At 45.1% G+C, this 72,089-nt stretch overlaps 5 non-coding genes and 1 pseudogene across 5 annotated transcripts; 5 read left to right on the top strand and 1 right to left on the bottom strand.

Moving 5' to 3' along the window:
- The window catches only part of LOC147094861 (uncharacterized), a 2,467-nt pseudogene extending 1,772 nt beyond the window's left edge, over positions 1 to 695 (bottom strand).
- A 39,093-nt stretch (positions 696 to 39,788) lies between these two features.
- Positions 39,789 to 39,862, top strand: trnat-agu (transfer RNA threonine (anticodon AGU)). The gene has a single exon. It is a non-coding gene; the product is annotated as a tRNA-Thr (tRNA).
- A 2,440-nt stretch (positions 39,863 to 42,302) lies between these two features.
- Positions 42,303 to 42,384, top strand: trnas-acu (transfer RNA serine (anticodon ACU)). Its single transcript has one exon. It is a non-coding gene; the product is annotated as a tRNA-Ser (tRNA).
- A 4,139-nt stretch (positions 42,385 to 46,523) lies between these two features.
- On the top strand, positions 46,524 to 46,597 carry trnat-agu (transfer RNA threonine (anticodon AGU)). Its single transcript has one exon. It is a non-coding gene; the product is annotated as a tRNA-Thr (tRNA).
- Positions 46,598 to 49,037: 2,440 nt separating this feature from the next.
- trnas-gcu (transfer RNA serine (anticodon GCU)) lies at positions 49,038 to 49,119 on the top strand. Its single transcript has one exon. It is a non-coding gene; the product is annotated as a tRNA-Ser (tRNA).
- A 13,653-nt stretch (positions 49,120 to 62,772) lies between these two features.
- Positions 62,773 to 62,846, top strand: trnat-agu (transfer RNA threonine (anticodon AGU)). Its single transcript has one exon. It is a non-coding gene; the product is annotated as a tRNA-Thr (tRNA).
- Positions 62,847 to 72,089: the final 9,243 nt, after the last annotated feature.

Raw genomic sequence — 72,089 nt, 5'->3', positions numbered from 1 at the left:
AGTTAACGTTCCAGGTCGCTGTCCTTTCACGTGAACTCCTTCTGCACTCCTTATTGAACTAGGACTGGTCTCGGTGATCTGTTCTGAGCACAAGGGGACGAAATTTGGGGCCCTTTTGTTACAATTATGTGGGCTGCAAACCGTAATCCGGCCCTTCCCAGCGCCTTCAGGAGAGATGGTGAGAAAGCCCCTGTGTGCAGAGGGAGAATAAAATCAATGATCAATGCTTTTCTCTCCTGGGCACTCGGACCCTGAAGCCCTGACTGCTCCATGTTCCCTTACAAATATGGCCGCGCGTGCTCTCCATCGCTCGATGAATCAAGATGGCGGCAGACTCCAGTTTTGAAGAAGGGGTCGACCCGAAACGTCAACTCAAATTTCTGTCTATGGATGTTGCCTGACCTGCTGAGTTTTTCCAGCATTTTCTGTTGTTATGGCGGCAGACTGAACCGAGCAGCTTTCCTTTACAAAGCTGGCGACCGTTAAGCAGGGACTGTTACCGGGAAAAAGCCGCGGAGTTCCAAACGCGGAACGTGTAGGTTCTTATTCGGGGCTTGCGGCCTACACCAGGTAGTTATAAGAAAAACACCCGCCGAGTGGGTTACCTCACTGCGCCCCGCTGATTCGTAATCGGCGCAATCGTCTGAAGCCGCTGTCCGCGTCCCGCACTCCCTGATCACGGTCACACTGCGCATACTCCAAATACAGGCATGCACTGCGCCTGCGCGCTGGGCTCCACCTGTGTGGATAGGGCACATTCTGCCCTCGCGGGCCATGCTGGGGAATAGTCCCGCCATTGAAAGCCCCAATTCGTGAATGGAAATGTTTTCTGTGATCCGATTAAGAGAAAATTCTGCAATAATTCACACAGAAACCCAAGTGCACTCTGCCATGGTTCAGTCCTGGATGTGATTAACAACAGAATCCAGCCGCCTGCGGTCACATGTGAACTCAGTGGAGTCTCGGCATTTGGGGTGAATTTGATCCCACACACAATATCAATGGGCTGTTCGTGCATCAGCTGCTTTGATTTTGAAAGCTTTTCTCACAGTCAGAGTACATAAAGCAACTGTTCGCAATGTGGACATTCTGGAGTGTCAACTTTTGGGAAAACGGAGTCAATCCCTTCCCACATGCGAAGTATCTAAACCATCTCTCTGCGGAGTGACTGTGCTGGTGTGTCAGTAAATGGGATGATCGATTGAATCCCTTTTCACATTCAGAGCAGTGAACAGATTCTCATAATTATGAACATGCTGGCGTTGTAGCAGGTGAGATGAGCAAATGACTCTCTTTCCATGCTCAGCTGATGAATGGCCTCTCCCCGGTGCGACTGTATCCATGAGTTTCCACCTCAGATGGCCAACTGCAACTATTCCCACAGTCTTTACACTGTTGCTTCAGGTGGGCGCACCAGTCTCACAGGGTGGACGATTGGTTGAAGGTGGATCCACACACAGAGCATGTGCCCTGTTTCTCCCCACTGTGATTGGTGCTATTCCTTTCTATATCCAAAGGCAGATGATATTCAGATCCTGATGAATCCGGTGACTCTGTCAGATCTTGATGCGATGTTTGTATAAACATCGAAGATATGAGCAGCAGTAGGCCATTCGGCCCCTCGAGCCTGTTCTGCCATTTAATGATATCATGGCTGATCATCCAAATTCAGTACCCTGTCTCTGCTTTCTCCCCATATCCCTTGATCCCTTTAGACTTAAGAAATATATCTAACTCCTCCTTGAATATATTTAATGAGTTGGCCTCAACTGCCTTCTGTGGTAGAGAATTCCACAGGTTCACCACTCTATTTGTAAAGAGATTCCTCCTCATCTCAGTCCTAAATGGCTTACCCCTTATCCTTAAACAGTGCCCTCTGGTTCTGGACTCCCCTGCCAGTAGGAACATCCTTCCTGCATCGAGTCCGTCTAGTCGTGTTAGTATTGTATAAGTTTCAATGAGATCCCCTCTCATTCTTCTAAACTCCAGTGAGTATAAGCCCAATCGACCCAATCTCTCTTCATACGTCATTCCTGCTATCCCAGGTATCAGTCTGGTGAATCTTCCCTGCACTCCCTCCATGGCAAGAACATCCTTCCTCCGATAAGGTGACCAAAACTGCATACAATACTTAAGGTGTGGTCTCACCAAGGCCCTGTACAACTGCAGCAAGACATCCTTACTCCTGTACTCGAATCCTCTTGCTATGAAGGCCAACATACCACTTGCCTTCTTAACCACCTGCTGCACCTGCATGCTTACCTTCCGCGACTGGTGCACACGGACACACAGGTCTCATTGCATTTCCCCTTTTCCCAATCTATTGTTGTTCCAATAATAATCTGTTTTCCTGTTTCTGCCACCAAAGTGGATAACCTCCCATTTATCCACATTATACTGCATCTGCATGCATCTGCCCAATCACCCAACCTGTCCAAATCATACTGGAGTTTCTCAGCATCCTCCTGACAGCACACACGCCCACCCAGCTTTGTGTCATCTGCAAACTTGGAGATATTACATCTAGTTCCCTCGTCGAGATCATTTATATATATTGTGAATAGCTGGGATCCTAGCACCGATCACTGCGGCACCCCACTAGCCCTGTCTGCCAACCAGTTCTCTATCCAAGTCAGTACCTTACCCCTAATCCCATGTGCTTTAAATTTGCATGCCAATCTCTTTTGCGGGACCTTATCGAAAGCATTCTAAAAGTCCAAATACACCACACCCACTGGTTCTCCCTTATCTATTCTACCAGTTACATCCTCAAAAAATTTCAGTAGATTAGTCAAGCATGATTTACCTTTTGTAAATCCATGTTGACTTTGTCTGATGCTGTCACTGTTTCCCAACTGTCACTGTTTCCCAAGTGCTCTGCTATTACATCTTTTATAATGGACTCTAACATTTCCCCCATTGCCAATGTCAGGCTTACCAGTCTAAAATTCCGCGTTTTCTCTCTACCACCTATTTTAAATAGTGGGGTTACATTAGCTACCGTCCAATCCATGGGAACTGTTCCAGAGTCTATAGAATTTTGGAAGATGACCAGCAATGCATTTACTATTTCTAGGGCCACTTCCTTAAGTACCTGAGGATTTAGATTATCAGGCCCTGGGGATTTATCGGCCTTCAATCCCGTCAATTTCCCTAACACCATTTCCCTACAAATACTGATTTCATTCAATTCGTCCCTCTCATTAGACCCTATGTTCCCCAACATCTCTGGGAGGTTATTTGTGTCCTCCTTTGTGAAAACAGAACCAAAGTATGTATTTAATTGGTCTGCCATTTCTTTGTTCCCCATTATTAATTCCCCTGATTCTGACTGCAAGGGACCTACGCTTGACTTCACCAATTTTTTCTCTTCACATATCTAGAGAAGCTTTTACAGTCAGTTTTTATGTTTCCTGCAAGCTTACTCTCATATTCTATTCTCCCCCTCTTAATGAATCCCTTTTTCCTCCTTTGCTGAATCCTAAACTGCTCCCAATCCTCCGGTTTGCTGCTTTTTCTGGCCAATTTATATGTCCTCTTCTTGGATCTTATGCTATCCCTAATTTCCCTTTTTAGCCACGGTTGAGTCACCCTTTTTGTTTTATTTTTATGCCAAACAGGGATGAACAAATTCTGTAGTTCATCCATGCCATCTTTAAATATTTGCCATTGCCTATCCACCATCAATCCTTTAAGGAATGCTCCCCAATCCATCCTAGCCAACTCACGCCTCATACCATCATAGTTTCCTTTATTTAAATTCAGGATACTAGTCTCTAAGTCAACTGCTTCACTCTCCATCTTAATGAAGTATTCTATCAAATTATGATCGCTCATCCCCAAGGGGCATCACACAACAAGATTGCTAATTAATCCTTTCTCATTACATAATACCCAGTCTAAGATGGCCTGATCTCTAGTTGGTTCCTCGACATATTGGTCCAGGAAACCAACCCATATAGATGCTAGGAATTCCTCCTCCACATTATTGTTACTAATTTGGTTAGCCCAATCTATATGTAGATTAAAGTCACCCATGATAACTGCTGTGCCCTTATTGCACGCATCTCTAATTTCCCCTTTAATGCCACCCCAACCTCAGCATTACTGTTGAGGGTCTGTATACAACTCCCACTAACGTTACCTGCCCCTTAGTATTTCTCAGCTCGACCCATATAGATTCCACATCATCAGAGCTAATATCCTTCCTTACTATTGTGTTAAGCTTCTCTTTAACTAGCAATGCTACCCCACCTCCTTTTCCTTTTTCCCTGTCCTTCCTGAATATTGAATACTCCTGGATGTTGACTTCCCAGCCTTGGTCACAGCAAATCCTCCTCTTCTAATACACTGTAAAAGGTGTTTACAACAGGATATAAATTCAGAACAGACAAATCTAGTTTCTATAGACGATTCTGTCCCCTACTGTCTCTCCTAAACTGTAAATCCCCCATTCTACATACTCTCCCTCCATCCTTACTGTCTAACAACAAAATTCATTGCACTGTCTGGGATTTTATTCCTCTCTTTAACTCCAGCAGATGCTGAATCTGGCTGGGTGCAATTCCACAAACATTAGTTAATCTCCATAGTTTCAGCATCAGCCAACACAGTGAATGTCAGCAGGATTTCCACTGTGGCCGGCATCAGAGCCGAGTCCAATCCTGCCCTCAATTGACATCCATACACTTCCAAGTTGAGGTCACTGGATCGTCATCAAGTGCATGGTCACTGGCTGTTTTTTACTCTTAGTTAGCCCAGCGGTACTGAGGCCAATTATAGCCCCTGAACAGCTGCCTTGAGATTAATTAACAACACAGATCGAGTGTTGAATGTGGGACCTTCCCAGTCAGTAGAGCAGAGTGGTTTAAAGTGGAGGAGGGGGGATTCGAACATAATATTTAGAAAGAAATATCACTCCACCTTTAAACGAAACCTTCATCACTCTGCAAAATTCTGAAATCTTTCATCATTAAACAAGCAAGTCAAATGGAGCTTCAAAAATAGTGAGACATTTTCGAAAGGCTCAAGTCACTGAAACAGACAGGTTTACAATCACTGCACAGTACAGAAGGGAGCGACTGTTAATGGCAGCTCTGTTAGTGATGTCCTCGGACACTCCAGGATAAATGAGACGGTCCCTTTAAAAATAAACATGCACAGAAAGCGGAGTCCGTGTCCCTTTAAATATCTGCCCCATTCAATGGGAGGAGGATGAGCGTGCAGTCTCTTTATGTCCTGACCCAGAGGGCACCTGCCCTGTGTGGGGGCGGAGCCTGGGGAACCCGCCCTGTGTGGGGGCGGGGCCTGGGGAACCCGCTCTGTGTGGGGGCGTGGCCTGGGGAGGCCGCTCGGTGTGGGGGCGTGGCCTGTGGAACCCGCTCTGTGTGGTAGCGGGGCCTGGGGAACCCGCTCTGTGTGGGAGCGGGGCCTGGGGAACCCGTTCTCTGTGTGGGGGCGGGGCCTGGGGTACCCGCTCTGTGTGTGGGCGGGGCCTGGGGGACCCGCTCTGTGTGGGGGCGGGGCCTGTGGAACCCGCTCTCTGTGTGGGGGCGCGGGGCCTGTGGAACCCGCTCTCTGTGTGGGGGCGCGGGACCTGCGTAACCCGCTCTGTATGGGGGCGGGGCCTGGGGAACCCGCTCTGTGTGGGGGCGTGGCCTGGGGAAGCCGCTCTGTGTGGGGGCGGGGCCTGGGGAAACCGTTCTCTGTGTGGGGGCGGGGCCTGGGCTACCCGCTCTGTGTGGGGGCGGGGCCTGTGGGACCCGCTCTGTGTGGGGGCGGGGCCTGTGGAACCCGCTCTCTGTGTGGGGGCGGGGCCTGTGGAACGCGCTCTCTGTGTGGGGGCGGGGCCTGCGGAAACCGCTCTGTATGGGGGCGGGGCCTGGGGAACCCGCTCTGTGTGGAGGCGGGGCCTGGGGAACCCGCTCTGTGTGGAGGCGGGGCCTAGGGAAGCCCCGCTCTGTGTGAGGGCGCGGCCTGGGGAACCCGCTCTGTGTGGGGGCGGGGCCTGGGGAACCCGCTCTGTGTGGGGGCGGGGCCTGGGGACCCCGCTCTGTGTGGGGGCGGGGCCAGCGTGCTTGTCACGGAAAATGACTGAACATTTGTCCCAGTGTAACCTTTGCTGCTATGAAATGTTGATGTATTTTAAAGAGCCTCACGTCCTTTCCCGTGTCTGCTGCAATTATGTAGAAAGGGGATGTGTAAGGAGATGGTATGTGTATGGAGATGTGAAACAAGGAAACGTTACCACCATGTCACAGTGACAAAGCCTTGGGGTCACACCTGGATCCGCATGGTCTTGTCGCAAAATCTGTGGGAAATGTAGAGGTGTGAAAGAAGAGAGGAAATCACATTCGGGCCAGAAAGAAGGTTCCTTGAATGAACAATTCATGAGGCTGTTTTGCGATTTGCCTGCATGAGGTTAAAAAACATGAAATGAAAAAGGAGTTTCCAGAGACACTGGCGTTGTGAATAGTAGTTTCTATAGATAATCACTATCTCGTAAGCCTAACATCCTACCCCTAAACCCTGCTCCTAACGCCAACCCCTGACACCCAGCCCTAACCCTAAGCAAGGATTAGTGACAGGGCTCAATGAGGGAGCTAAAGACCTGATAAAGGAAGTATTTGAAACAAATATCTCCATTAAAGAAATAGTGCAAGGTATGTTAGTCACAAGAGATTAAATCAACAAGACCGGACCAAAAAGGGTTAAATGATGCAGTATAACGGATTTCAAATCTTATGCAAGACAGTTCAGTAAAGGGGTTGTTCAAAGGAACTTCAGATGAGTGTAAAGTGAGACACTACAGGTCAGTCCATGACACCCACAAGCCATGAACTCAAACGGAACAAGCTTGGGGTTAGATGTGCTAGGGAGTGAACAACGTCAGAAGTGATATAAATTAGAGTAAGAAAGGGGCCAAAAATGAACAGTCAGTAACAGGACTTCAATTAGTCTCCTCTTATCATGGAGAAATCAAATATTCGACAAACTGTGTTTGAAACAAAGCTGATTTATTCAATATTTATACAGAATATTAATCTCCAGCCCAGTCACAGGGATTATTAAGATCATCAGAAATACACTCTAACTGACAGAATGAACATGCTTCAGTGCTCAATGCAATCCTAGTAAACCTGTTCTATTCACTAATGTGGACTTACAATGGCAGGGTATTTACCCAGCATTCCCCGTGGGGGAGAATGTGCCGCACCCAGACTACAGGAGCCCAGCGCGCAGGTGCAAGACCCGCCTGAGTTCCGAGCATGCGAAGTGTGTGTAATGGCGGTAAACATGGACTGCAGACAGGCTCTGGATAATGCAGAATGAGGCAGCCAGGAGAAAGAGAGTAATGGACCAACGGGTGGTCCATTCACTTCAACCACTCCCCGTGGTAGCGAGTTCCACATTCTCACCACTCTTTGGATAAAGAAGTTTCTTCTGAATTCCCCATTGGATTTCTTGGTGTCTATCTTACATTGATGGCCTCTAGTTATGCTCTTCCCAACAAGTGGAAACATTTTCTCTGTGTCCACTCTATCAAAACCTTTCATAATGTTAAAGACCTCTATTAGGTCACCCCTCAGCCTTTTTTATTTGGCCCATCGTGCCTGTGCCAGCTCTTTGAAAGAGCTCTCCAATTATTCCCACTCCCCTGCTATTTCTCCATAACTCTATAGTATTTCTCCAATTCCCTTTTATAAGTTTAATTTAATTTAATTTAATTTAATGCTATTGGATCTACTTCCACTGCCCTTTCAAGCAGTGAATTTCAGATCATAAGAACTCGCTGTGTAAAAACAATTCTCATCATCTCCCCTCTGGTTCTTTTGCCTATTATCTTAAATTTGTTTCTTCTGGTAACCGACGCTCCTGCCAGTGGAAACAGTTTCTCCTCATTTAATCCATCAAAACCCCTTGTAATTATATACACCCCTATTAAATCTCCACTTCACCTTCTCTGCTCTAAGGTGAACAATCGCAACTTCTCCAAGCTCTCCACATAAATGAAGTCCCTCATACTGATACCATTATGACCAATCTCCTCTGCACCCTCTCCCAGGCCTTGACATCCTTCCTGAGGTGTGGTGCCCAAGAAATGGAGACAATTCTCCAGCTGAGGCCTAACCCAGTGATTTATAAAGATGTCACATAACATTGTTATATAAATGTAACCAGTTCAGTGTGTAGTATCCACCAAACGTGCTGAGATCTGAACTCAGAAGGTGACCAGTAAGAAAGTTTCCTTGACAATATGTCCTGTCCTAGGATCGACAGTGTTGGAACTGTAGAGTCAGCTTGTGTGAGCAAAGTTCAGTGGAAGACCAGCTCTCTCTACTGGATGAGGAGATGCCGGACAGACTGAAGACTGTGATCATCTCTCTGAGATGCCAAGGATATGAAGCAGAGCGAATCCCGAGATATTTTGGTAAGGAACTGTTGAACAAGTTTGGAGGAAAGATCACATGTAGTCCTCAGATGAAAGAAAGGAAGAACTTGCATTTATATTGCGCCTTGCACAACCCCAGGACACCCCAAAGCGCTTTGCAGCCAATGAAGTACGTTTGAAGTTTAGTTACTGTTGTAATGTAGGAAATGCGGCAGCCAATGTGTGCACAGCAAGCAGCAATGAGATAAATGAACAGGTAATCTGTTTCAGATGTTGGTTGAGGAATGAATATCAGTCCAGGACACCAGGGAGAACTCGCCTGCTCTTCGTCCAAAAGTTGCCCTGGGATCTTTTACCTCCACCTGAGGGGGCAGACGGGGCCCTCGGATTTTATGTCTCATCTGAAAGACGGCGCCTCCGACAGTGCAGCACTCCCTCAGTAGTGACACGGGAGTATTGGCCTGGATTATGGGGCTCAATTCTTTGGAGTGGGGCTCAAATCCATGACCTCCTGACTCAGAGGTGGGAGAGCGACCAACTGAGCTGGGTGAAAGAGTAGGGTGTAATTGGAGGAAGTGAAGATTGAATCCCCATTTTAAAGTCATTCATTCTCTCCTATTCCCATTGAACCGGTCAGTGTCCCGTTGCCTTGAACCTGCTCATATAAAGAGGAAGAAGCACTGGAACATGTATTTTGAAATTAGATGATATCCATCGATAGGCACATGCTGGTTGAAATGATGGATATGATGTGTAAATATGGCTGGTTCCGATGACAAGAAAGCTACTTTAAATAGGTACAAACTGTTTTAATTCATACATGGTTTTAAATTATTTATCAACTATTTAAAGTTAGACTTGTTTTCTGAAATTTAAGATATGCCATTTCAATTTATAGATAAGTTGCAGTAAATTACATACACACATATATATAGTTTCCACTAACAATGTTAGCTTATAAATAAAACATTGCCGATATATATGCTATGTTGGGAGATAAGTATACCCAGTTACATTGTACACAGGCTGCTTTTGTTAATATATATGTAGCTTGGATTTATATTTCTAATGTTGTGAGTTATAGATAGGCCAATTTCTTCATACTTAATGTTTTAAATTATATAAATGCTGATTTGAAGTATACATATAAAACATTAAGTTATATGCTGTGGATACTTAATTCAAAACACTCTCATATTGATATACATATCAATAAACAACAACTTCCTTTTACATAGCACCTTTAACATAGTAAAACTTTACAAGGTGCTTCACAGGAGCGATTATCAAACAAAATTTGACACCGAACCACAGAAGGAGATAGCGGGAGAGGTGATCAAAAGCTTGGTCAAAGAGGCAGGTTTTAAGAAGCATCTTAAAGGAGGTACTGTCTCCCTCCCATTCAAATCTGCCTTCATCTCCCCTCTCCTTAAAAGAACACTCTTGACCCCGCTGTCCTTGGAAACTACCGCCCCATCTCCAAAATCCCTTTCCTCTCCAAACTCAGAAATCACAGAAACCCCACAGTGCAGATAGAGGCCATTTCGGCCCATCGAGCCTGCACTGACACATATCCCACCCGATCCCCGTAACCCCTACACCAACACATATCCCACCCTATCCCCGTAACCCCACGTATTTAATCCCCCTAACACTAAGGGTCAATTTATCATAGCCAATCAACCTAACCTGCACATCTTTGGACTGTGGGAGGAAACCAGAGCACCCGGAGTAAACCCACGCAAACACGGGGAGAATGTGCAAACTCCACACAGATAGTTGCCCGAGGCCGGATTTGAAACCGGGTCCCTGGCGCTGTGAGGCAACAGTGCTAACCACTATGCCACCGTGCTGCCCCGGTGGCTCCTTAAGCATGTTGTTGCCTCCCAAATCCCTGTCCATCTTTCCTGCATCTCCATGTTTGAATCACTCCAATCAGGTTCGCGCCCATGCCACAATACTGAAATGGCTCTTATCAAAGTCACAAATTACATCCTAGGTGACTGTGATTATGGTAAACTATTCCTCCTCATCCTTCTCGACCTGTCTGCAGGCTTTGATACGGTTGACCACACCAACCTCCTTCAACACGTTTCCACTGTTGTCCAGCTGGGTGGGACTGCCCTGCCCGGTTCCATTCTTATTTCTCCTGTCTTAGCCAGAGAATCAACTGCAATGACTTCTCTTCCCACTCCCGCACCATTTCCTCTGGTGTTCTCCAAGGATCTATCCCTGGCCCCTCCTACTTCTCGTCTATATTCTGCCACTCGGCAACATCTTCTGAAAACACAACATCAGGTTCCACATGTTAACTGACAACACCCAGCTCTACCTCACCACCACCACTCTCGACCCCTCCACTGCCTCTGATTTGTCGCACTGCTTTGTCTGATATCCAGTGCAGGATGAGCAGAAAATTCCTCCAACTAAATATTGGGAAGACCAAATGCATTTTCTTCTGTCCCAAGCACAATCTCCGTTCCTCTCCCAGGCAACTGTCTGAAGCTGAACCAGAGTGTTCGCAACCTTGAGATAAACTTCCGTCAAAATATTCGATCCATCACCAGGACCGATTACTTTCAGCAATGCAACACCACCCAGTGCCGACCCTGCCTCAGTTCAAACACTGCTGAAACCCTCATCCAAGCCTCTGTCACCAATAGACTCGACTATTCCAATGCTCTCCTGGTTGACCTACCATTTTCCATCCTTTAGAAACTTTAGCTCATCCAAAATTCTGTTGCCCGCATCCTAACTCTTATGTTCATTAATAAATAGACATTCTTATTATGAACACAGCTAGCTTTTGCTAGACACTTTTATTGAGCACATGTGGACTAGGTACAGTATCTGTAGAGGCTTCCATCTTGACTGCTGTCTTGTGGGTAGCCCAGTGCCTCATGGGTAATGTAGTCTTAATATATATACAGCTGGGTAGTGTAGTCTTATACATATAGCTATATACAGCTCTACACAGCTCTACGGCTCCACCTAGTGTCCACTATAGAATGACATGTTATTGATCATTACATCCCCCTTTCTTTGAGGTTTAACAAAATCAATATCAATCAACTTTCAAGAAAACAATAAAGATAATATCAGTAACACTTTGTTAGTGCTCTATAAACATAAACATTTTCAAAACAGTCAACACATTTTCAAAGCTTTACATTGTACTCAAAGATGAAGTCTATCAGGCTCTTTTACTTCACGTGTGGATCTTCTCAACACGGGTAAGTCTGATGTGTCTTCATGAGATTGTTCTGGCGGTGAATGACAAGATGCAGTTGCGGTATTGTCATCAATCTGGCCTTGAATAGTCTCTTGTATTTTTAGGAGGGAACGGCGGTTCCTCCTGAGAATCTGTCCTCCCTCAGTTCTAACAGTGTATGACCTTGGTCCTACTTCCTCAAGAACTGTAGCTTTCCTGTTCCATGCATCTGGATCCTCAATCCTGACAACATCATCCCTTGTCAATGGTTTTAGAGTTTTGGATGACTTGTCATAGTATGATTTCTGTTTCAGCTTTAACAGTTGAAGTCTCTGTCTCAGTTCCTCACTTTGCTGTTCTTTTGCACAGCAGGGTAGCGTGGTGCGCAACTTGCGACCCATTAGTAGTTCAGCAGGTGAAGAACCACAGTCTACAGGTGAGGCTCGGTAGCTCAGCAGGGCGAGATAAGGATCAGACTTGCTTTCTGTCGCTTTCTTCAGTAGCTGCTTGAGAACTTGAACACCTTTCTCTGCCTTACCATTTGACTGAGCATACAAAGGACTGGATGCGATGTGCTGAAAGTCATAATGTGCTGCAAACTGTTGCCACTCCTTACAGTTGAAGCACGGACCATTGTCGCTAATGGCAATCCTGGGAATTCCATGTCTGATGAAGATGGATTTCACATGCATTATGACACTGCTTGCTGTGGTGCTTGAGAGCAGCGCCATCTCAGGATAGTTAGAATAGTAGTCAATCACTATTAGATAGTCTTTACCATTTAAATGAAAAAGGTCCATACCAACCTTTTGCCATGCTGCTTTTGGTATGTCAGCTACTATCATTGGTTCCTTTGCTGGTTTGTTTTGGTGTTTCTGACATGTCTCACATTTGCCTATCATGTTCTCAATGTCCTTATTTATGCCAGGCCAATAAACAGTGTCTCTTGCTCTCCTTTTACATTTTTCAATTCCAAGGTGTCCCTCATGAATCCTTTTGAGCATGTCTTGACGTAGAGCCTGTGGAATGACTATTCTGTTCTGTTTTAGTAATAGTCCACTTGCGACACTCAATTCTGACCTTATGTGAAAATATTTTTGACAGGAACCTTTTGGCCAACCATGATGAATGTTCTCTATTACTGTTTGTAATACTGTATCTTTTACTGTTTCTTCTGCTATTTGCTTTGATTTTGTGTCTGACACGGGCAGCGCAGTAGTGACCATACTCACATGAACATCCACGTCTTCTTCAGTAGAGCTCACATGACTCATTGTGGGTGCTCGGGATAGTGCATCTGCTAACACTATGTATTTGCCTGGTGTGTAGATCAGTTCAAAGTCATATCTTTGCAGCTTCATCATGAGTCGTTGAATCCTTGGAGACATCTCATGCAGGTTTTTTTTATGATGGCAACCAGAGGGCTGTGGACTGTCTCAACTGTGAAGGTGGGAAGTCCATATATGTCGCCATGAAACTTTTCTAGTCCAACTACCAAGCCTAGACATTCCTTTTCAATCTGGGCGTATCAACACTCAGTATCAGTCATAGACTTGGAGGCATAGGCAACAGGCTTCCAATCTTCAACCTTTGCTTGTAGCAAGACCGCACCTAGGCCATCTTTTGATGCATCTGTTGACACTTTGATTCTTTTTGTTGGGTCAAAGAAGCTGAGTACAGGTGTGGTTGTCAGCACTGTTTTGAGGTTTATCCACTCTTGTTCATGTCTTTCTGTCCATGCGAACTCATTTGTTTTATGTAGCAGGTCTCGCAGGCAGGCTGTCTTGGCTGACAAGTTAGGAATGAACTTTCCAATGAAGTTTATCATCCCCATGATGTGTAGCACTCCTTTTTTGTCAGTGGGGCGGGGCATTTTGAGTATGGCGTTTACTTTTTCCATATCTGGCTCTATTCCTTTACCAGATAGATTATCTCCTAGGAAAGTGACTTCCTGGACGCCAAACTGACACTTGGCTTTGTTGAGCTTCAGTCCGTTCCAGCGTATGCTCTGTAGCACTTGAGTCAGTCTCTCATTGTGTTCTTTCAGTGTGGAGCCCCAGATGATGATGTCATCAACATAGACCTGAACTCCTTCCAGACCTTCAATTATGTGTTTCATCGCTCTGTGAAAGATTTCAGATGCAGATATTATCATGAAAGGCGTTCTGAGGAAACAATACCTGCCAAATGGTGTGTTGAAGGTACAGTATTTGGTGCTCTCTTCATCCAGTTTTAGTTGCCAAAATCCTTGTGAGGCATCGAGCTTTGTAAAGTATCTGGCACCTGACATTTCACTGGTGATTTCTTCTCGCTTGGGAATCTGGTAGTGTTCTCGTTTTATGTTTGCATTTAAGTCCTTTGGATCCATGCATATCCTTAGATCATTGTTCTTTTTCTTTACACATACCATGGAGTTAACCCAGTCTGTTGGCTCTTCGACTTTCCTGATGACTCCTAGTGTGGTCATTCTGTCCAGTTCATTCTTGAGCCGGTCACGCAGGGGTGCTGGAACTCTTCGTGGAGCATGTACCACTGGCTGAGCATCCTCCTTTAGCTGGATCTTGTAAGTGAATGGTAGAACTCCAAATCCTTTGAACACATCCTGGAAATTATTCACTACAGAATCCACTGAGTCATCTGGTCTGCTTATGGCACAGTTTATACGGTAGTCTCTTTTGACCAGTTCTAAGTCCTCACAAGCTTTGTCACCTAGCATCGAATCAAGTCTTTCAGCCACAACAGAAAACATGAGATGATGCACTTTGTCTTTGACTGTTACTTTAAGTCTGCATACACCTAAGCTATCTATTTTCTGTCCATTATAGTCCTTCAGTAGTACTGACTTTTTCTGTATTTTGGGCTTTTCTTTCATATTGTTAATGTCACTCATACTGATTAAGTTTGCTTTTGCCCCAGTGTCTAGTTTCAAGGTAACTAATGCTCCATTTACCTGCAGTGGGATCATCCATTTGTCATCTTTTACTGCATTAACTTTATGTTCAGCATTGTCCATTTCTGAGGGCTGCACATTTTCTGTATCCTTTTTGCTATTGTCACATGACACCATTCGTACAAAAAATGTCTCACTTAAATCAGTGTCCTCAATTACATTAACTCGTTGCCCTTTCTTAGTTTTTACTTTTGAAAAGCATTGTTTGGCAAAGTGATTCTTTCCATTACACTTTGTGCACATTTTTTCAAACGCTGGGCATTGTCTTAACTGGTGTTTGTAACCACAGCGTTTACAATTAAACATTTCATCCTCCAATGGCTTTTCATTTCTGTTCTGCCCACGTTTCTTCCCCTTGTAGGACACAGCACCGACAGCAGCATTATCACTCATTACAATCGCATCATTATTGATTTCACTGAAAGTCTTCGCGTGCTTTCGAGCTAGCTTGCTGGCTTGCATATTTTCACCGCATTTTCCAAATTTAGTTCGGTTTCTCTCAACAGACGTTCCCTGACTTTTTTTTATCATGAATACCAAACACAATCTGGTCACGAATCATGGATGCTTTGAGCTCAGAGAAATTACATGTCCGTGCTTTCAGTTTCAGATCAGTTATAAAGCTATCAAAAGTTTCATTTTGCTGCTGTGTCCGAGAACAGAAGATGTATCTTTCATAGGTCTCATTCTTTTTGGGAGAGCAATGTGCATCAAATTTTTTTTAGCACATCTTCTAATTTTTCTCTGTTCTCCTCTGGATTAAATACAAATGTATTAGATACCTCTATCACCTGTGGGCCTGCAACCGTAAGCAGCAACGCTATCTTCCTTGCGTCTGGCTTTGTACCGAATCTGATGGCTGCAATGTAGAGTTCGAATTGTTGTTTAAAAGTCTGCCAATTGTAGTCGAAAGTTCCTGTGAGTTTCAAATGCTCTGGTGGCTTCAAATTCTCCATTTCGCTTTTCACAATTTTCAGCAGATCTTCACCACCCTGGTACCATCTTATGTTCATTAATAAATAGACATTCTTATTATGAACACAGCTAGCTTTTGCTAGACACTTTTATTGAGCACATGTGGACTAGGTACAGTATCTGTAGAGGCTTCCATCTTGACTGCTGCCTTGTGGGTAGCCTAGTGCCTCATGGGTAATGTAGTCTTAATATATATACAGCTGGGTAGTGTAGTCTTATACATATAGCTATATACAGCTCTACACAGTTCTACGGCTCCACCTAGTGTACATTATAGAATGACATGTTATTTATCATTACACTAACTTGCGCCAGGTCCCGGTTACCCATCACCCCTGTGCTCACTGACCTACATTGGCTCCTGATCCAGAACACCTGATTTTTAAAATCTCATCCTTGTTTTCAAATCCCTCCATGGCCTTGCCACTCCCTATCTCTGTAAGCTCTTCCAGCTCTAGAATTCCCCGAGATATCTCTGTTCCCACAATTATGGCCTCTTGTGCATCCCCAATTTTAATCGCTCCACCATTGGCGGCCGTTCCTTCAGCTGCCAAGGCCCAAAGCTCTGGAATTCCCTCCCTAAACCTCTCTGTCTCTTTATTTATTTCCACTGTAGGATAGGGTGTATCTGTATGATTAGTAAACATTATTAAGAACTATAATATGTGAAATTGTATGTTAAAAGCCTAAAAGCCTGTATCAAACGGCGAATGGCTGAGAGAAAAGCAGGATGGGAAATTATGCCAACCTGACTGAAACTCACTCTGTTTTCAATTACTGAAGTAATGGAATGTAATTCTAGGTTTATGGAGACTGTCAGGAATGTGGTATTCAGTAAGGTGATGGCAAAGAGATAGGAGAAGAGAAGAGAGAGAGGAATTTAAGGCACCCCTCAGTGATACCACTATAAAATTGACAGACTGTTTAGACAACATCTTGGGAAATGGTCTTTGGAAAGAACAACTAAAGATAAAGGGCCCTTTAAAATGCACAAAGCAAGATCTAGTGGGATCAACAAGGTCATAAAACATGTACCAGGTGTCAGATAGCTGTTTGTAGTCACGTAGATAAAGGAAGGGAAAGTGTATAAAGATATGGATATTGAACACTGAAGGCAGCACGAACCCAGAATCAGAGTTGAAGGAGCTTCAGTCAAGAGAAAACAGCAGGAGAATAAAGAGACCGCACCACATTCACTCGGAAGGAACGCCGAGGCACAAAAGAACAAAACTGTGACTATCTCCTTGTTAAGTATTAATTCTTTGTGCTGCATGTTTAATGCTTTAATGCTAAAAAACAATATACTGTACCCAGAGTGATTTGTGCAGTCACCGACAAATTATTGTAAGAACTTTTGGAAGCTACACCACCTTCCCCACATTTATTCACCCCTTCCTCTCTCCCGGTTTCCGCCCCTCTCACCCTCTGACTTTCCGCAGTCCGGTTCCCGCTCGAATGATCATCACTGAAATATAGCTGCACAACCGCAATTCAGAATGCGACTCCGCTTTAAGAGCGCTGTCTCGCCTCCGCTCTGTCATTGGTTCCGGGGACCAGCAGCGACTCGTCCATGCGTCACAGCGGAATTACGGAATGACGCAGAACGTTAAAGACGCAATTACGCCGGGCGGGACCTTAACCGCACGGCTGTGCTGCGATTGGTCGAAGCGCGGCGGCGGCGCTCGTCGATTGTTTAAATCAGCTGTCCGTCAGCTGGCCTGCGGGTGGCGCGGGTGGCTTGGGTAAGAGCCGCGCTGTGATTGGTCCTTGGCGGTCCGGACTGCTCTCTGATTAGCATTGCAAGGTCGGACAGTGGCCTGAGGCTCCTATTGGTCTTGGAACTGAAGCTTCTCTCTCCACAGAGGCTGCCTGAGCCGTTGAGTGTTGCCAGCGCTCTCTGTGTTCAGCTCAGATTGCAACAGCTGCAGTGTTTGGCTGTAATGTCAGTGTTTAATTCACCGCCGCTTCTCCCCCAGCAATGTCCGCCTTGAAGAGGTTCTGCTGGCCTCTCTGACGGGCGGGATTCCCCTTTGCTTCTTTGACCCTCTTCATCTCCATTGCTTTCTGTTTCCCTTCTGGTGTTTGATCAGACATCTGCCAGACTGGCTCTCACAGCCCCATCTCCTTCCTCAGCAACTGTCACCGGCCCCCACTTATTCCACCGGGATCCACACTGACTTCCCCCGCTTCGTGCCCCGGATCCACCCGGGATTACAGACATCGCCCAGATATTCAGCGTTACTCCACCCAAGGCTCTGGCCACAGACTGAGATCCGCGCTCCACGCCAGGCGCCGCCACATGCATGCTCTCCGCCTCTCCCTTCAGCAGCATCGACTCACTCTCTCTCAGAGCTGGCCTGGTCCACAGTCCCACTTCATCCTTCGCCTCGTCCGCAGCTCCAACAACAAAACATTTTATCTTCCTTTCAGGTGTCGAGGATCGCGAGCTTCAACAACTCTTAGACACCAACGTCCCTGGGGATGCTTCGTCCCCTTCACTTTACTCTGACATCCCTTCTTCCAATCTCACCCCCTTGCTGTGTTTTCTCTATCCCCTCTGATCTGCCCCTCTCTAACCCTGAACGATCAGTCCTCAGCAAAGGCCTAAGGTTCATCCCCTTACTCCCCCACCTCAATGAATTTCGTGCTCGGCACGACGCTGAGCTCCTTTTCCATTACCTTCGTCTCCGTGCGCACTTCTTTGACCATGAGACTTCCCTCCTCATAGTGGACCCTTTCTCCCATTTTCAGATTTCTCATTCTACCTCGACCTCTCCCTCTGGCCTCTTACCCTCTCTCGATCATTTCATTGTGAATTTCCGGCCTGACATTGGCCATCTCAATTTCTCTGCTCCCCTCACTCACTCCAACCTACCTTCCTCTGAACTTGCAGCACTCCATTCTCTCAGCTCCACCCCAACATTGTCATTAAACGTGCTGACAAGGGTGCTGCAGTTGTTTGTCGAACTGACCTCTACCTTGCGGAAGCTGAGCGCCAGCTCTCCAACACCTGCTCCTATCTCCCCGTAGATCATGACCCCACTACCGAACATCAAGCCATTGTTTCCAAGACAGTCACTCACCTCATCTCCTCTGGAGATCTTCCCTCCATGGCCGCCAACCTCATAGTCCCCCCACCCTTGCACAGCCCGCTTCTCCCTCCTTCCCAAGACCCACACAGGGCTGCCCTGGTAGACCCATCGTTTCAGCCTGTTTTTCTGCATGGAACTGATTTCTTCCTATCTCAAGCCTATTTTCCCTTCTCTTGTCCAGTCTCTTCCAAACTACATCTGCGACTCTTCCGATGCCCTCTGTCACTTTAACAGTTTCCAGTTTCCTGGTCCCAATCATCTCCTTTTGACTATATACTTCCAATCCCTCATTCCCCACCAGGATGGCCTGAGGGCGTTCCGCTTCCTCATTGAACAGAGGCCCAACCAGTCCCCATGCACCACCACCATCCTCCCCCTGGCTGATATTCTTCTCACATTGAACAACTTCTCTTTTGACTCCATTCACTTCCTCCAAATTAAAGGTGTTGCTATGGGAACCGACATGTGTCCCAGCTATGCCTGCCTTTTCCTGGGATATGTGGAACATTCAATTGTTCCAGTCATACTCAGGTGCCCTCCCTCACCTCTTTTTCATTCACTTTGCTTACAATTTCCACCCTTCCCTCACCTTCACTTGGTCCATCTCCAACTCGTCTCTTCCCTTCCTCGACTTCTCTGCCTCCATTTCTGGGAATAGGATGTCGACAAATATCCACTATAAGCCCACTGACTCTCTCAGCTACCTGGACTATACTTCCTCCCACCCCGCTTCCTGTAAGGACTCGACCTCATTCTCCCAGTTCCTCCCACTCCGTTGCATCTGTTCTGACAATGCCACCTTCCATACTCGTGCTTCCGATATGTCTTTATCTTTCCTCAACCGAAGATTCCACTTTACCATGGTTGGCACGGCCCTTGACCATGTCCATTCCATTTCCCACACTTCTGATCTCACCCCTTCCCCTCCCTCCTAGAACCACGATAGGATTCTCCTTGTCCTCACCTTTCACCCCACCAGCCTACACATTCAACAGATCATCCTCATCCATTTCTTCCACCTCCTTCGTGATCCCACCACCAAACACATTTTCCCCTCCCTTTTCAGCATTCCGAAGGGACCACGCGCTCCACAACACCCTGGTCCACTGCTCAATCACACAGAACAGCCCCTCCCCTCCCCATGACACCTTCCTGTGCAAGCGCAGGAGATACAACACCTGCAATTTTACCAACCTCATTTCCCACTGACCAGGGCACCAAACACTCGTTCCGGGTGCAACAGCGATTTATTTGTACTTCTTGCAATTTAGTATACTGTATTCGCTGCTCACGATGCGGTCTTCTCTACACTGGGGAGACCAAATGCAGATTGGGTGACTACTTTGCAGAACACCTCCGTTGAGTCCGTAAGAGTGACCCCGAGCTTCTGGTCGCCTGTCACTTTAATTCTCCACTCCATTCCCACTCTGACCTCGCTGGACTCGGGCTCTTACACTGTTTCAACGAAGCTGAGCGTAAGCTCGAGGAACAGCACCTCATCTTTCGATTAGGCACTTTACAGTCTTCTGGACTCAACATCGTGTTCAATATTTTCAGACCATAACCTCTGCCCCTATTATTTTTCTCTTGGCTTTTGCCTCTCACATGGCAGCTGTTGATGATTCTGCCATTGCCATTTAAACCAAATCTAGACTCATCTTTTGTTTCTAACTTGTCCCATTACCATCTCCTTTCGCCTTCTACCACCATCCCTTTTGTCATTTAATCTCTCCTGCCTTCCATCCTATCACAGACCTTCCCTTTTGTTCTTTTCTCCCCTCCTCCCTTTCCCTGCCTCTGCACTTGCTTAATAATCTCTCTTCTTTAACTTGTTTCAGTTCTGACAAAGGGTCATTGACCTGAAACGTTAATTCTGTTTCTCGCTCCACGATGCTGCCTTACCTGATGAGTGTTTCCAGCATTCTCTGTTTTTATTTCTGATTTCCAGTACCGGGTCATTCTGCGTCTGTTAAAAATGGATGTGCTCTCAGTCCCGGATCATTCTGTGTCTGTTTAAAAGGGATGTGCTGTCATTCCCGGATCCTTATGCATATGTTTAAAAGGGATGTGCTGTCAGTCCCGGATCCTTATGCATATGTTTAAAAGGGATGTGCTGTCAGTCCTGGATCATTTTGAGTCTGTTTAAGCTGGGAGTGCTCACCGTCCCGGATCACTCTGTGTCTGTTTAAAAGGGATGCTCAAAGTCCCGGATCATTCTGTGTCTGTTTAAACCGGGAGTTCTCACAGTCCCGGATCATTCTGTGTCTGATTAAACTGGGAGTGCTCAAAGTCCCAGATCATTCTGTGCCTGCTTAAACCGGGAGTGCTCACAGTCCTGGATCATTCTATGTCTGTTTAAACTGGGAGTGCTCACAGTCCTGGATCACTCTGTGTCTGTTTAAACCGGGAGTTCTCAAAGTCCCGGATCACTCTGTGTCTGTTTAACCCGGGAGTACTCACAGTCCCGGATGATTCTGTGTCTGTTTAAATCGGGAGCGCTCACAGTCCCGGATCATTCTGTGTCTGTTTAAAGCGGGATGGTCACAGTTCCAGATCATTCTGTGTCTGTTTAACCGGGAGTGCTCACAGTTCTGGATCATTCTGTGTCTGTTTAAACCGGGAGTGCTCACAGTCCTGGATCATTCTGTGTCTGATTAAACCGGGAGTGCTCACAGTCCTTGATCATTCTGTGTCTGTTTAAACTGGGTATGCTCACAGTCCCGGATCATTCTGTGCGTTAGTCTTTTTAAAAAGAGTGCTTTTTCAGCTGGGATGCCCGAGTTGTTATGCTGTTGTGTTCAAAGATCCATTAGTTTTCTCTGCGCAGGTGAGATCCCAGCTCGCAGCGCCCCTGTTCATTAATTGGAAATGTGATCATCTTTTCCTAAATCCACATCCCAGTAACAGTAGAAGATCAAGGGGCAAAATGGAGGGAGGAACTTAACACAATCACTATCAGTAGAGAAAAAGTGTTAGGCAAACTTTTGGGTCTAAAGGCTGACAAGTCCCCTGGACCTGATGGCCTGCATCCTAGGGTCTTAAAATACGTGACTGCAGAGATAGTGAATGCATTGGTTGTTATCTTCCAAAATTCCCTGGATTCTGGAGAGGTTCCAGCGGGTTTGAAAACCGCAAATATAACTCCCTTATTCAAAAAAGAAGGGAGACAGAATGCAGGAAACTATAGACCAGTTAGCCTAACATCTGCAATGGGCAAAATGCTCGAATCCATTATTAAGGAAGTAGTAGCAGGACATTTGGAAAATCCTAATACAATCAAACAGGTGTTTTATGAAAGGGAAATCATGTTTGATAAATCTATTAGAGTTCTTTGAGGAGGTAACGAGCAGGGTGGATAAAAGGGAACCAGTAGATGTTGAGTATTTGGATTTCCAAAAGGCATTCGACAAGGTGCTACATAAAAGGTTACTGCATAAGATAAGAGCACGTGGTGTTGGGGTAATATATTAGATAGGATAGAGGATTGGCTAACTAACAGAAAACAGAGAGTCGGGATAAATGGGTCATTTTCAGGATGGCAATTTGTAACTAGTGGCGTACCACAGGGATCAGTACTGAGGCCTCAACTATTTTCAATCTATATTAATGACTTGGATGCAGGAAGCGAGTGTATTGTAGCCAATTTTGCGGATGATACAAAGCAAGTTGTGAGGAGAACATAATGAGTCTGCAAAGGGATATAGATAGGTTAAGTGAATGGGCAAGAATTTGGCAGATGGAATATAATGTGGGAAAATGTGAAGTTATCCACTTTGGTAGGAAGAATAGAAAAGAAAAATATTATTTAAATGGAGAAAGACTACAGAATGCGGTGGTACAGAGGGATTTGGTTGTCCTCGTACATGAAACACAAAAAGTTAACATGCAGGTGAAGCAAGTAATTAGGAAGGCAAATGGAATGTTGGCCTTTTTTCAAGGGGGATTGAGCATAAAAGTAGGGAAGTCTTGCTACAACTGTATATGGCGCTGGTGAGAACACACCTCGAGAGCTGTGAACAGTTTTGGTCTCCTTATTTAAGGAGGGATACACTTGCATTGGAGTCAGTTAAGAGAAGGTTCACTGGGTTGATTCCTGGGATGGAAGGGTTGTCTTATGAGTATGAGTAAAGTTTGAGCAGGCTGGGCATATACTCATTGGAGTTCAGAAGAATGAGAGGAGATCTTATTGAAACATATAAGGTTCTGAGGCGGTTGGACAGGGTAAATTTAGAGAGAATGTTTCCCTTCATCAGGGAATCTAGAACGAGGGGGCCTAGTCTCAGCATAAGGGGTGGCCCATTTAAGACGGAGATGAGGAGGAATTTCTTCTCTTAGAGGATCGTGAATCTTTGCAATTCTTTACCCCAAAGAGCTGTGGAAGCTGAATCATTGAATATATTCAAGGCTTAGATAGACAGATTTCTGAGCAACATGGGAGTCAAGGGTTATGGGGAGCCGGCAGGAAAGTGGAGTTGAGGCCAAATATCGGATCAGCCATGATCTTAGGAAATGGCGGAGCAGGCTCGAGGGGCCGAATGGCCTGCTCCTATTTCTTATGCTCTTATGAGGGTAAAGGCACTTGGTCGACGGCTCGTTTATCTAGGAGTATGAATTTCGCTTTGGGATTTAAAAGTTGAAATGCAAGAGGTCCCAGGTTCAAATCCTGGAGACGCCCCATTTATTATTACTGGTTATTCTTACAGCATATCGACACTTTCGAAATAACATTCCTTTAAATAGAAAAACGCAGATTTCGCAACGTTTTCCCCACATTGTCCGAAATTCCCGAGCTTTAAGGGAGCAACATAAAAACCAACCAGCCAGGTAAATGAAAAGGCTTTGCGTTGAAATCAGCTCTGTGACGCAATGGAGATCTCATTGGACTTGTGAATCAAGATTCAGCATTGACAAGTTATGGGTTCGAGTCCTGTTTCAGGTCAGGGCTCGACAGGGAGATTATGCAGTAAAACTTCAACTGGTTATTGATGTCCTTCAGAAAGGGAAACTGCCGCCCTCACACTTCCTGTTACGCAAGTGACTCCAGTCACAACCCACTTTCCCTCGGAGCTGGATTGGCGAACCGCTCTTCAGAAAGAAACTCACCATCTGCTCAGGGCAACTCTTGGAAAACATCTTTAAAAGATGGTTAAACTAAAGTCAGTCTGCTGGGCGCTCAGACAGGTTTCACACTGGACACGTGCAGCCAGCTGACAGACAACGAGTTACTGAAAGTAATGACGGGCAGCACAGCACCGCCTCCCACAGCTGATCAGCCATTCTTTCAGACCGGTTCAGGAAGAGAGCTTGAAGCAGCGGCGCTGGGAGCAGGATTCGCATCTGCGCAGAACACATGACGCTCGATTTCATGTCCAACGCCTTAAACACTCGGTGATCGCAGCTGCGAGTGGCCGGTGCAACGGCTGTAGATCAGACTGGGTTGGGTAATCACAGGAGCTCTGTCAGACTGCATGTTCTTTCAGACAGGTTTCTAACTGGGCACTTGCGCGGATCTGTGCGGACATTGCCTTGTTCAAACAGAGACGTTTTGCCTGCCGTGCTAGACCCGGGTTCGATTCCAGCCAATGCAGGATCTTCACATTTTGCTTTCTGCACCCCTGAGAACGGCTGAATTGGGATAAACTTATTGGGATACATTATCGTCCTAATGAACTGTCTGAGTGGAGCAGTGCGGCGCTTTAGAAGACAGTTACAAAAGGCAAAATTGTTTCGCTCTCAAGTGCTGCGCTCTGCTCGCAATTGAATTGGACCTTGAACCCGCTCTGGACATTAATCTTACTGAAGCAGAGTGTGACCGCGGTGTGTCTGTCAGCGGATAGGTGACGAGGTTCGGGTTGCTGTGGGTCGCTTTCAATCGAGGCTGTGACACGATGCAAGGGGGAGGGTTGCTACGAGGTCTGGAATACATTGCCAGTCGGGAGCGGGACAAATCGAAAGGAACCAAAAACAGAAAACCCAGTCAGTAGATTTGAGGATCTGTCGATCCGCTTTGGGAAAGTGAATCAGAGCAGAATGAAGGACGAACTGTCCGACTGCCCAGAAGCGATCAAGGCACAGCTCGGTCGGCGCGTTCCCCTGGTTTACGACGCTGGAACATTCCTCACACAAAAATTATTCAACCCAGTGAAAAAAATTCTAACAGCCGATAATTTATTCCACCGATTGAAGGAATGGCGAACATGGTTACCGAGTGATGGTGGAAAGTTTATTAACTTTGTTCCATTCTATCGAATTTTAATGAACTTTGACCTTTTCTCATTTTATAGACTGTATTTGAAGGGTCTCGGTAAAAATGTTCAGTGTTTCTGACAGCGGGGTGTGGGTGAGCAGCTGGTGAGTGTAACAGACTCAGGGCCGGATGCAGGAAGCTCTCTGACAGTCTCTCTCTCTCTCTCTCTCTGATGGGGAGATTTAATTGACAGCTGGAGGCTGTTGGTGGTTTGATTAATGCAGGAAGTTCCCCCTAAACCCTGTTATGATTGACAGCTGCAATCCACTTGTATCTCCAGGACAGAAACATGAACAAATGTTAATCAGTCCCGCATCATTCTGGAGTGACGAAGGGTCATCGACCTGAAACGTTAACTCTGTTTCTTTCTCCATGGACACTGCCTGGACTGCTGAGTTTTTCCAGCGTTTTCTGTTGTTATTTCGGATTTCAGCCGCAGTATTTTGCTGCTGCAGTTGACGAACAATGACTATCCCTGTATAGAGTAACGTGAAACCCTAGCATGTCATCGGCTCTGTAGCGCAATGGATAGCGCATTGGACTTCTAGTTGAATGATTCTGGGAAACGTCGTTCAAAGGTTGTGGATTCGCGTCCCACCAGAGTCGTTATTTAATCAGATTCCGGTGGTGAAATTTTGCAGCAAAGCCACAACTGGTTCATTGAAGCCCGTCAGAGAATGGGAATGGCCAATGAGATCGCCTGAATTGTGATTGAAGAACAGGCCAGCTTCAATCTGCGCACCTACTTGAAATATTTTATTCATTCCATTATACTTTTCTGAATTACGTTCCCTGCCGCCTCAGTCATTATTTCTTTCTTTACCATTTTCTGCTGGTGTTACAGGTTAGATCAGCAGTGGCCGTTCAAGGAAGCCTGCGAAATCTATCAGGGAAAAGAGAGAAAAAAGAAATAGTTAGGAAGAGATAGAGAGATACATGCAAAGAAAATGACGGGTTTATGGTTCAAGTCCTGCGACTGTGCGGAGTTTCAGGTGGAGCTTGGGGGAGATTCCTCCCGTCTCCTGAAATCCACGAACTATTCCAAGACTTGAGCACAAAAATCTAGGCTGACAGTTCAGTGCAATACTGAGGGAGCGCTGCACTATCGGAGTTGCCGTCTTTTGGATGAGATGAAAAACCGAGGCCCTGTCTGGCCTCTCAGGTGGACAGGAAACACTATTTCGACAAAGAGCAAGGTAATTATCCCCGGTGTCCTGGCTAATGTTTATCCCTCAGTCAACATCATTAAACAGGATATCTGTTCATGTCTGTTTGTTGGATCTTGCTGTGCGCAAATTGGTTGCCGCGTTTCCTTCATTACAACAGTGACTGCACTTCAAAAGTATTTCATTGGCCGTAAAGCGGTTTTGGGACATCCTACATAAATGCAAGACCTTTTTCTTTTTATCTTCTATACCCGGAACCAATAGGCTTAGAAGTCAAGCAGTGAAACTGTATTTGCAGAAAGGGTTGTGAGACTGTGGAATGCACTGGCCCAGAGCAGCAGATTTCAAACAGAGTATGAAAACCTGCAGCGTGTGGGAGGAAGGGGAGAGAGAGGCAAGAGAGCCACATATAAGTTCACATTGGAAACCACTGGCCCTGAATCAGCTTTAAATCCCCCACTGTATTTGAACACGTTTATTGTCATATTGATATATTGAAGCATTTGAGCAATACAGGAGATTTAACGCTGCCTCTGGTTAGATATATTTATGCCAACCGCTGTGTTTAGGCTCTACCCTGAATGTTTATCTCCAACCTAGAATCAGTTTATAATCTGGAGACAAGTTTTCAGCAGCCGGTGAACAGGGAGCAGATGCGGAGGTTGATTCTTGCCACGACAGCTTCCCGTGCAAGAGCAGGAAATGTAGCACCTGCCCTTTGACCTCCTCCCTTCCCACCGTCCAGGGCCTGAAACACTCGCTCCAGCTGAAACACCGAAGTCCTTGTACTTCTTTCAATGTAGTAAACTGTATTCGCTGCTCACACCGTGGCTCTCCTCTACATTCGGGTGACCAATCGCAGATTGGGTGATCACTTTTTGGAACACCTTCATCCAGACCACAAGCGTGACTCTGAGCTTCTGTCCTCGGCCTCCTACACTTTTCTAATAAAGCTCAATGGAAGCTCGAGGAACAGCACCTCATCTTTTCATCCGGACTCAATTTCAGCTCATCAATTTCAGTTCATCAATTTCAGTTCATCAATTTCAGTTCATATCCACTGTTCCCATTTTGTGGACAGCAGCTGTTGGTAATGACTCTGCTGTTGCCATTTACACCTCCTCTGGATCCATCTTTTGTTTCTTTGCTTCTCCCAATACCACCCCTATAGCCTTGCACCATCACCACTTTTGTCATTTAATCTTTCCTGCCTTCCAGCCTATCACAGTCCTTCCCCTTGTTCTTTCCTCCGCTCCCCCTTTGCCTGCCATTTTATTTGCTTAAAACCGGTTACATTTCTAACTTGTTCCAGTTCTGATGAAAGCTCATCGATCTGCAATGATAACTCTGTGTCTCTCTCCACAGATGCTGCCTGTCCTGCTGAGTGTTTCCAACATTTTCTACTTTTATTGCAATATTCCTGCTGTTTATATTCATTATCCTGCAGCGTACTCGTACTGTTCTCAACATCTTCTATTACAGTTAAATATCAGAGGTGTAACATTATTTTAATGACTGATGCGATTCTTTTAGACATGTGGTCACACGACAAACTGAATATCACAAAACCAGCGCAATAATGATTGCGGAGGTGAAACACATGGTGCAGGGTCAGTGATTGGAGAATTTGCAGTCATGCAGATCTAAATGTATCGACTGGATTCTTGCACCAATGACTATTGGTACGAATGGGACATGTGACCCCCATCTCTGGTGGGTCTGTCCTGCCGGTGGGACAGGACATACCCAGGGATGGTGATGGAGAAGTCTGGGACGTTGGCTGAAAGGTGTGATTCTTTGAGAAGGGCTCCTTGAGTATGCCTATGTCAGGTTGTTACTTGACTACTCTGTGGGGCAGCTCTCACAAGCAAGTGAGCAGGACTTGGCCGGGTCATTTGGGTAAGGTTTTAGACCACACCTAGAGCACTGTGAGCAGTTCTGAGATACCACACTTCAGTAACCATATGTAGGATAGGGTGTACCTGTAGGTTTTAGTAAACATTATTAAGAAGTTTAATATGTGAAGTTGAATGTTAAAAGCCTACATGCCTGTATAACATGACGACTGGCTGAGAGAAAAGCAGGATGGGAAATTATGCCAACCTGACTGAAACTGCTGTGTTTTCAATTACTGAAGTAACGGAATGTAGTGCTAAGTTTATGGAGGCTGGTGGGGAAGAGGATTTCAGTAATATTATGCTTAAACAAACAAGAACTAGAGAAAGAGATAGAAGTTGATGATATCCTTCATTGGTACAGCTATAGGATGGACAGACTGTTTAGAAAACATTTTAAGAAATGTTCTGTGAAAAGTGAAGGGTACTTTTTTGTGCACAGAAAGAGACCTAGTGGGATTAACAAGGTCATACGATGGCAAACGAGGGAAGCAATACTTTTATCAGGTGTCAGAGGGTTAATTACTACCCTGTAGGCAAAACGAGATGAAAAAGGGTATAAAGATACAGGTTTTGAACACAGAAAGTAGCGCGCACCGCGTAATTGGAGATTGGTAGCAGCTTCATTCAACAGAACACAGCAAGAACCCAAAGAAGCGCGCTTCAGTCAACAGAATACAGCAAGATACATCAGGAGACTGCGCCACAGTCACTCGGAAGGAACACCAGGGTTCAACGAACAGACTGTGACTGTCATCTTGTTAAGTATTACTTCTTTCTACTGGAAGTTTAATGCTTAATAATCCTGTTTTATTATACACAATGGCCCTGAAATTAGGATTGGGGGCTTGCCGCGTGTGCAAGCCCCCGATCTGCACTCACCCTGAGCACCGACATCTGAAGCCCGGGCCTGCTTGCATTTCCTGTCACAGGCCCGGTTCAGCTGTCGGCACGATGTGATTACCTGATCCAGCGGCGTAGTTAGTGCGATGTGCCGGCTGGGATCAGGTGAGCACCGTGCAGCCAATCAGGGGAGGGGAAACTCATTCATGAGTTTGACAGGAAGAGCTGTCAAACTCATGAAAAGTATGGGCTGCCAAAACACTACTTTAACTTTAAATAAAATTTTAAAAAACATCCCACTGATTATAATAACTATAAATAAGATTTTTAAAATGTTTTAAACAATTAATCAATTTTTTGAAAAAAATAAATTTTTAAAAAATAGGGTCTGAAACTGAACTTACCATCCTGTAAATCCTTTAAAAATAACAAACCTGTGGAAAAAAAATTCTACATTGTACTAAAAGACCACTTACCTGAAAAACTAAATACTTACGTCTTGTTTTTCCAGGCGTAAAGACCGGAGGCCTTTACACGCGCGCAATTCTGAAAAAAAAAAGGAATTTTACTGCGCACGCACTGCCTGTGCAGTCGCGCGCGTTCTGCCTCTGTACCCCTTCGTTCAGAGGACAGGAAATGCCGGTTTTCCCCGCATGCGCTGTGCATGCTGAAAACCGGCATTTCCTCCAGCCAGACGCGTGAGTACCCCGGCCGTACTCACGCGTTTGGAACGGAATTACTGGGCCTTTATACCTGTACCCAGAGTGGTTTGTGCAGTCACGGACAAATTATTATAAGAGCTTTTGAAAGCTACACATAGAAACATAGAAACATAGAGATAGGAACAGGAGTAGGCCATTCGGCCCTTCGAGCCTGCTCCGCCATTCAATGAGATCATGGCTGATCTTCGTCTGAGATCATAGCTGATCTTACCAGTTCAGTACCCCGTCCCCGCCTTTTCTCCGTAACCCTTAATCCCCTTAGCCTTCAGAAATATATCCAATTCTCTCTTGAAAATATTTATTGAATTAGCCTTCACAGCCCTCTGTGGCAGGGAATTCCACAGGCTCACCACTCTTTGAGTGAAGAAATTCTTCCTCATCTCTGTTTTAAATGATTTGCCCGCTATTTTTAGACTGTGGCCCCTGGTTCTGTGCTCCCCGGCCATTGGAAACATTCTCTCTGAATTCAGCCTGTCCAGGCCTGCCATAATTTTATATGTTTCGATGAGATCCCCTCTCAATCTTCTAAACTCCAGTGAGTACAAGCCCAAACTATTTAATCTCTCTTCGTAGGTCATTCCCGCCATTCCAGGTATCAGCCTGGTGAATCGCCGTTGCACTCTTTCCATGGCAAGAACATCCTTCCGCAGATGGGGCGACCAAAACTGTACACAATACTCCAGATGCGGTCTCACCAGCACCTTGTACAGCTGTAGTAAGGTATCCCTATTCCTATACTCGAACCCCCTTGATATGAAGGCCAACATACCATTTGCCTTCTTGATCGCCTGTTGCACCTGCATGCTCTCCTTCAGTGACTGGTGCACAAGAACACCCAGGTCCCTCTGCACTTCCCCATCTCCCAATCTATTGCCATTTAGATAATAATCTACCCTCCTGTTTTTACCCCCAAAGTGGATAACCTCGCATTTATCCACATTATAGTGCATCTGCCACGTATCCGCCCATTCCCCCAACCTGTCCAAATCGCACTGTAGCCTCCTGACATCCTCATCAGAGCCCACCCCTCCTCCTAGTTTAGTGTCGTCAGCGAATTTGGAAATATTGCATCCAATTCCCTGATCCAGATCATTTATATATATTGTGAACAGCTGGGGTCCCAGGACAGATCCTTGCGGCACCCCGCTGGTCACTGCCTGCCACTCCGAAAACGAGCCGTTTATTCCAACTCTCTGTTTTCTATCCGCCAGCCAGTTCTCTATCCACGTTAATACTTTGCCCCCAATCCCATGAGCCTTAATTTTGCATGATAATCTTTTGTGTGGAACCTTATCGAAGGCTTTCTGGAAGTCAAGGTACACCACATCCACTGGCTCTCCCCCATCTATTTTACCAGTTACTTCCTCAAAAAATTCCAGCAGATTAGTCAAACACGATTTACCCTTTGTAAATCCATGTTGACTCTGTCCGATCCTTTCCCCATTTGTCAAGTGCTCCGCTATTTTATCCTTAATAATGGACTCTAGCATTTTGCCCACAACCGACGTAAGGCTTACTGGTCTATAATTCCCTGCTTTCTCTCTACCCCCCTTTTTAAATATTGGGGTAACATTAGCTACCCTCCAATCCACGGGTACTGTTCCCGAGTCAATGGAGTTCCGGAAGATGATCCTTAGAGCATCTGCTATCTCCAGGGCCACCTCCTTAAGTACCCTAGGATGTAGTTTATCAGGCCCCGGGGATTTGTCGGCCTTCAGTCCCCTCAACTTACCCAACACCATATCCCTAGAGATACTAATTTCTGTCAGCTCCTCCCTCTCATTAGTCCCTATGTTTGCCGATATTCCTGGGAGGTTATTTGTGTCCTCCTTTGGCCTATTGGCCTTGGAGGGAGCGCAGTGTTGGTTTACCAGAATGAAAACCGGACTGCAAGGGTTAATTTAGGAGGAGAGATTACATGAATTACGGTTGTATTCCAGATAATTTAACGGTTAAGGCTAGATTTGATCGAAGTTTTCAAGATATTAAGGGGAACAGATAGTATAGATAGAGAGAAACTATTTCCACTGCTTGGTCAGTCTAGGACTAGGGGGTATATTCTAAAAATTAGAGCCAGGTCTTTCAGGAATGAAATTAGGAAACACTTCTACACACAATGGGTGGGAGAAGTTTGGAACTCTCTTCCACAAACGACAATTGATGCTGGATCAAATGTTAATTTTACATCTGAGATTGATAGATGTTTGTTCACCAATGGTATTAAGGGATATGGGCCAAAGGCGGGTATATGGAGTTAGGTCGAAGATCAGCCATGTTCCCATTGAATGGCGGAACAGGCTGGAAGGGCTAAATGGCCCACTCCTGTTCCTATGTTCATATGTTGTATAAAGTTCTGCTTAGACCATATCTGGAGCACTGCGTCCAGTTCTGGGTACCGCACCTCAGGAATTATATATTGGCCTTGGAGTGGGTGCAACGCAGATTGACCAGAATGACACCGGGGCTAAACAGGTTATATAATTAAGATAGTTAGGTTACTGTCCGTTCCGCTCTGTAACACACTGACCTGTTACCTGTTTCCAGATATTGTCGCTCATTTTCACCATTGGATGTGCTGCAATCCGCTGACAACAGACGTTTAAACCGAGCAAGATTTCAGTCCTGGCGGTGAATGCTGCTCCTGACGGATTTCCCGGTCTCCAGGCGCTGGCGGGGATTGGAAAGCTCTTGTGTCACACTAAGTAAAGCTAGAAGTCATCAATATAAGATAGTCACTAATAAACCCAGTAGGGAGTTCAGGAGATAGTTAGTTATTCAAAGTACGTGCTACCATAAGGAATAGTTGAGGTAAATAGCATTGAAGCATTTCAGGGGGAGTTAGGTAAGTACATGAGGGAGACAGCAATAGAAGGATATGCTGAAAGTTAGATGATGTGGGCTGGGAGTAGGTTCGTGTGAAGCATAAACGCCGGCAGAGACCACTTGTGCCGAATGGCCTTTTCCTGTGCTGTACATTCGATGTCAAGTGTCTGAAAGATTCATAGATCCACACCTGCTTTAGGCTCCAGATTTTAATGCAATTATTTTCACGAAGCCTCTTAATAGCCTCGCATCCTTGTCTCTCGCCACCTCTGGCGGATGGTCAAACTCCCCGCAGAAACATTCTGCCCGAGCCGTCATCGTGGGATTCTTTCATTTTGCGGTTTTGAAACAGGACAGAGACACAAATCTGTTTCCTTCTTTGACCCTGTGATTCGCTATTCTGCGGGTATGAGAGAGAGAGAGACAGAGAGAGGGAGCGATAGGGACAAACAGAGAGACAGAGAGAGGGAAGGAGGAAAAGGGAGAGACAGAGAGAGAGGGAGAGCGAGAGGGACAGACCGGGAGAGAGATATAGACATCCTTGTCAACCTATGTAATTGTTATCCCCAGCAGTTTGTAAAGATGATCAATGGAAGGACGTGTATTTTATCGCTTTTCCCAACTTCAGAATGACCCAAAGCGCTTTACCGCCAATTGTGTTAGAACTTGGTGTTCCCGCCCTGGACTTGGGAAACTACAGCCAATTCGCAACAGCTTCTTCCTCTCTTTCCCCCCCCTCTCTCTCTCAATCTCTCTCTATTTCTCTTTCTCTATTTCTCTCTCCCTCTCTCTCGCTCTCTCTCTATTCCTCTCTTTCTATTTCTCTCTCCCTCTCTCTCGCTGTCTCTGTCTGTTTGTTTCTCTCTCTTTCTCTGTCTGAATCTCTATCTCTATCAGACGGTGTCCCTCCTTCTTTATAACTGAACAGCGACATGCAATCGCAGCCTGTCCTGGGGTGAGTTACTATGGGGAATCACTGGGACCACAAGCTCCCTGTAAGGTCTCCTCCTTAGATGGGAAGCCTGGAGAGAGAGGCAGACGCGTGCAATGTTGAAACGGTGAATAATGGCACCTTCATTCGTAGTTATTTCTAACATCTTATGATGTTCTATTTGAGGTGCTGTGCACTCCAATGACTCGCTATCTCTGCACCTGTTTCTTCGTTTCTCCCTCTCTGTGTAACTCTCTGTCTGTTCCTCCTTCTCTGTCTCTCTCTCTGTCCTTATTTCTGCCTCGTATTCTGTTTCTCTCCCTGCTGTCTTGCTCTCTCTCTGTCACTATCTTTCTATCAGACTCAGATTCATTCCCTGTCTGTGTGCCTGTCTCTCCATCTCTGTTTCTCTATCTATCCAGCTCTGCGTGCGTGTGCAGCTGTGTTTGGATTTGTGTGTGTGGATCTCTGTACACATGAACAGGAGTAGACCATTCAGCCCCTCGAATATATTCCGCCATTCAATTCTGTCATGGCTGATCTGTATCTTAACTCCATTGTTGCCGTAACCTTTAATAACCTTGCCTAACAACAATCTATCGATCTTAGTTTTGAAATTTCTCTGCTTTTGCTTCTCACTCTGTCTATTTGAATTGCTCCGCAGGTCAGGAAGTTTTTGCAGGGAGAGGTTTTAAATGCTCAGACTGGAAGGAAGTTTAGAGTGGTGCTCCTCAGGGGTCGAAAGTAGGACCGCTGCTCTTTTTGATGAAGATGAATGAACTTGGGTTTAGAGGGCATAATTTAAAATTTTGCAAATAATACGAAAGACGGTAATGTAGTAAACAGTGAAGACGATAGTAACAGACTACAGGAGGACATATTCAATCTGGTTAAATGGGCAGACACGTGACAGATGAAATTTAACGCAGAGAAGTGTGAAGTGATATATTTTGGTAGGAAGAATGAGGAGAGGCAAAATGAATTAAATGGTACAAATTTAACGTGAACAATTATTGACGTTAATCGGCTCCCTCTGGAGATCACTGGCCATGAAACTGGTCAGAAAGCTCTCCCCTGCATTTTATTAACCGGCTCTAAATGGCACAATCTGTAAGTGGACGCAAGAACAGGGAGACATGGGGTGTGCGTACACAGATCTGTGAAGCGGTCAGGACACGTTTAGAAGGCTGTTAAAAAGCACGTGGTATTCTGGGCTTTATTAATAGAGTTCAAAAGCAAGGAAGTTATGCTAAAACTTTAAAAACAGTGGTCAGGCCTCATAAGGAGTATTGTCTTCAATTCTGGGCACCACGCTTTAGGAAGAAAGTCAAGGCCTTGGAGAGAGTGCAGAATAGATTTACTAGAATGGTACCAGGGGTGAGGGACTTCATTTATGTGAAGAGACTGGAGAAGCTGGGATTTTTCTCTTTAGAGCAGAGACTGCCAAGAAGAGATGTGATAGTAATATTGAAAATTATGAACGATTTTGATAGAGTTCATCAGGAGAAAAGTTTTAAAAATGTCACATTGAAGGTGATGAAACTTCTCCAGGCACGGACGGGGGTCGCACCCATGAATCTTCGGTTTATGAGACCGACGCCTTACCACTTGGCCACCGTGCCATCAGTAGTCTTTAGTTTCGCGCCTCCTGGGTAGCGAATTCTGAATCATTTCAATTAGGTTGAAATAGCACAGCTACAAATGCACAAAAATAAAGCGGGACAGTGGAGCGGGCAACTGTTCCACCTCATTCGCATGAATACTTTCATAAAACCTTTCACAGAAACATTGAATCATACATCACAGAAGGAGGCCATTTGGCCCATCGTGCTCTTGAAAGCGCTATCCAATTAGTCCCAGCTCTTTCCCAACATACCCTGCAAACATTTCCTCTTCAAGCATTTATACATTTCCCTTTTCAAAATAACTATTGAATCTGCTTCCACCACCCTTTCAGGCAGAGCATTACAGATCATAACAACTCGCAACGTAAAACAATATCTCCCCATCTCCCCTCTGGTTCTTTTGCCAATGAGGAAATTGTGAGGGTGTCGGTTAGTTCCTTCAGTAACACCTAGAATGCACCTTCACTGGTTGGTTTCCCTTTGTTAATTGGTACTTGTTTCTCCTGTTTATTACTTAACTGCCTTTCATCTGGTTTATTGGTTTCACCTGTTTTTGCTTGTATTTAAGTTCTGTGGTTTCTTCCCTCTGTGCTCAGTCCTGACAAGGGAATCAGTCTTGACAAGTTGCTCTGTCTTGACTAGGTGCTCAGTCTCGACAAGCCTGTTGCCCTGTGGTAGCTTGCCTTGACAAGCCGGCTGACTTAGTAGTTGCTTGTCTTGAGCGCCTATGTCTATAACTGTTTATCTGTGTTATGTTTTGCTTGTATTTGTGATCTGTGGTTTTTCCCTTTGTTCTCGGTCTTGACAAGGTGCTGACAAGTTGCTCAGTCTTGATAAGGTGCTCAGTTTTGCACAAGCCGGTTGCCCTGTGGTAGCTTGTCTTGAGCTCAGTTTGGACAAGCCAGTTGCCTCATGGTAGCTTGTTTTGAGTTCCTATCTTGACTAGCCATTTACCTATGTCTTAGTTTGTCTTGAGCTCCTATGTTTTGTAACTGTTTACCTGCGTGATTCTAGTAAAGTACTGTTACTTAAGACTGCATATCTGCTTCTCGCCTTGTCTGTCTGCACTTGGGTCCAGAACCAGCCTCGCCCGGACAGCACGGCCCCATGTCTACATGGCCCCGTGACAGCAGCCCTGACAGAAATATTGGATAGGCGGAGTTGGTTTTTTGGAACGGAGGGGGCTGATGGGAGACTTAATTGAGGGTATAAAGTTATGAGGGGCCGAGATAGAGTGGATAGGAAGGAACTATTTCTCATAGCAGAAGGATCAATAACCAGGGGCATGGATTAAAGTAATTGGTAGAAGCATAATCTGTGGCACCATGATCGTATAGTGGTCAGTACTCTGCGTTGTGTTTGCAGCAACCTCGGTTGGAATCCGAGTCATGGCACAACTTGCTTTACATCTTCTGTCCCTTACGGCACCTGCTAATAAAACTCAGAGAATCATCATTATTTATTAAAAGGAGAAATCTGTCTTGTTTGTGGTGAAACCTATTTATTCCTTCAAAATCCCACACTCTCATATACCTGCGCTTTATTCTCCATAATTCACACTCGCCTCTTCCAGCTGTTTCTTCCTTCCACAACCATTAGCCCTTCTTCACTTTCCTCCTTTCATTTCATTGTCACTTTCCTGTGGTTTTCCCATAATCTGACATTCACTTTTACCAACTTAGTGTCAGCTGTGGCTCAATGGGAAGCACACTGGCCTCTGAGGCAGGAGGCCGTGGGTTCAGATTCATCCTACAGGGACTAGAGTATATTAATCCAGGCTGCCCCTCCCGTGCAGTACTGAGCGAGTGCTGCACTGTCGGAGGTGCCGTATTTTGGATGTGACGTTAAATCGAGGCCCCACCTGCTCTCTCAGGTGGATGTAAAAGATCCCATGGCGCTATTTCGAAGTAAGAGCAGCGGAGTTATTCCCGGTGTCCTGTCCAATATTTATCCCTCAATCAACATAACAAAAACAGATTATCTGGTCATTATCACAATGCTGTTTGTGGGAGCTTGCTGTGCTCAATATGGCTGCGGCGTTTCCCACATTGCAACAGTGACTACACTCCAAAAGTACTTCATTGGCTGTAAAGCACTTTGAGACGTCCGGTGGTCGTGAAAGGCGCTATATAAATGTAAGTCTTTCCTTTACTTACGACGTTAAATTTTCTCTGCTGCCACCGCTGTTCCTGAGGGCGCATGTCCCATTCGCACCAATGCACATTAGTACCTTGAAACTAGTCGACACATTTAAATCTGTGGGACTGCTCGACAGACAAGCACTGCGAAAGCGGGGCCTTTGTTAACAGGGAAATCGACAGGGACCCGATTGTTCACGAAATTTCATTGGGGAATCTTGTGATAGAGTGCCTGTTAACTGAAGAACTGGGTTTTTTTCATGCTGGTTGGCGCTTTTCCCAAAACTGTTGAGGTGCATGTGTGACGGGCAGCGCTACCTCGCTGCGATCGAGGGGTTAAGTGTGAAATATTGGCCCGCTAGTGCGGTGCGGTGCAATAAGATCGAAAGCGTTCCGCCTTAATCTTAACAGGCCTGTTGAAGTGTGCGATTTAAACAAATAAAGGATAAGTGAAAAGAGCGCTAGTGGGTGATAGCAGCGATTACAGGAGGTTGGCCATAATTGAAAGGTCTTTGAATGCCCGTGGCACGGGACGCTGTGTTCTTTATGAAGTGCGGGAGCAGAATAAAGTTAAACAGAAATAAAATGTACAGACTTGGTGCCAATCAGAAAACTGCGCTGGTCTAAGGTCGATAAAAAGTTTGAAATTAAATTCATTTTCAAAGGATAAAGTTAAAACTTTTTTTCCAGCTTTTCCCGTTAATCTTTCAAGTGGTGTAAAGCCCGTGTAGATTGGAGTTCGCGCTCAGCTTCTCCCATCGATGCGAAAATGAAACAGGAGGAGGCGAGGATTGCCCCGAACAGCAGAGCTGGGCACTGACTCTGTTTATATTGCTGCAGGAGATGTTCTCTTCCTCTAAAGATTCCCCTCACCATTAAAACGCTTGTTATATCTCACAGCCTTTAAATGGACGGTTTTATAACATGTTGGAGAGCTTTCAATCAAACAGCTTTTAATAACTCTGCAAAAAGACGAGGTTAGGACTGGAACTGATAAGATATCGATCATAGAGTTAACATCAGAATCAGGCTCATTGTCCAGTGAGGCAGGAAACTGCGAACAAGTTGGAAGGGAATGTAAGATTGAGGGACGGAAGGGAGGAAGGAGATCTCGATTCGATCTTCATTCCATTGCAGCTGGGTGGAATATTAGTTTGAGAAAGTGGGAGAATTTTTACCAAACAGGGAGAGAAAAGATTGTCTAACTTGGGGACTGTAACATTTCCAGGCCACGTATCTCCCAACTAGATTAGCAATCCCTCGCCTTAACCTCTCACTAACCTCGATCTACCTTTATTATCCAAAAGGAATCATCCAAAAATCCCTTATATTTCAGTATTTCTGTTTCCAACCGGTAGAAACAACCTTTAATAAAGTCCCTTTACCGCATGTCCTGTCCGTGCTTCCAGGTTGACAATGTGGAAAATGTGGAGCAGGCTTCTGGAAACAAACGGATTCACATATTTTACCTCACAGTTTCGGCACATCTGTGACTGAATTCCCGTTTTTATTCATAAAATTGCCGTTTTCTTCCGATATACTGAACACAGGTCTGCACTGATTTTCTGGCAGTTGTTATTTGAAGACTTGTGGAATGTCTCCAGGCCGAGGAAACTGGTTCTATTAAAAAGTCTCTCATTAATTGATATAAATTCCCTAAGCGAGAATCACAGCCCTAGACCAAAGAGCCGCTGACCCTGCTCTGAGTGTTTAATCTCGGCAATGACGATTTCACTGATTTGGAGATATGTAATTTGCTACGAATTCATAAAATTGAAAAGAGCCGCAGCGATCATCATTACAATAAACTAAACCCTCCGATATTTTAGAGGAGTGTAAGATGTTGAGAACAGTATCGAAAATTGTGCAGGATAATGAAAATAAACAGCAGGGATATTGTGTTCTGCTCCCACATGACACAGATCAGCCTCAACCTCTGCTCCCTGCCCGCCGGCTGCTGAGACCTTGCCTCTAGATTATAAGCAGATTCTAGGTTGGAGATAAGTATTCAGGGTAGAGCCTAAACACAGCGGGTGGGTCCAAATATATAAAGCAGTTATTTTAGACCAGCGACCTCGTTACAAATTATATATTGCTCAAAGGCATCAATGTATGAACATGACATTAAATGTGTTTAAATATAGTGGGGGGATTTAAAGCAGATTCGGGGCCAGTGGCTTCCAACGTGATCTTACCTGTATCTCTCTTGCCTCTCTCTCCCCTTCCTCCCACAACCTGCCGGTGTTTATACCTTGTTTTAAATCTGCTGCTCTGGGCCAGTGCATTCCACAGTCTCACAACCCTTTCTACAAATACCCTTTCACTGCTTGACTTCTCTGTTTGTTAGTTATGAATCACCTTGAGGTGCAATGGTGGCGTTTGTGACGTCAAATTAAAAGGCGGCCGATTGGAAGCACGTTGGGGTCAACGTTTCTTTTTGCACAGAATTGAACCTAAATCATTCAAGATGGAATATTGTATTTGCTGCATCACAACAAACAAAATCTTGTTATGAATGTTAGCTCATTAGTTCCCCAGTGTCAGAGGAAGAATTTTCTGATCCCCTCATTTATTTAATGTAAGACACAAACACAGGTATTCATTAAGAATCAACTCACAGATTGACACTGAGATAAACGCAGTGAGAGATACAGACAGCATCGGGACACAAGGCGGACAAGAGAGATGGTTAAATGCAAAACGGCCTCAGATTCCAGCAGTCAGTGACCGGTAGCTGATAGATATCAGTGAGTGGAGACGAGCGACGAGGCCTAATTTGGCTCCGTGGCTTAGCTGGTCAAAGCGCCTGTCTAGTAAACAGGAGATCCTGGGTTTGACTCCCAGCGGGGCCTTTTTCTTCTTCTTTATCACTCTCCAGGGGTGAGTTTATTCTCGTGTGAAAGGGCTACAATCCTCTTAAATGTGACTGCGGCTGCATCAGTTCCCACCCTGGATAAAGGCTCCAGTCGCTATGGGACGTGGGTCGAATTCCACCGCTGTCATAATTTCTGGCAGTGCTGATTTTGGCCTTCCCCAAAAATCCATCTTTTCTAAGCAGTGCCGTGCATTACTTTGCTGTGGAAAGAGCAGAAGAACAGCAGTTGTTGTGTGGCGCCGTGATCATATAGTGGTCAGTACTCTGTGTTGTACCTGCAGCAACCTCGTTTGGAATCCAAGTCACGGTATAACTCGCTTTATATATTATGTTCTCTGTGGCACCTGCTGATACAACGCAACAAGAAATCAATCATTACTACATGAAACAAATATTATTTGTTGGCGGTGAAAACCTATTTACTCCTTCAAAACCCCGCGCTCTCACATGCCTGAGTTTGATGCTCCATATTTCAAACCCACCTCTTCTCCCAGCTTTCTTTTCCTTCCACAATCAATAGCCCTCCTTTTCTTTCCTCCTTCTATTTCTTTACCACTTTCCTGAGGTATTACCTTAACCTAACATTCACTTTCAACTACTTAACTTCAGCAAACTTAAGTTTGCTCTGCGACAGTCGTTGTTCCTGGGGGGACATGTCCCATTTGCACCAATCTCAATTGTTGCTTTGAAACCAGTCGATACATTCAAACCTGCAGAACCGCTCGACAGACAGGCATTGCGAAAGCAGGGCCGGCCTTCAGAAGCAAAATAGCCGGATTGCACACGGAATTTCCTTGGCCTAATGGATAAAGCGTCTGATTTCGCTGCTAATCATAATCGGGATTGTTGTCAGTCACGGATCATTCTGTGCCTATTTAAAATGGGTGAGCTCACAGTCCCGGATCATTCTGTGTGTTAGTCTTTTTTAAGGGAATGCGATTTCAGCTGCGATGACCGTGTCCGTTCTATCTCCCACACTTCTGCCCTCACCCCTGACCCTCCCTCCCGGAACCATGATAGGGTTCCCCTTGTCCTCACCTTTCACCCCACCAGCCTCCACATTTAACGGATCATCCTCCGCCATTTCCGCTACCTCCAAAATGATCCCACCACCAAATGCATCTTCCCCTCCCCTCCCCTTTCAGCATTCCGTAGGGACTGCTCCCTCCGAGACACCTTAGTCCACTCCTCTATCACCCCCAACAGACCTTCCCCTTTGCCTGGCACCTTCCCGTGCAAGCGCAGGAGATGTAACACCTGCCCCTATACCTACCCCCTTCCCACTGTCCAGGGCCCCAAACACCCTTTCCAGGTGAAACAGCGATTTACTTGTACTTCTTGCAATCTAGTATACTGTATTCGCTGCTCATGATGCGGTCTCCTCTACATTGGGGAGACCAAACGCAGATTGGGTGACCGCTTTGCAGAACATCTCCATTCAGTCCGTAAGGGTGACCCCGTGCTTCCGGTCGCCTGTCATTTTAATTCAACGCTCCATTCCCACTCGGACCTCACCGTCCTTGGCCTCTTGCATTGTTCCACAGAAGCTCAACGTAAACTCGAGGAACAGCACCTCATCATCCGATTAGGCACTTTGCAGCCTTCCGGATTCAATATCGAGTTCAACAATTTCAGATCATAACCTCGGCCCCTATTAACATTTTTACTTATATTTTTTTCCACACCTTTGTTTTGGGTTTTCCCTTCCCCCCCTTTCCCTTTTTTCTCTCTCCCACATGGCAGCTGTCTCTCATCCTGCCAATACACTTCACACCTAATCTGAGCCGTCTTTTGTCTCCACTGTCCTATTACCATCTCGTCTGGTTTTGAATACCTCTTAATGTCTCTTTACTCCTTTTGTTCTATCGCAGCCCTGCCTTCGATCTATTTGATTTCCTTTCCAGTTTTAAAAAAGGGCTCACCCGAAACGTCGACTCTAATTTCTCTCCACAGATGTTGCCAGGCCTGCAGAGTTTTTCCAGCATTTTCTGTTGTTATTTCGGATTTCCAGCATCTGCAGTATGTTTCTATCGTACGAGTTGTTAAGGTGTTGTGTTCGAAGTTGCATTGGGTTTCCCTGCGCAGGTGCGAACCCAGCTCGCTTAATTCGAAATATATCAATCTTTTCCTAAATCCACTCCTTTATATGAGGTGTTGCGCTGGATTTGCTCACAATCCTCCCCACAACTTCTTGACGACAGCAAACTTTTTCTTCTCTGTTCTGAATTTGACATCAAACCGATCATTTTTGACAGTCCCTCACCTGAATTAACGGACGGCCTTTTGCTTACAGAGCTGATTGTACATTTTCAACATTGTAGATCTGGGTGCACGGGCAGGACAAATGGTGAAGCGGAATTTCTTGCAGATTAGTTCTGTTTGGATATAAAATGTAGTAAACGAAATAACTGACGGCAGACGAGGTGGCCGAGTGGTTAAGGCGATGGACTACTAATCCATTGTGTTCTGCATGCGTGGGTTCGAATCCCATCCTCGTCGTTTATGTTAAATGTTTGATGTTTGACACCTTCGGTTCTTTTGACATTCACCTTTAACGTCATGTCCAAATTCACCTTTTGCTCCCAAGCCTGATTAATTTAGCTTATGTCATGTCTCAAGTTACCAATATATACTTTAAAGGGAAAACATTTGTCGGTCTATGGAGAGTGGGACTAATTAGATAGCACTCTCAGAGACAGTTTACTTCAGTACCGTCAGAATCTGAGATTCCAGTACTTAATGAGTTTCACACTTATATGTCGGCGGCTCGTTGGTCTAGGGGTATAATTATCACTTTAGGCATATCACAGCTGAATTGTGATAAATCCCAGCTTCAAATTTTGGTCGAACCCCACTAGATTTTAGTTAAAACTCAGCTTCTTACAGCCAATCGACATTGTAGAAAACATAAATACTTTACTTAAAAACATGTGATTTTGCTTCGTTTTTACCCTATCTTTCTAAATCCCAGAGCTTCACAGGAGCAACTGAAAAGAAACCAACTGAGTAAAGTTAAAGTGTCCGTCTCTGTGTTTCATTGGACGTCTGACACCCGTGTTCGATTCTGGGCAATGCAGGATCATTACATTTTGCTTTCTGCACCCATGAGCTCGCCTGAATTGGGATAAACTTACATTCAGCGTCAATCTTCTTGAAACACCTACTGCCCGGAATATTAGACAGTGCTGCTTTGTCTAGCGCTGAAACGATGTGAGAAGCTGGCTTTTGAAATGGTCCCACGGGCGCCGAATTCAAAACACCATGCAAACCCACCACAAACACTAAAATATTACCGCAGCTTCGGGCTCTAACCGCCTTTAACAAAATCCTTCCTCCCAATCCTTCTCCTTTCTCGCTCGGGTTTCAGCGTCTCCCTCCTTGTGGAAGCTCGGAGCTGTTTCCCTGAGGTTTGGAATGGATTTACCTTCCTTAACTCAAATTATTACTCTTTTCCTTGAAAACAGAATGACGGAAAGTTTGATACAAATGTCTTTTTTGTACTGTGTTTCATGAAACTTCTTTAATTTAAAATGTTAACCGAAGTACTTTAGTCTGAATTCCAGCATCCGCAGTAGTTTGCTGCTGTATTTTGGTAAGAAGCGCACACTTGCATTGGCCGGGAGTCGAAACCTTGTTTCCCACAATGCAGGCGCAAATTTTGCCCCTGAACCACCAACGCGTACCGAATTTCGCGCTTCAATTGTCTAGTCACATTCTTGTTTCTGATAATGCAAGGCTAAAAGATAATGCTAAATACTACAGAGTCTGGAAATGAAATTATTCAGAAAATGCTGTAAACACTCCGCAGGTCCGGGATCATCTGTGGAGACGGAAACACAGGGTTAATGTTTCAGGTCGAAGAGCTCTCCTCAGATCCAAGGTTTACACCAATCATTTCAAAAAAATGCTGGTAATTTTATTAAAATTGTTATTTCCATGCTCTGGTCAGTGTGATTTCCAGATGCAGTGTTATTTTGTTGCTTAATATCACAAATTACACAACAAAGCTGGGAGTCCATGCCAGAAACGTCTGTTTATAAACAGGCACTTTAACCAACTAACCCACGGAGCCAAAGCATTTTCCCTGGGTTACAGGAATTGCCGGTCCATTTGCTATCACTTTTCATTGATTCTCCATCTATGAGTTGTTTCTGAATCCGTTAGTTTGTGCTGCTTTGTGGGTGAGCGGCAGACTTAAGAGATGTCCTGCTCGTGTTGCCAGATTGACAATGTGGAAAATGTGGAGCAGGCTTTTGGATGCAAACGGATTTACATATTTACCTCACAGTTTCGGCGCATCTGGGACTGAATTCCCGCTTTTAATAATAAAATCGCGTGTTTCTTGTTATATACGTCTAGTATATTTGGGCAGTTATTATTTCAAGACTTCTGCAGTGTCGCCAAGCTGAAGCAATTGGTGATGTTTGACCAAAAAGCCAGAAGCTCGTCTGGGATCTCTCGCACTTCAGTCAGTGGAATTCCCTAAGGGAAAGTAAGTTGCATATTTTGAAATTGTGCCCTGTACACCCAAGCCCAAGTCATTACTATATAGCGAGAAAATCAGTGGTCCTAGTCCCGACCTCTGGGGAACACAACTGTGTACCTTCCTCCAGTCTGAAAAACAGCCAGTCACCACTACTCCCTGTTTCACTGTCACTTAGCCAATTCCGTATCCTTGCAGCCACTGACCCTTTTATTCCATGATCTTTAACTTTGCTGGCAAGCCTATTATGTGGCACTTTGTCAAACGGCTATTTGGAAGTCCATGTACAGCACGTCAACCTCATTGCCCTCATCAACACTCTCTGTTACCTCATCAAAAACTACGTAGAAACTTACAGTGCATAAGGAAACCATGTGGTCGGCCGTGCTTGTGCTGGTTATTTTTTCCCACATCCCACGTTTTGTGCGTAACACCATCAGTAAATATTTTCTTAATTTAGTAAAAGTTAATGTGTTGATTAAGGGATTGCGTTCCATCAGCAGGTGCCGCAGAGAACAGGAGATATAAATCAAGCTGTGCCATGATTCGGATTGAGAACCGAGGTTGCTGCGGCCACAACGGAGAGTACTAACCAATATACGATCACGGCGACACACATTAGTTGTTGCAATTCTGTTCTGACCACAGTAAAGTCACACACGGCACTGCTTAGAAACGGTGGATTTTCGGTAAAGAGGCTAAAATAATGTGATTTCTGAATCCGTGAGTTTGTGCTGCTTTGTGGGTGAGCGGCAGGCTTGAAGATATGTCCTACCCGCGCTCCCAGATTGACAATGTGGAAAATGTGGAGCAGGCTTCTGCAAATAAATGGATTTACATTTTTACCTCACAGTTTCGGCACACCTGGGGCTGAATTCCCGTTTTTAATAATAAAATTGCCGTTTTCTTGCGATATACTGAACACAGGTCTGCACTGATTTTCTGGCTGTTGTTATTTGAAGACTTGTGGAATGTCTCCAGGCCGAGGAAACTGGTTCTATTAAAAAGTCTCTCATTAATTGATATAAATTCCCTAAGCGAGAATCACAGCCCTAGACCAAAGAGCCGCTGACCCTGCTCTGAGTGTTTAATCTCGGCAATGACGATTTCACTGATTTGGAGATATGTAATTTGCTACGAATTCATAAAATTGAAAAGAGCCGCGGCGATCATCATTACAATAAACTAAACCCTCCGATATTTTAGAGGAGTGTAAGATGTTGAGAACAGTATCGAAAATTGTGCAGGATAATGAAAATAAACAGCAGGGATATTGTGTTCTGCTCCCACATGACACAGATCAGCCTCAACCTCTGCTCCCTGCCCGCCGGCTGCTGAGACCTTGCCTCTAGATTATAAGCAGATTCTAGGTTGGAGATAAGTATTCAGGGTAGAGCCTAAACACAGCGGGTGGGTCCAAATATATAAAGCAGTTATTTTAGACCAGCGACCTCGTTACAAATTATATATTGCTCAAAGGCATCAATGTATGAACATGACATTAAATGTGTTTAAATATAGTGGGGGGATTTAAAGCAGATTCGGGGCCAGTGGCTTCCAACGTGATCTTACCTGTATCTCTCTTGCCTCTCTCTCCCCTTCCTCCCACAACCTGCCGGTGTTTATACCTTGTTTTAAATCTGCTGCTCTGGGCCTGTGCATTCCACAGTCTCACAACCCTTTCTACAAATACCCTTTCACTGCTTGACTTCTCTGTTTGTTAGTTATGAATCACCTTGAGGTGCAATGGTGGCGTTTGTGACGTCAAATTAAAAGGCGGCCGATTGGAAGCACGTTGGGGTCAACGTTTCTTTTTGCACAGAATTGAACCTAAATCATTCAAGATGGAATATTGTATTTGCTGCATCACAACAAACAAAATCTTGTTATGAATGTTAGCTCATTAGTTCCCCAGTGTCAGAGGAAGAATTTTCTGATCCCCTCATTTATTTAATGTAAGACACAAACACAGGTATTCATTAAGAATCAACTCACAGATTGACACTGAGATAAACGCAGTGAGAGATACAGACAGCATCGGGACACAAGGCGGACAAGAGAGATGGTTAAATGCAAAACGGCCTCAGATTCCAGCAGTCAGTGACCGGTAGCTGATAGATATCAGTGAGTGGAGACGAGCGACGAGGCCTAATTTGGCTCCGTGGCTTAGCTGGTCAAAGCGCCTGTCTAGTAAGCAGGAGATCCTGGGTTTGACTCCCAGCGGGGCCTTTTTCTTCTTCTTTATCACTCTCCAGGGGTGAGTTTATTCTCGTGTGAAAGGGCTACAATCCTCTTAAATGTGGCTGCGGCTGCATCAGTTCCCACCCTGGATAAAGGCTCCAGTCGCTATGGGACGTGGGTCGAATTCCACCGCTGTCATAATTTCTGGCAGTGCTGATTTTGGCCTTCCCCAAAAATCCATCTTTTCTAAGCTGTGCCGTGCATTACTTTGCTGTGGAAAGAGCAGAAGAACAGCAGTTGTTGTGTGGCGCCGTGATCATATAGTGGTCAGTACTCTGTGTTGTACCCGCAGCAACCTCGTTTGGAATCCAAGTCACGGTATAACTCGCTTTATATATTATGTTCTCTGTGGCACCTGCTGATAGAACGCAACAAGAAATCAATCATTACTACATGAAACAAATATTATTTGTTGGCGGTGAAAACCTATTTACTCCTTCAAAACCCCGCGCTCTCACATGCCTGAGTTTGATGCTCCATATTTCAAACCCACCTCTTCTCCCAGCTTTCTTTTCCTTCCACAATCAATAGCCCTCCTTTTCTTTCCTCCTTCTATTTCTTTACCACTTTCCTGAGGTATTACCTTAACCTAACATTCACTTTCAACTACTTAACTTCAGCAAACTTAAGTTTGCTCTGCGACAGTCGTTGTTCCTGGGGGGACATGTCCCATTTGCACCAATCTCAATTGTTGCTTTGAAACCAGTCGATACATTCAAACCTGCAGAACCGCTCGACAGACAGGCATTGCGAAAGCAGGGCCGGCCTTCAGAAGCAAAATAGCCGGATTGCACACGGAATTTCCTTGGCCTAATGGATAAAGCGTCTGATTTCGCTGCTAATCATAATCGGGATTGTTGTCAGTCACGGATCATTCTGTGCCTATTTAAAATGGGTGAGCTCACAGTCCCGGATCATTCTGTGTGTTAGTCTTTTTTAAGGGAATGCGATTTCAGCTGCGATGACCGTGTCCGTTCTATCTCCCACACTTCTGCCCTCACCCCTGACCCTCCCTCCCGGAACCATGATAGGGTTCCCCTTGTCCTCACCTTTCACCCCACCAGCCTCCACATTTAACGGATCATCCTCCGCCATTTCCGCTACCTCCAAAATGATCCCACCACCAAATGCATCTTCCCCTCCCCTCCCCTTTCAGCATTCCGTAGGGACTGCTCCCTCCGAGACACCCTAGTCCACTCCTCTATCACCCCCAACAGACCTTCCCCTTTGCCTGGCACCTTCCCGTGCAAGCGCAGGAGATGTAACACCTGCCCCTATACCTACCCCCTTCCCACTGTCCAGGGCCCCAAACACCCTTTCCAGGTGAAACAGCGATTTACTTGTACTTCTTGCAATCTAGTATACTGTATTCGCTGCTCATGATGCGGTCTCCTCTACATTGGGGAGATCAAACGCAGATTGGGTGACCGCTTTGCAGAACATCTCCATTCAGTCCGTAAGGGTGACCCCGTGCTTCCGGTCGCCTGTCATTTTAATTCACCGCTCCATTCCCACTCGGACCTCACCGTCCTTGGCCTCTTGCATTGTTCCACAGAAGCTCAACGTAAACTCGAGGAACAGCACCTCATCATCCGATTAGGCACTTTGCAGCCTTCCGGATTCAATATCGAGTTCAACAATTTCAGATCATAACCTCGGCCCCTATTAACATTTTTACTTATATTTTTTTCCACACCTTTGTTTTGGGTTTTCCCTTCCCCCCCTTTCCCTTTTTTCTCTCTCCCACATGGCAGCTGTCTCTCATCCTGCCAATACACTTCACACCTAATCTGAGCCGTCTTTTGTCTCCACTGTCCTATTACCATCTCGTCTGGTTTTGAATACCTCTTAATGTCTCTTTACTCCTTTTGTTCTATCGCAGCCCTGCCTTCGATCTATTTGATTTCCTTTCCAGTTTTAAAAAAGGGCTCACCCGAAACGTCGACTCTAATTTCTCTCCACAGATGTTGCCAGGCCTGCAGAGTTTTTCCAGCATTTTCTGTTGTTATTTCGGATTTCCAGCATCTGCAGTATGTTTCTATCGTACGAGTTGTTAAGGTGTTGTGTTCGAAGTTGCATTGGGTTTCCCTGCGCAGGTGCGAACCCAGCTCGCTTAATTCGAAATATATCAATCTTTTCCTAAATCCACTCCTTTATATGAGGTGTTGCGCTGGATTTGCTCACAATCCTCCCCACAACTTCTTGACGACAGCAAACTTTTTCTTCTCTGTTCTGAATTTGACATCAAACCGATCATTTTTGACAGTCCCTCACCTGAATTAACGGACGGCCTTTTGCTTACAGAGCTGATTGTACATTTTCAACATTGTAGATCTGGGTGCACGGGCAGGACAAATGGTGAAGCGGAATTTCTTGCAGATTAGTTCTGTTTGGATATAAAATGTAGTAAACGAAATAACTGATGGCAGACGAGGTGGCCGAGTGGTTAAGGCGATGGACTGCTAATCCATTGTGCTCTGCATGCGTGGGTTCGAATCCCATCCTCGTCGTTTATGTTAACTGTTTGATGTTTGACACCTTCGGTTCTTTTGACATTCACCTTTAACGTCATGTCCAAATTCACCTTTTGCTCCCAAGCCTGATTAATTTAGCTTATGTCATGTCTCAAGTTACCAATATATACTTTAAAGGGAAAACATTTGTCGGTCTATGGAGAGTGGGACTAATTAGATAGCACTCTCAGAGACAGTTTACTTCAGTACCGTCAGAATCTGAGATTCCAGTACTTAATGTGTTTCACACTTATATGTCGGCGGCTCGTTGGTCTAGGGGTATAATTATCACTTTAGGCATATCACAGCTGAATTGTGATAAATCCCAGCTTCAAATTTTGGTCGAACCCCACTAGATTTTAGTTAAAACTCAGCTTCTTACAGCCAATCGACATTGTAGAAAACATAAATACTTTACTTAAAAACATGTGATTTTGCGTCGTTTTTACCCTATCTTTCTAAATCCCAGAGCTTCACAGGAGCAACTGAAAAGAAACCAACTGAGTAAAGTTAAAGTGTCCGTCTCTGTGTTTCATTGGACGTCTGACACCCGTGTTCGATTCTGGGCAATGCAGGATCATTACATTTTGCTTTCTGCACCCATGAGCTCGCCTGAATTGGGATAAACTTACATTCAGCGTCAATCTTCTTGAAACACCTACTGCCCGGAATATTAGACAGTGCTGCTTTGTCTAGCGCTGAAACGATGTGAGAAGCTGGCTTTTGAAATGGTCCCACGGGCGCCGAATTCAAAACACCATGCAAACCCACCACAAACACTAAAATATTACCGCAGCTTCGGGCTCTAACCGCCTTTAACAAAATCCTTCCTCCCAATCCTTCTCCTTTCTCGCTCGGGTTTCAGCGTCTCCCTCCTTATGGAAGCTCGGCGCTGTTTCCCTGAGGTTTGGAATGGATTTACCTTCCTTAACTCAAATTATTACTCTTTTCCTTGAAAACAGAATGACGGAAAGTTTGATACAAATGTCTTTTTTGTACTGTGTTTCATGAAACTTCTTTAATTTAAAATGTTAACCGAAGTACTTTAGTCTGAATTCCAGCATCCGCAGTAGTTTGCTGCTGTATTTTGGTAAGAAGCGCACACTTGCATTGGCCGGGAGTCGAAACCTTGTTTCCCACAATGCAGGCGCAAATTTTGCCCCTGAACCACCAACGCGTACCGAATTTCGCGCTTCAATTGTCCAGTCACATTCTTGTTTCTGATAATGCAAGGCTAAAAGATAATGCTAAATACTACAGAGTCTGGAAATGAAATTATTCAGAAAATGCTGTAAACACTCCGCAGGTCCGGGATCATCTGTGGAGACGGAAACACAGGGTTAATGTTTCAGGTCGAAGAGCTCTCCTCAGATCCAAGGTTTACACCAATCATTTCAAAAAAATGCTGGTAATTTTATTAAAATTGTTATTTCCATGCTCTGGTCAGCGTGATTTCCAGATGCAGTGTTATTTTGTTGCTTAATATCACAAATTACACAACAAAGCTGGGAGTCCATGCCAGAAACGTCTGTTTATAAACAGGCACTTTAACCAACTAACCCACGGAGCCAAAGCATTTTCCCTGGGTTACAGGAATTGCCGGTCCATTTGGTATCGCTTATCATTGATTCTCCATCTATGAGTTGTTTCTGAATCCGTTAGTTTGTGCTGCTTTGTGGGTGAGCGGCAGACTTAAGAGATGTCCTGCTCGTGTTGCCAGATTGACAATGTGGAAAATGTGGAGCAGGCTTCTGCAAATAAATGGATTTACATTTTTACCTCACAGTTTCGGCACACCTGGGGCTGAATTCCCGTTTTTAATAATAAAATCGTGGGTTTCTGGATATACACTGGACACAGGCTCTGCACAGTATTTGTGGCAATTTGTATTTTAAGTTTTCTGCAATATCGCCAAGCCGAGGGAATTTTGGATTTTGACTAAAAAGCGAGGGGCTCATCCGGGATTTGAAACTTCGCCTCTCGCATTTAGTACAGCGAAATTTTCTGCGTGAGAATCGTACCCGTAGATACCATCTCTCTCCCTGTCTTTGTTTCTTTGTCTCGCTGTGTTTTACCCTGATGGACTTCTCAGATTTCCTTGAACGGCCGAGGCTGATCTAACCTGCAACACCAGCAGAAAAGTGTAAAGAAAGAAATAATGACTGAGACGGCAGGGGAAGTAATTCTGAAAAGTTAACAATGGATTTTCAAGACGAATCTGGTGAAGTGGGGCTAATATTTTTGAATTGAAATATTTCGTGTATCGCTTGATATCGCTGAACATTGTATTAGAAAGCGGTATTAGATGGACAGAAGCGGTCTGAAAGCTGTGCGTGGCAGCGAAATCTTACAGCTTCGTTTCCAGCGGCTCGTTGGTCTCGGGGTTTTGATTCTCACTTAAGTACACAAGAACATCAGAAATAGGAGCAGGAGTAGGCCATTTGGACCCTCGAGCTTGCTCCGCAATTCAATAAGATCATGGCTGATCTTCTACCTCATCTCCACTTTCCTGCACTATCCCCAGATCACTTGATTCCCTTAATATTCAAAAATCTATCGATCTCTGTCTGGAACAGATTCAAAGACTGAGCCTCCACAGCCCTCTGGGATAGAGAATTCCAAAGATTCACCACCCTCTGAGTGAAGACATTTCTCCTCATCTCCGTCCTAAATGGTCAACCCCTTGTTCTCCTGGATACAGGCTCTGCAGTTAAAGGATTTCATTGATTGATATGGGAGAGGTTCCCTGGTTCAAATTATTTCTTTACAGAAGGCACGATTGACGTTTCTCCAGAGAATGTTTGAGCTCCAGAGGGCAGAATGCATAGGGTTTGTCGACACAACACACGTGTAATAAAGCAAATATTTTAAGGTGGTGAGCAGATTGAAGCTGACATTTTAATTATTCACAATTCAAGCGACCTCGCTGGCGATTCCCAATCCTTGAAGGACGTAAATGAACGAGTTGTGGTTTTGCTGCAAAATTTCATCACCGAAATCGTACTGAACAGCGACTCTGGTGGGAATGGAACCCATAAACTTTGAATGACCTTTTCAACCATTAACTAGAAGTGCAACGCGAAATACATTGCAGCTCAGGGAGCATCTGTGGAGAGAGAAACAAAGTTAACGTTTCAGGCCGATTACCCTCCGTCAGAGCTGGAAAAAGCTGGAGTTGTAACAGGTTTTTAACCAAGTGTCGGGGCAGGGAAAGGGGGAGGAGAGGAAAGAGCAAAAGGAAAGGTCTGTGATAGGATGGAAGGCAGGATGGATAAGAGACAAAATGGATGATGGTGCTTAAAACACCTGTTACATGTCCCATTCGCCTATGACTCGGTAACCATGTGAGTTTTTCGGTCCGTACGAATCAGAAAGTTAGCGGTTGATTAATGGCGATTACCACAAACTTTTTGCACAGATTAGTTAGTTTTGCATAATTAATAGAATAAGCAGTTTTCTAAATGTTAATGGAACCCATTAAGAGCATTATAGATGACAGTTCTCTTCTGAGTTGTTCCTATCATTCTTTACAGAGCACCTTTTTCCGAAGTGCACCGGTTATCACTTCCGTATAAAGTACAACAGGTCCCCGGTTCAATCAGCTGTTGTAGGTACAGATCAATAAAATACATTAATAGCTGCGCGGTATTCTCCTTTTCTCTATAGAGTTCTGTATGCAATCAAAATCTACAGAGACACCGACAGTGTGAGAGATCATTACAGAATCCTGCAGCTCTGCCTCGGTTAATAGCAACAGTTCGGAGCCGCATTTCAGACGCGGCAACAAACCCATGAGTTTGTTTGCTGTTCCCCAGCTCCCGCAGTGAGTGAGGCCGGGACAGCAGCGAATTTCAGGCCACCTGTCCGGCCCCGCTCTCTCAAAGCGCCCGCTGCCTGCGGAAAGAAGCGATTGCAGCCTCAGAGAGCATAAACTGCCCATCACCGCAAAACAAAATATCACTGAAGCAGAGGAGGGGAGAGATTTGCATCTGCAGCGTGTATGTGAGGATGGTCGAGCTTAATATCGATCGACTCATTGTTGTTGAAACGGCTGAAATTGAATCTTTCTCTGGCACTTGTTTCAGGTTTACGTATGAAAAGTTCCCTCGAGGTGAAATCGAAAAATTTGGAGATGCGGTGTAGTGGGACAAGTTAAAGGATCAGCACAGTTAATGTCGAGAACAAATTAAACAGTAGCTCAAGCTGATGAACATTGCATTGGTGAAAATGCTGGATGGAGATTTAGAGTAAGCGAAAGTGGGAAGGGCTGTACTGCAATTCTAACACTTCTCCAAGCACATTCCGGGCAAGTCATCGACAGTAAAAAGAGGGCTTGGAACGGGTATGGAACTGTGGGCACACGTGACAGAGCATTGGTATTGGGAATCACAGAAACCCCACAGTGCAGATAGATCACACTTCGGCCCATCGAGCCTGCACCGACACATATCCCACCCGATCCCCGTAACCCCTACACCAACATATATCCCCGTAACCTCACGTATTTAATCCCCCTAACACTAAGGGTCAATTTTATCATAGCCAAGCAACCTAACCCGCACATCTTTGGACTGTGGGAGGAAACCGGAGCACCCGGAAAAAACCCACGGAAACACGGGGAGAATGTGCGAACTCCACACAGACAGTCGCCGGAGGCCGGATTCGAACCCGGGTCCCTAGCGCTGTGAGACAGCCTTGAGCAGCAGCATTCCCTGTCAGCGCCCATATCCCGATTGCTTCTGCCGCCTGCTGCCAGTAATCTGCAACAAATCCATTTGCAGAGAGAGGGCGAAAAGAATCATCAGGGAAAGAGGCATGAACTCAAAATCCAAATTAGCGGGACACGATCAGAAGGACAGTTAATGTTCTGGGGTGAGAACTTCGGTCAGAGCTGCAAACAAATAGGTGTAAGAGAGAGATAATCTATTTCCTCAGTTGGGAGGGTCCAACACAATGGGGCATAACCGTAAAATTAGAGCTACCCCGTTCAGGGATGATGTAAGGAAGCGCTCCTTCACACAGAGGGTAGTGGGAATCTTGAACTCTCTTCCCGAAACAGCTACTCAGGCTGGGGATCAATTGACAATTTCAAAATGAAATCGATAGGTTTGTGTTCAGCGAGGATGTGGAGGTTTATTGAAGCATCGCAGGTAGATGGAGTTCAGATACAGATCTGCCATGATCTAATTGAATAGCGGAGCAGGCTCGAGGGCCTGAATGGCCTCCTCCTGTTTCTATGTTCCTATGACAGTAACAGGACAGAAACATCAACAGCTGCAAACATACGTCGCCTTTTATTCATATTTAACAGCAAAAATATCCGTGCCGTGCGCAACTATGCTGTGGTCAGAAAAAATACACGAAGCTGACGTGTGGCGCTGTGATCACATCATGGTTAATGCCCTGCATTGTGGCCGCAGTAACCTCCGTTCAAACTTAAATCACGTCACAGCTCGCTTTGCATCTTCTGTCCTCTGCGGCACCTGCTAATGGAACAGACTGTAAAATCAAGCTTTACGACGTGAAAAATGATGTTTTGTTGGCGGTGAAAACCTATTTACTCCTTTTAAACCCGCGCCTGAGCTTGATGCTCCATAATTCAAACCCGCCTCTTCTCCCAGCTTTTTCTTCTTCCACAATCAGTAGCCATTCTTTACTTGCCTCCTTCCATTTCTTTGTCACTTGCCTGCGGTATTACCTTAATCTAACATTCACTTTCATGTGCTTGCGTGGTTAAGTTCTCTCTGCTACCACCGTGGTTCATGGGGGCACATGTCCCATTCGCACCAATGTACAACCAGTCGATATATTTAGATCTGTGTGACCGCTTGACAGATAAGCGCTGCGAAAGCAGGACTGGACTTTAGAACGACAGCGGCCGGATTGTTCACGAAATTTCCTTTGAGAATCTTGCGATATCTTGTTAACTGCAGAACTGGGTTTTGTTTTGATGCTGGCTGGCGCTTTTCCCAAAACTTTTGCAGTGCGTGAGCGACGGGCAGCGCTACCTAGCTGCCAACGAGGGTTTAAATGTGAGCCATTGGCCCGCTGTTATGGTGCAGTTAGATTGGAAGTGTTCCGTCTTACTCTTAACAAGTCTTTTGAAGTGCGTGATTGAAATAAATAGAGGATAACTGGAAAGAGCGCCAGTGGGTGAAAGCAGCGATTACAGGAGGATGGCCATAATTGAAATGTTTTTGAATGCTCGTGGCACAGGACGCTGTGCTCTCTATGAAGAGCGGGAGCAGGGGTAAAGATTAACAGAAATAAAATGTACTGACTTGTTGCGAATCAGAAAACTGCACTGGTCTATGATCGATAAACGTTTGAAATTAAATTCATTTGCAAAGGATAAATTTAACCCTTTCTTCCAGCTCCCTCATCATTTGCTTTTTCTGTTAATCGTTCAAGCGGTGTAAGAACATAAGAAGATAAGAAATAGGAACAGGAGTAGGCCATTCGGCCCTTCGAGCCCAGCCTGCCATTCAATGAGTTCATGGCTGATTTCTGCCTCAACTCCATTCACCGGCCCTATCGGTATATCCCTTGATGCCCTCACTAGTCAGAAAACTATCGACTTCTGTTTTGAATATACCCAATGACAGAGCCTCCACAGGCCTCTGGGATAGAGAATTCCAAAAATTCACCACCCTCTGTGTGAAGAAATGTCTTCTCATCTTATTCCTAAATGGCCTACCCTTTATACTGAGATTGTGGCCCCTGGTTCTAGACTCCCCAGCCTTGGGAAACATTCTCCCAGCATCCACCCTATAATAATATTGCTGGCTTCAATGAGATCCCCTCTCATTGTTCTGAATTCAAGAGAATATAGGCCTAGTTTACTCAATCTCCTCTCATAGGATGGTCCCGCCATCTGAGGAATCAATCTCGTGAATCTTCGATGCAGCCCCTCTATGGCAAGTATATGCTTCCATAGGAAAGGAGATCAAAATTGTACACAGTACTCCAGGTGTGGCCTCACCAATGCCCTATATATTTGGAGTAAGACTTCTTCACTCCTGTACTCAAATCTTCTTGTCATGAAGGCCCGCATACCAATTGCCTTCCTAATGACTTGCTGCACCTGCACATTCACTTTTAGTGACTGATATACAAGGACACCCAGGTCCCTTTAACCCTCTGCATTCCCCAATTGTTCACCATTTAGGAAGTACTCTGCCTTTCTGTTTTTTCTAACAAAGTGGATACCCTCACATGTATCCACATTATCTTCCATCTGCCATGTTCTAGCCCACTCACTGAGCCTGTCGAGATCCCCTTGAAGCCTCCTCACGTCCTTTTCACAACCGACCCTGCCACTTAACTGTGTATCATCAGCAAATTTGGAAATGTTACATTTAGTCCCCTCATCCAAATCATTGATATAGATTGTGAATAGGTGGGGCCCAAGCACCGATCCTTGCGGTAACCCACCAGTCAATGCCTGCCATCCTCAAATCGACTCGTTTATCCCTGCTCTTTGTTTTATGTCTGTTAACATTTGTAAAGCCCCTGTAGATTGGAGTTCGCTCTCAGCTATTCGCATCGAAGTGAAAATGAAACACGAGGAGTCGAGGATTGCGCCAAACAGCAGAGCTGGGCACTGACTCTATTTCGATTGCTGCAGGAGTTGTTCTGGCCCTCTAATATTCCCTTCACCATTAAAACGCCTGTTTTAACTCACAGGCATTAATGGACGGTTTTATTAAATGTTGGAGAGTTTCCATCAAATAGATTTGAACAAATCTGCAAAAAGACGAGGTTAGGACTGCAACTGATAAGATGTCGATCACAGAGTTAAAATCAAAGTCAGGCTCATTGTCCAATGAGGCAGGAAACCACGAACAAGGAGGAAGGGAATGAAGCAAGGAGGGAAGGAAGGGAGGAAGGAGGAAGGCGCTCTCGATTCTAGCTTCTTTCCATTAGAGCGGGGTGAAATATTAGGTTGAGAAATTGGGAGAAGTTTACCAATCAGGGAGAGAAAATATCGTCTAACTTGGGGACTGTAACATTTTTAGTCTTCGTATCTTCCAACCGGATTAATGGTCCTGAGACTTTAACCTCTTACCAACCTCGAACTAACATTATTATCCAAAAGGACTCAGCCAAAAATCCCTTTTATTTCATTATTTCTGTTTCCAAATGGTAGAAACAACCTTTAATAAAGGCACTTTACCGCACGCAGGTCCTGCCCATGCTTCCAGATTGACAATGTGGAAAATGTGGAGCAGGCTTCTGGAAACAAATGGATTTACATATTTACCTCACAGTTTCGGCACTTCTGGGACTGAATTACTGCTTTAAATAATAAAATTGCCGTTTTCTTGCGATGTACTGAACACACGCTGATTTTTCTGGCAGTTATTATTTGAAGACTTGATGAATGTCTCCTGGCCGAGGAAAGTGCTTCTATTAAAATATTGGGGGGCGTCCTGGATTTGAACCCGATACAAGGGCAGCACGGTGGCATAGTGGTTAGCACTGTTGCCTCACAGCGCCAGAGACCCGGGTTCGAATCCGGCCTCGGGTGACAGTTTGTGTGGAGTTTGCACATCCTCCCCGTGTTTGCGTGGGTTTCCTCCGGGTGTTCCGGTTTCCTCCCACAGTCCAAAGATGTGCGGACTAGGTTGATTGGCTATGATAAATTGACCTTTAGTGTTAGGGGGATTAAATACGTTGGGTTATGGGGATCGGGTGGGATATGTGCAGGCTCGATGGGCCGAAATGGCCTCTATCGGTTCTGTATGAACTTGCATTTTAATTGATGTGAAGTCCCAAAACGTGAAACACACCCTGCGAGCTGAGAACCGCTAACCATGCACAATCTGTTTAACCCCAGCAATGATAATTTCACATACATAAAGCAGATATTGTAGATCAGAGACAGTGTTAAGGGAAATTAGAGAAGCGTGCAATAAGGGCACAGCAATCATCATGGGTGACTTTAAGCTACATATAGATTGGGCTAACCAAATTAGTAACAATACTGTGGAGGAGGAATTCCTGGAGTGTTTACGGGATGGTTTACTGGACCTATAAGTCGAGGAACCAACCAGAGATCAGGCCATCCTAGGCTGGGTATTATGTAATGAGAAAGGATTAATTAGCAATCTTGTTTTACGAGGCCCCTTGGGTCAGAGCGATCATAATATGATAGTCTGAGGCACGAGTTGGGTAGGATTGATTGGGGAATGTCACTCAAAGTGTTGACGGTGGATATGCAATGGCAAACATTCAAAGACCGCATGGATGAACTACAGAATTTGTTCATCCCAGTTTGGCATAAAAATAAAACAAAAAAGGTGATTCAACCGTGGTTAACAAGGGAAATTAGGGATAGCATAAGATCCAAGGAGAGGACATATAAATTGGCCAGAAGAAGCAGTAAACCTGCGGATTGGGAGCAGTTTAGTATTCAACAAAGGACGACAAAGGGATTAATTAAGAAGGGGAAAATAGAATATGAGAGTAAGCTTTCAGGGAACATAAAAACTGACTGTAGAAGATTTTATAGATATGTGAAGAGAAAAAGATTGGTGAAGTCAAGCGTAGGCCCCTTGCAGTCAGAGTCAGGGGAATTTATAATGGGGAACAAAGAAATGGTGGACCAATTAAATACATATTTTGGTTCTGTCTTCAAAAAGGAGGACACAAATAACCCCCCAGAGATGCTGTGGAACATAGGGTCTGATGAAAGGGAGGAACTGAAAGAAATCAGTATTTGTAGGGAAATGGTGTTAGGGAAATTGATGGGATTGAAGTCCGATAAATCCCCAGGGCCTGATAATCTACATCCTCGGGTACTTAAGGAAGTGGCCCTAGAAAAATTAGATGCATTGCTGATCATCTTCCAACATTCGATGGAATCTGGAACAGTACCCATGGATTGGAAGGTAACTAATGTTACCCCACTATTTAAAAAAGGTGGTAGAGAGCAAACGGAGTATTACAGACCGGTAAGCCTGACATCGGTTGTGGGGAAAATGGTAGAGTCCATTATAAAAGATGTAATAGCAGAGCACTTGGAAAACAGTGGCAGGATCGGACAAAGTCAACATGGATTTACAAAAGGTAAATCGTGCTTGACTAATCTACTGGAATGTTTTGAGGATGTAACTGGTAAAATAGATTAGGGAGAACCAGATGATGTGGTGTATTTGGACTTTCAGAAGGATTTCGATAAGGCCCCGTAAAAGAGATTAGCATGTAAACTTAAGGCTCATGGGATTGGGGGCAAGGTATTGACTTGGATAGAGAACTGGTTGACAGACAGAACGCAAAGAGTTGGAATAAACGGGTCTTTTTCCGAGTGGCAGGCAGTGACTAGTGGGGTACTGAAGGGATCAGTCCTTGGACCCCAGCTATTCACAATATATATTACTGATCTAGGCAAGGGATTTGGATGTAATATCGCCAAATTTGCAGATGACACAAAGCTGGGTGTGCATGTGTGTTGTGAGGAGGATGCCGAGAAACTACAGATGATTTGGACAGGTTGGGTGATTGGGCAGAAGCATGGTAGATGCAATATATCGTGGATAAATTCGAGGTTATCCACTTTGGTGGCAAAAACAGGAAGGCAGATTATTATCTAAATGGCAATAAATTGGGAGAAGGGGAAGTGCAACGAGACCTGGGTGTCCTTGTGCACCAGTCGCTGAAGTGAAGCATGCAGGTGCAGCAGGCACTTAAGAAGGCAAATGGTATGTTGGCCTTCGTAGCGAGAGGGTGTGAGTACAGGAAAAAGGATGTCTTGCTGCAGTTGTACAGGGCCTTGATGAGACCACATCTTGAGTAATGTGTGCAGTTTTAGTCGCCTTGTCTGAGGAAGGATGTTCTTGCCATGGAAGGAGTTCAGCGAAGATTCAACCAGGCTGATACCTGGGATGGCAGGAATGACGTATGAGGAGAGATTGGGTCGATTGGGCTTATACTCGCTGGAGTTTAGAAGAATGAGAGGGGATCTCATTGAAACTTATAAAATTCTGACAGGACTGGACAGACTAGATGCAGAAAGGATGATCCCGATGGTCGGGGAGTCCAGAACCAGGGGTCACAGTCTAAGGATAAGAGGTAAGCCATTTAGGACAGAAATGAGGAGGAATTTCTTCACCCAGAAATTGGTGAACCTCTGGAATTCTCTACCACAGAAGGCAGTAGAGGCCAATTCAATAAATATATTCAAGAAGGAGTTGGATATATTTCTTAAGGCAAAAAGGATCAAGGGGTATGGGGAGAAAGCAGGGACCGGGTACTGTATTTGGATGATCAGCCATGATCGCACTGAATGGCGGAGCAGGCTTGAGGGGCAGAATGGCCTACTCCTGCTTCTATCTTCTAGGTTTCTATGTTAAATCTCAAAAATATGCTCAAGTGCTTTAAAATGTGTATATGACATTAAATGTGTTTAAATACAGTGGGGGGATTTAAATCAGATTCGGTGCCAGTGGATTCCAAGGTGATCTTCAATGTACGATAACAACTTCTCCTTTGACTCCACTCATTTCCTCCAAATCAAAGGTGTTGCTATGGGTACCCGCATGGGTCCTAGCTATGCCTGCCTGATCGTGGGGTATGCAGAAAAGTCTTTGTTCCAGTCCTACTCGGGTCCCCTCCCTCACCTCTTTTTCCAGTACATTGATGACTGTATTGGTGCCGTTGCTTGATCTCGCCCTGAACTAGACATGTTCATTCACTTTGCCTCCAATTTCCACCCTTCCCTCACCTTCACATGGTCCATCTCCGAATCTTCCCTCCTCTTCCTCGACTTCTCGGTCTCCATCTCTGGGGATAAGTTATTGACCAAAATTCACTACGAGCCCACTGACTCCCACAGCTACATGGACTACACTTCCTCCTCACCCCGCCTCCTGCAAGGACTCTATATCATTCTCCCAGTTTCTCCGTCTCCACCGCATACGATCCGATGATGCCGCCTTCCACATCAGTACTTCCGAGATGTCTTCCTTTTTCCGCAACCGAGGAATCCCGTCTACCATGGTTGACATGGCCCTCAACCGTGTCCATTCTATCTCCCGCACTTCTGCCCTCACCCCTGCCCCTCCCTCCCGGAACCATGATAGGGTTCCCCTTGTCCTCACCTTTCACCCCAGTAGACTCCACATTCAACGGATCATCCTCCACCACTTCCGCCACCTCCAACGTGATCCCACCACCAAACACATCTTCCCCTCACCTCCCCTTTCAGCATTCCCTAGGGACCACTCCCTCCGTGATACCCTAGTCCACTCCTCCATCACCTCCAACACCCCTGCCCCTTCACCCGGCACCTTCCCGTGCAAGCGCAGGAGATGCAATACCTGCCCTTATACCTCCCTCGTTCCCACTGTCCATGGCCCGAAACACCCCTTCCAGGTGAAACAGCGATTTACTTGTACTTCTTGCAATCAAGTATACTGTATTCACTGCTCACGATGTGGCCTCCTCTACATTGGGGAGACCAAATGCAGATTGGGTGACTGCTGTGCGGAACATCTCTGTTCAGTCTGTAAGGATGACCCCGACCTTCCAGTCGCCTGTCATTGTAATTCACCGCTCCATTCCTACTCAGACCTCACCGTCCTCGGCCTCTTGCATTGTTCCACGGAAGCTCAGCGTAAGATCGAGGAACAGCACCTCATCTTCCGATTAGGCACTTTACAGCCTTCCAGACTCAACATAGAGTTCAAAAATTTCAAATCATAACCTCGGCCCCCATTACATTTTCACTTATATTTTTTATCCACACCCTTATTTTTGCCCACCCCCTTTTTTTCTCTCCCACATGCCAGCTGTCTCCCAATCTGACAGCGCATTTCACAGCTAATCTCGAGCCATCTTTTGTCTCCACTACTCTTATCATCATCTCGTCTCGTTTTGTATATCTTCTAATGTCTCTTCACTTCTCTTTTGTTCTCTCCCAGCCTGGCATTTTAATCTGTTTCATTTCCTGTGCTTTTTCAGTCTTGTCAAAGTGTTTCCACCTGAAACGTTGACTCTATTTCTCTCTCCACGGATGTTGACTGGCCTGCTGAGTTTTTCCAGCATTTTCTGTTGAGATCTTCTGTGGTTGTCTTGCCTCCCTCTCCCCTTCCTCACACACGCAGCCGGTTTTTAAACCTTGTTTTAAATCTGCTGCTCTGCTGGGCCAGTGCATTCCACAGTCTCACAACCCTTTCTAGAAATACACTTTCACTGCTTGACTTCTCTGATTCTTAGATATTAATCACCTTGAGGTGCAATGGTGGCTTTTGTGGCGTCAAATTAAAAGGCGGCCAAATGCAAACACGTTGGGGTCAAAGTTACTTTTGCACAGAATTGAACCTGAATCTTTCAAGATGGAATATTGTATTTGCTGCACCACAATACACAATATCTTGTTATAAATGTTGGCTCATTAGTTCCCCAGTGTCAGAGGAAGAATTGTCTGATCCCCTCATTTATTTCATATAAGACACAAACATAGGGTAATCATTCAGAATCACCTCACAGATTGACACTGAGATAAACGGGAGATACAGACAGCAATGGAACACATGGCGGAATAGACAAGAGAGCTGGAGAAATAAACAATGGTCTGAGAGTCCAGAAGACAGTGACTGGTAGCTGATAGATATTAATGAGTGGAGGCGAGAAATTGTATTGGGATTCGGCCCCGTGGCTTAGCTGGTCAAAGCGTCTGTCTAGTAAACTGGAGATCCTGGGTTTGACTCCCAGCGGGGCCATTTTTTTAATGAATCTCTAGGGGTGAGCTTCTTCCCGTGTGAAAAGGCTAAAATTCGTTTAAATGTAACTGCGGCTGCACTAGTTCCCATTCTGGATGAAGGCTCCAATCGCTGCGGGGCCTGGGTCGAATTTCACCACTTCCTAATTTCTGGCGGTGCTGATTTATAACTCTTCACCTATAATCCATCTTTTCTAAGCAGTGCCATGTGTTACTTTGTGGTGGTCAGAGCAGAGCTCCAGTACTTGATGTGTCGCGCCGTTATTGTATAGCTGTTAGTATTCTGCGCTGTGGCCGCAGCAACCTCGGTCCGAATCCGAGTCATGGCACAGATTCTTCTTCCTTCCACAATCAATAGCCCTCCTTTAGCTTCCTCCTTCAATGTCATTGTAACTTTCCTGCTAACATTCACTTTCACCTACTTAAACCGGTAAATATGCTCTGCTCCCTGCGCTGTTCCTGGGGCACATGTGCCATTCTCCCCAGTCTGAGTTGGTGCATTGAAAGCAGTCGATTGATCTACACCAGCGGGACCTGTCGACAGACAAGGTCTGCGACAGCAGGACCGGCCTTTGGAACCAAAGCAGCCCGATTGTACAAGAACATTCCTTGGGAAATGAAGTGCACTGGGGAGGCTAACTGAACAACTGGGATTGTTCACCTGGTAGTTGCCGCTTTTCCCTAAACAGTTGATGAGCGTGAGCGACGGGATGCGCTACCTAGCTGCGGATGAAGGGTGAAATGTGCAATTTTGGCAAACTTGGTATCAAAAATTAAAATGGTGGATCAGGATTTATCAAGGAGAGTAGGGGACGCTCCGGATGTAATAGACAGGTGAAGGGACGCTCCGGATAAACCAAACTGTTTAAGGGACGCTCCGGATTTACCCGACAGTGTAAGGGATGCTTCTGTTGTACTAGACAAGGTAAGGGACACTCCGGATGTAGCAGATAGTGTAAGGGACGCTCCGGATGTACCAGACTGATTCAGGTACGCTCCGAATTTGCCATACATGGTAAGGAACGCTCCTGTTTTACCAGACAGGGTAAGGGCCACTCCGGATATATCTCACAGGGTAAGAGCCGCTCCGGATGTATCAGACAGGGTAAGGGATGCTCCGGATGTTTCGGATAGGGTAAGAGACGCTCCGGATGTACCAGACTGGGTAATGTAAGCTCCCGATGCACCAGACAGTGTAAGGGATGCTCCGGATGTTTCAGAAAGGGTGAGGGAAGCTCCCGATTTACCAGACAGGGTAAGGGACCCTCCGAATGTACCAGACAGTGTAAGGGATGCTCAAGAGGTTCTGGAGCGAGTAAGGGACGCTCAGGGCCAATCAGACAGAGTAAGGGACGCTCAAGAGGTATCAGAGAGGCTGATGGATGCAGATTTATTACTTTCTAAACCTCACATTTTTTAAGTGTCAATAAAAGCAAAAGTTGAATCCGAATGTAACAGATGGTCTGCCGTGTCCCACGTGGGGGCAATGACAAGGTAGAGTGGGGCCGGACTGGATATTTGAAGCGCTCAGAAATACATCTATAACTGACACAGATTCCCCCACTCAACACAATAATAAATATTGCAGATACATCTAAACATATTTGTAATCAACAGAAGTGCAAATGCATTTACATCTAACACAACATCAACTCACAAATACGTTCGTATCTATTATGGACACACACAAATATGCTTACAACCATCACCGGTGATTGTTTGATAAAAAAATACTTTAATTGTTTGTCTTTAAACCCATGATATTTACATGACAGTTTGCATTGACCTTCCTCCTAAGCCGCTGGAGATTGATGGAGAATGATTTTGGTCCTGATCAATCATTTCCTAGGCGGATTAGAACAACTTTTGAGCGCAAGTCCAAAGTTAGAAGTCGACGTTATAAAGAGGCTCACCTTTCGTAAATTTCAATCTACAATCCACAAAGCGAGATTCATAACCCTAGACTAAAGAGTCACTCTGTCTAAAATACAGGCCCAATCAACTGGTTATCAAAGGCAAATCAAATGGATTTGTCATTTATTGTCCATTGCATTTTGACTGAGACATGTGCCCGCGGTTCCATTCCGGTTCCAAGCCCACTTATTACTGTCGATGACTTGCCCGGAATGTGCTTGGAGAAGTGTTAGAATCGCAGTACAGCCCTTCCCATTGTCGCTTCCTCTAAATCTCACTCCAGGATTTCCACCAGTGCATGTTTCATCAGCTTGAGCTACTGTTTAATTTGTTCTCGGCATTAACTGTGCTGATCCTGTAAGTTGTCCCACTACACGGCCTCTCCAAATTTGTCGATTGCACCTCGAGGGCACTTTTCAACATCTGCCGGAGAGAGATTGAATTTCAACGGTTCTAAAACAATGAGTCGATCGATATCAAACTCGACATCCTCACCTACACGCTATAGATGCAAATCTCTGCGCTCCTCTGCTTCAGTGATTTCCTGTTTCGCAGCGATGGGCAATTTATGCTCTCTGAGGCTGTAATCGCTTCTTTCCGCTGGCAGCGGGCGCTTTGAGAGAACGGGGCCGGACAGGTGGCCTGAAATTCGCTGCTGTCGCGGCCTCACTCACTCCGGGAGCTGGGGAACAGCAAACAAACTCATGGGTTTGTTGCCACGTCTGAAATGCGGCTCCGAACTGTTGCTATTAACCGAGGCAGCGCTGCAGGATTCTGTAATGACCTCTCACACTGTCGGTGTCTCTGTAGATTTTGAGTGTGTACAGAACTGTATAGAGAAAAGGAGAATACCGTGTGGCTGTTAATGTGTTTTATTAATCTCTACCTGCAAAACATGATTGAACCAGGGACCTGTTGTACTTTAAACGGAAGTGATAATCGCTACACTTCGGAAACTGCTGCTCATTAAATAATTAGAGAAACAGCTCAGAACAGCAATTGTAATCTACAAATACTCTTACCCTGCAATACAGATTCCATTCCACGTCGAGGATTAAACTTTACGAAAATTGTTTATTCTATTACATACATCTAATTAGACTGTGTGAGAAGTTTGTTGTAATCGTCATTAATCAACCGGTAACTCACATGGTTAACGATTCATGGGCAAAACTTAAAAAAAAAAAATGTTTTGCATGTGATGAATTTTCATCGGTTCACATTTTGCAGACTGTATTTTAGGAGTTGGGGAAAAATGTTCAGTGCTTATGACACCAGGGTCTCGTTGCAGCCTTTGGTAAATTCACCAGCTCACTAACACATGAGAGTAACTCCGGCTTCAATCATTCTTATAAACCCAGCCAATGCGCCTCAATTAAACAACATTGCGCCCCTGCACGATTGGACAACCTGAGATGTGCAAGTAAATGAGCACCGAAAACTAGCACCAATCAAGCGCAACTCTAGTGGCGCAACCGGTTAGCGTGCGGTACTGAATAGAGCTAATGCCAGGCTTCGAAATATGCCGAGGTTGTGAGTTCGAGCTTCACCTAGAGCAGTCAATGCTTTTGCGGTGTGATATTTCGACCGGAGCCGAAGCTATGAGTGGTGTTTCCACAAATATCTATTTATTAGCTGTTCCACGTGGGCTCTTAGGTTTCTCAGGCCCACCGTGTTCCAATAACGGATGGGAGGTTTAAAGGAGCCCTTCAGTGTTACTTATTGACAGGAGGGCAGGTGGGGCCACTTTTAACTGTTAAACCAGCAACTATCAGGCAAAGAATAATGTCAAAGAGTCATAGAGTTTTACAGCACTAATGTGAATGGAAATAGATTCGATTTGAACGCAGTGACTAACTCTTTGGCAGAAGTGAGAAGATGTGTAAACTCACGAGTTATCTGTACATTTTTCCGACATCATGTTGAACACAAACAACGATTCACCGGAACATGATGTTGAGAATTACAAGGACGGAAGTTACGTGCAGACAATCGCCCAAACACCATACCACAATTAGGTTGTCGCCGACAGTCTTGTTATGGGGAGAATTGTGAGCAGATTCAGGGAAACTGCTCATATAAAGAAGTTGATTTAGGAAAAGATAAACATAATTCAAATTAATGAACACGTCCTCTGTGAACTGGGTTCGCACGAGAACAGAGAAACCTAATGCAACTTCGTACAAAAATCGGCGGCTCGTTGGTCTTGGGGCATGATTCTCGCTGAGGGAATTTTGCAAATTAAAATGCGAGAGCCCCGCCGCATTTAGTTAAAACTCACCAACTCGGTCATCACAACTGGAATTGCTTTTCTTTAAAATGGACTAACACGCTAAATGATTCGGGATTGTGAGCGCACCCGGTTGAAACAGACCCAGAGTGAACCTTGACTGACCACGAGCCCGCCCATTATAGACAGGCCTGATTTTATTGCTTATGAAATCGATGGAAAGATAAATCGGGCAGTTTGTATAACGGGCGGCCGATTACGATGCGCGATTTTTCTAGGGCGCCAAGTTGAAGTTTTACTCCACTATGATTTTTCCCTTCTGCTCCGTCATTTCACTCCAGCCGAATGAACTGAGTTTTGGTGTCAGCCGTGGCTCAGCGGTAGCAAACGCAAGCCCCACTCCAGAGACTTGAGCACATAACCCAGGCTGACACTCCATTGCAGTACTGAGGGAGTGCTGCACTGTCGGCGGTCCCATCTTTCTAGTATGACGTTCAACTGAGTCTTCAGATCACATGAGAGTATGCCGAAAAGAACGAGGATTTCTCCCCATTGTACTGCCCATTATTTATCTCTCAACTAAAGACACTAAAACAGAACATCTCCTTATTAAGTTTGATAAATATTTTTGAAATTACTTTTCCTCCTAAACGATAAAGATATGTTTCTGCTCCCTAATCATTTGTCTTTGTTCCCACTCGTTTTTCATTTGGTGCCAATCGCAGAGGAAGGAAGACAGGTAGGGATGGTTCTCAATCTCCGATTCCCGCTCTACCTTCATTCAAGAACTCCAGTGGTCTGTTTTAATTTTAACAAAATATGAAGAGTGCAGGGGCACAGACCTGAGTCACCAGTGTGATTTTGACGAGATTGCGATTACAAAGCCTATTTTACGCAAAATTCTGTGAAATGCTCGGAAGGTTTATCCACATCAAACGTGTAATGGAATGACGACGAGGACGAGATTCGAACCCTCACGTGCAAAGGATTACACTGCGCTCAACCCTTCCCAGGGATATGGGGAGAAAACGAGGACATGGTACTGAATTTGGATGATCAGCCATGATCTGATTAAATGGCGGAACAGGCTCGAGCGGCCGAATGGCCTACTCCTGCTCCTATCTTCTATGTTTCTATGTTTCTATTTCCTGCAATTTGCATCCATGCAGAAATACTCTGAAAGAAAGTCCCCTTAACCGCTTGTCCTTCCCGTGCACACAGATCTGCAATGTTGAAAACGTACAATCAGCTCATATAAGCAAAAGGCCTTCCGTTATCTTCAGGTGAGGGGCTGTCAGATTCAGAACAGGGACGAAAAAGTTTCGCCTAGTTATTTAAACGACCGCGGCAGGACTCGAATCTGCAATCATCTGCTAACTGAACGATTTGCAGCGAAGTCAAACCCCTTATCCATTTGGCCACGTGACCATCTTCTTGTGGTGGAGAGAATTGTGAGCAGATTCAGGGAAACGGCTCATATAAAGCAGTGGATTTAGGAAAATATAAACATATTTCATATTAATGAACAGATCCCCTGCGAACTGGGTTCGCAACAGCGCAGGGAAACCTAATACAACTTCGTGCCCAAAATCGGCGGTTCGTTGGTCTAGAGGTCTGATTCTCGTTCAGGAAATTTCGCTGCTTAAAAAATGCGAGAGATCCCGGATTCAAATCCCAGCCTGAACCCCAACCTTAACAACGGGGTCATCACAGCTAATTTCGCACTCCTGTTAAAAAGACTTATACAATTGATGATCCGTGACTGTGCACTCACCCGATTTAATCACAGAATCACAGAAACCCCACAGTGCAGATAGAGGCCATTCGGCCCATCGAGCCTGCACCGACACATATCCCACCCGATCCCCGTAACCCCTACACCAACACATATCCCACTCTATCCCCGTAACCCCACGTATTTAATCCCCCTAACACTAAGGGTCAATTTATAATAGCCAATCAACCTAACCCGCACATCTTTGGACTGTGGGAGGAAACCGGAGCACCCGGAGGAAACCCACGCAAACCAGTGCCGGTTCTCTGTAGTGCAATCAAGTCAGTACCATTCCCTCGCACTATCGCCGTATTTCTGCAAGTTTATTTCCCTCAAATGCCGATCCAGTCTCCCCTTGAAAACATTGAGTGTCTTTGATTCCACCACTTCCAACGACAGTGAATTGCAGGTCATCACCAGTGCGTAACTTTGTTTCTTCACACCCCCCTGTATCTTTTGCCTATAATCTTAAATCCCCTAGTCCTTGTACCATCAACTAGTGGGAAAAGCCGTTCCCGGTCTCGCCTATCGAAACCCATCATTATCTTGTACACTTCTATCAAATCACTCCTCAACCTCCTTTACTCTAATGAAAACACATCCAGCTTCTCCCACTTGTCCTTGTAGCTAAGATCCCCCTTCCCCGGAACCAAACTGGTAAATCTCCTCTGCACCCTCTCAAGGGCCTTCACGTCCTTCCTAAAGTGTGGTGACCAGATGAGACGCAATACTCCAGTTGTGGCCTAGCCAGCGCTCTATAAAGACTTAGCATAACTTCTCTACTTTTGTACTCAATACCTCTATATATGAAGCCCAAGATCACAAATGCTTGGTTAACCATTCTCTCAATATGTCCTGCCACATCTAGGGACCTATGCACATTAACTCTCAGGTCTCTCTGTCCCTGCACACTATTTAAAACTGTGCCTTTAAGTGTATATTCCCTCTCCCTGTTCGTTCTGCCAAAATGCATCACCTCACAATTCTCTGTATTAAATCCCATCTGCAACTTGTCTGCCCGTTCTGCTAGTCTTTTTATGTCCTGTTGCAGTCGATTGGCATCATCATCACTGTTTGCCACACCCCCAGGTTTGCAGTCATCGTCGAATTTAGAAACTCTACTCTGTATTCCAATATACAGGTCATTTATATATATCAAAAAAAAGGCAGTGGCCCGAGCACTGACCCTTGGGGAAAACCACTGTCTACCATCCTCCAATCTGAAGTACAGCCATTTACCACAACTCGCTGTTTTCTGTCCTTAAGCCAATTCATTATCCAAGCTGCCACTGACTCACCTATTCCATGAGCCTCAATTTTGTTAACCAGCCTTTTCTGTGGTACTTTGTCAAACGCCTTCCGAAAATCCATGTAGCCAACATCCATTGCACACACTTCATCAATTTACTCTGTTACTTCATCAAAAAATTCAATTAGATTAGCCAAGCACGTTCTGCATTTTACACATTCGTGTTGGCGCTACTTAATTAGCTTAAACTTCTCCAAGTGCCCGTTAATTTTTTCCTTAACTTTTGTTTCTAAAACTTTACCCACCACTGATGTTAAACTAACCGGCCTGTAGTTATTGGATCATCTTTACATCCTTTCTTGAAAAATGGTGTCACATTTGCCACTTTCAAGTTCTCAAGCATCTCCCCCGCATCTAGGGAAGATTGGAAAATTATGGCAAGTCTCTAATAGGCCGCACTCCGCCTCTTACTACTCGCTTACTGTTTACATGCCAGTAGTAGATTTTTGGGTTCCATTTTATGTTTCGCGCCATTCTACTCTCATACTCTCTTTGCCAATGTTATTTTTATCTTCACATCCCCTCTCAACTTATTATATTTGGTCTGATTCTGCCTTGAAGAATTCGCCTTCGCCTGATATGCATCATACAACCTCCTTCCTTGTTTAAACATTCCCTTTAAACAGTTAAAAAATGATCTAGGAATGACAGCACATCCCTTTTAAACAGACACAGAATGATCCGGGACTGACAGCACATCCCTTTTAAACAGATACAGAATGAATGGGTCTGACAGTACATCCCTTTTAAAAAAACACAGAATGATCCGGGACTGGCAGAACATCCCTTTTAAACAGACACAGAATGATCCGGGAATGACAGCTCATCCCTTTTAAACAGTTATACAATGATGTGGTTTATTCTTGGGCCCCAGCTTGAAGTTTTAGTCCACTGTCATTTATTTGTCTTCGCCATTTCACTTGAGCCGAATGAACTGAGTTTAGGTGTCAGCCGTGGCTCAGCGGTAGCAAACTCAAGCCCCACTCCAGAGACTTGAGCTCATAATCCAGGCTGATACTCAAGTGCAGTACTGAGGGGGTGCTGCACTTACGACGGGACCGTTTTTCTGAAAAGACGTAACACCGAGACCTCAGATACCATGGCACTATTTTGAAAAGAACGAGGATTTCTCCCCAGTGCACTGCCCATTATTTATCTCTCAACGAAAGAGAAAAAAACAGATAATCTGGTCATTACTGTCGATAAAATCTTTTAAAATTACATTTTTTCCTAAAATTTAAAATTATGCTTCTGCTTTCTAATCATTTGTTTTCCCGCTAGTCTTTCATTGGGTTTCAATCTCAGAGGAAAGAATAGAGAGGAAATGGTGTATCTGTGATTTGCGATCTCTGTTCTACGTTTATGCAATGAGTCCGTGTTTATTTTAGTATTCGCATGAACAGCGCAGAGGCACAGACTGAAAATCCCAGTGTGGCCAGCAATGATGAGGATGGGATTCAACCCCACGAGTCCAGAGCACAATGGATTAGTACGAATGACCGTCGGATTTAATGGTCGGTTTTAAGCTGGATTCAGAGCAGAGAAGAACAAGTTCCGCCCAGTGAGTGAACAGACCGCGAACCACTCCGCTGCTCTCCCCCATAGTTGGACAAGATTTTCCATTCCACCTATATATTAGTAATTTAAGCCGTGCCATGAGCTAAGTGTAGCAAGCTTGGGAGGAAAATGTGACTTTGGACAGACGGATCTGTAGGGTTTTAGTTTTAGCTCTCTTCACTCTTTAGGGTAATCAGAGCTCAGATCAACCAAAGCTTTAAACTTTTCAAACAAATCGTTTTATTAACATAATAATACAAGTTTTACAGAGAGAGATTTGTACAACCTCAGTGGTGCAACTCAAAACTCAGAATGGTCAATTCTTCTGCTTCGCGAGACGGAGAGATGAATTATGTGTTGGTGTCCTTCTTGGTGTTTTTCTGGTCAGTCTTCCAGATCTCCACTCCGTGTGTCTGTCTCCTGGCCTGTCTCCTGGAATGTGTTCTGCTTTTCACTTTAG

This window comes from Somniosus microcephalus, unplaced genomic scaffold (genome assembly GCF_052327205.1).
Source record: "Somniosus microcephalus isolate GS21.2 unplaced genomic scaffold, FLI_Smic_1.0 unresolved_chr1, whole genome shotgun sequence".
In the NCBI taxonomy this organism is placed as follows: domain Eukaryota; kingdom Metazoa; phylum Chordata; class Chondrichthyes; order Squaliformes; family Somniosidae; genus Somniosus; species Somniosus microcephalus.
The sequence above is the reverse complement of the archived record's forward strand: the minus strand, read 5'-3'. Positions and strand labels throughout refer to the sequence as shown.